General features: G+C 49.6%; 1 protein-coding gene across 1 annotated transcript; it reads left to right on the top strand.

Annotated features, from left to right (window-relative positions):
- Positions 1-52,949: 52,949 nt before the first annotated feature.
- On the top strand, positions 52,950-67,838 carry PAX6 (paired box 6). Its single transcript, XM_050897320.1, is given in 14 exon segments — positions 52,950-52,998; positions 53,334-53,388; positions 55,554-55,656; positions 55,659-55,680; positions 56,205-56,335; positions 57,235-57,276; positions 57,370-57,585; positions 58,161-58,326; positions 62,894-63,052; positions 63,890-63,972; positions 64,239-64,389; positions 64,512-64,627; positions 66,691-66,841; positions 67,705-67,838. Coding segments are annotated over 14 exon segments (1,530 nt in total). The 3' UTR covers positions 67,791-67,838.
- Positions 67,839-71,449: the final 3,611 nt, after the last annotated feature.

Below are 71,449 nucleotides of genomic sequence, written 5' to 3'. Positions count from 1 at the left end.
TTGATAACACAGGGATGTTTCCATTACTGCTGAGCAGGGCTTACCCAGAGTCAAGGCTTTTTCTGCCTCTCACCCCACCCCACCAGCGAGGAGGCTGGGGGTGCACAAGAAGCTGGGAGGGGACACAGCTGGGACAGCTGACCCCAACTGCCCAAAGGGATATTCCAGACCATATGACATCATGCCCAGCATATAAAGCTGGGGGAAGAAGAAGGAAGGGGGGACATGCGGAGTGATGGCGTTCCCTGGCACCTGCTGCCCTCATCCTGGAGCAGAGTCTGTGCCCAGAGGAAAATGCTTCCTGTCTCGAGGATCTTGGCAAGATACCTTAGGTGCCTCATCACATCCCATGTGTTTCAGTAATGATGAGATGCCACCCGGTGCTTGGCTCACACTGCCCACCCGCTCATTAAATCTCAGCCGTGTCTTCAGCACTGATATTCTGATCAAGCTCTTCAAATGCAAGCGTGGATGGCTTCTTGCTTGTCGCTAAAGGAGCCCTCAGCAGAAGCCAAAGGTGGGTAAGATGGCTGAACCGATGTTGCAGGAGTGGCCTCCATCTTTTAGCACTTGATTTCCTCATCTTAACTCTGCATAAACACTACTTCTTTGCATTTATTTATACTCAAGTTTAAGTGCCTGTGCAAATTATAGCACAGACAGCCAGAACAGAAATGAGGCATTTAAATGGTAAATAAACACTGCCTGTGCATGGTGGTGCTTTTATAAATAATATCCCCTTTTAAGCTTTATTCTCTGCCATACAGGAATGTCACTTTTCAGAACATCTGAACCCACAAACATCACACATCAATCTCTTTATATGCTTATTTAAAGAGCATATCAAACTATTCCTGCAAGCAAAAGGACTAAATTATCCATGAATTCCAGATAACCGTCCTTAACCCAGAAAACGTCAACAGTTTTCTGTAATAATAGTTCCAAACGTGTCAGCTGTAGTGGTTGGAGTACCTCTCTTAGGAGTGGGAGAGCCATACATTTCTGGGAGCATACTCACCACTGAGCATGTTTTGACTTTGTATCCCAGCTATTAGATATTGTTCTCCACACATTTCTCTGCCCCTTCAGTTGCGTAGTGCCTTTGCTGCCTCCTCTGTGCTGTGTTTCTCCTCTAAGGGTGGGAATTTTCAGTAAAGCCCTCCCCTAGCCCTGGAGAAGCTTTTGGCAAGCAGGTGCTCAGAGAGGTGCTGCTGGAGCAGAGCTATGCCAAGCAGAGAGCGGGGTGGGGGGGATCTCGGTGTAATATGATTTCTCTGTCCCCCAGGGTGAGGGAGGAGGTGAAAGTACTCATCTTCATTATTTCTGCCTGCAACTTGCAGAAACCATTCATGACTGGAGGCTCCCACCCATATTTCTCCATTTATTAGCACGATACATCCTGCTTATAAATTTGGTCCTGCAGCAATTCCCGATTGGCTTTTGCTGTTGTCCACTAAAATGCAAAGTAATAGAAAACCTTCCACCTTGCTTTCTCCTTTAACTCCTGGGCTTCTTTCCATGAGCTCTGGATTTAGAGCCACTTCCTGATGTTTTTTGTTGCAATGTTTACAATGCAGACCTATAAACATCTACCAAATTCTACTTGATAGGTTTGTAATAACTACTGCCTACAACTATCTAACAGGGAGACATCAAGATTTGCACCTGAAACATTTCAGTGAGGATAGAGGTAGTTCATGTGCACATTCTCAGCTATTGAGCTGGGTGCCGTTTTGAACAACAAACGTCCATGCATAAATTCAGACTGACATGGAAGCACTGACCTTAGAGACATGTGTTTCTCAGTCCCAGATTTTGGGCACAGGTAATGACATCATACAATCTATAGAGCTACATTTGCTCTGAAGTATATGCAGATCCTTCACTGCAGTTAGCAGGGAAGGCTGTGTGTTTACAGTATGTGGGCAAGTGGGAAGAAAAAAATAGCCAAAATTTTCTAACTACTGTCCAGAGGCTACCAACTTCTAACCAGTCGTGTTGCATAGTCATTTCCAGCCTTCACTTTCAAGGAGTGAGTGGGAAGTGGAAACAGACTGCAGTGTTTGCTCTTTCCTGAGCTCCCAAAATACACAGCCTGTTGAGGACCTGCCCAAATTGGCTTTGATTTCCTGCCCACCCCCTACTCTGTCTTTAGTAAAAGTATGTGACTTAAATTCACAATGACAAGATAATACGGGTGTTTTGCTGATATGAAATAAGTTTGTCCAAATTGCTCATAAAGTTGATAAGAGACGAGGGAGCTTTTTTGCTTTCCAGCCAGTGGGTCCCCGTGGCGGAGGCAGCAGTGGCAGTGGGTGGGTCTGTGCTGTGGCAAAGTGGTTGCTGCCTTCAGCACGGACCCAACCACCCACAGCATGTCTCACACTGATGACCACTCCTCTTGGCAGCCCAAGCACAGATGGGAATCGACGTAGAGGCGGGAACACCTACTGACCCTGCTGAGGGATGCTTCCAAGCAGTCCCCAGATGTGTTTGCAAGGTGGCGTGGATAAGCTGGTGTTGCTCTCAGTCTTACAGTGCCTGTCCCGTGGCTGCATAGCAGGTGCCACTGTCCAAACCTGTTAACTTGCCAAGGATTGGCTTTCTCTAAAATTTTAACAGACATGATGGAAATGTAAATTGCAAATTCTTTTCAACATCACAGTATTTGGTCTTTTTTGTCTCATAATCAGAACATGGTGGTGGGATTTATTGTAGATGCATTTTTGTCATCATACTGTAAGATGCAGAACTGAGAAAAAATTGAATACTGTGCGAAAAGGGCTGAGGCAAAACACATGAGCGTTATACAGTCTCCTCCTAATGTGGTCTCTCAGAGTGGATAATAATATAAACATTCATCCATTAGAAAAAAACTACCCTTTACTGCCCCCCATTAAATACATTGGCAGTCCTATTAAAATACAAGTCAGATTTGTGTTTAATGATCTTGAAAGGAAAGTAATTGCTTGAGTATTACCATTCAAATGTTCTTACAGCAGCATATAATATTTACAGTCTAAGCGCCACTTCTGAGTGCTACATGGCACTGAAGATTGCCCAGCCTCTTCAGAGAGAGAGCCTGTGTAGCTAAGAACTAGGGTACAAAAATGATATGCTCTCTGAGCACTGTAAAGCCTATGAGAAAAAACTAAGCAATGGGCTGCATAATTTTTCAATTTTAATAAGCTCTTGAAAGAAAAAAAGCTTTCAAAAACCTTCCAACCCTGCAAAGGCAGGGCTTGAACACCACAAATGCTTGCTCAGGTGAGGAGTTCTGGTGTTGCTCACATGAGCCAAGCTCCTTGCTCTGTAAGTATCACGTGCCAGCATCAGGCACAAAGTCATACTGAGAACTGTGATATTTTGCTCTACATTTTTAACCCCTGACAGTGTCTTAGTGAGTGAAAACATCATAGATGATTTGTATTCAACTATTACATATGTTTTTGTGGGAATATCCTCAAATCAAAGCTCATTTTGACTAAGGAAGAGGGAACGTGAAAGGGGGGAAAAAAATATTTTTATTGTGTTTATTTGTACAAGTCTATCAAGTGTAAACAGGGAGACTATTTCATAAAGCATATGGCAAGAGTGCCACAAAGAATATCAGAACTTTTGCAGTGGGAAAAAGTGAGTTCCAAGTCCTTTTTTCCTTCTCTCATCTGTCTTGCCTATCAAGGTCTTAGTCACTCAGGCTTCAAGAGTGATGGCAAAGTCCTGGACTTGGCATCGCTGCCACACTACCACGCCACCAGTGACTCGCAATAGCAGGCCCTGGAGTGTAAAACTGCTTGGCAAGGTCTGCCCCTTGCGCTGTGCTTGTACAGGGCATAGCGTGGGGAGGCCACAGTCATTGCCGAGACTCTTGTGCCCACCTATAAGCAAGATTAATTAAAAAATACTAACAAACCCAAAATGTCTAGGGCATTGCATTTTGTTGGACATGCTGATTCTGAGAATGACAATCCTGCCATAGTGAATTAACTTTTACAGCCTCAGATGCCACTGTCAGATGCCATCCCAAGCAGGGAGGACAGCAAGGATGTGATTTGAACGGAGTCAGATGAGACGCAGTAAAGCACCAACATGTATTAATCAAACTGGTGCCATGGGCCAGATATTAATGTCAGAATTGGGGGGGGGGGGGGTGTCCTATAATCACTTTATTATTTGTAATGGTTAACATTTCTGTAAGGGAGCAGATTATATAGTTTACCTCTTTTGTATGCACTTAACTGACAAACTGTTTCCTCTATCAGGAGGTGTTATTCCTTGCAGAGTGTGGTCTTGGTTATAACCCTTTCTCCATCTCAGCTAGTCATGAAGTGGTGGTTGAAACAGTCCAGACATGGTGATCTTGATTCCCTTTTACACTGAGACTTCCTTAGATCACCCTCACGATAGAAAAGACCTGTAAAGCAGGTACAACGGTAGTTCATGTTCCTGCTAAATCTCTGGGCGATGCCAGGGGCCTTAATGCACATAAGAATGAAACTTGAAATCTCTGCAAGTGCGGTGAAATGCCTGTACACCTCTTCATGAGCAAACATGGGGGAAGAGGAAGACAGAATGAGGAAAATGGAAAACGTGTAGTTTGTGCAAACTATAATAGCAAAGAAGAGCGGATAGACCCTTCAAGTAACCAGGGGCACACACTTGTCTTTGAAGGCATGAGCATCACTGCATATGTGTGTATAAATAAAGACTTTATGCATGCCCATGGCAGTCTAGCAGTGTGCCATGCAGAAGCAGCTTTGCAAGCCAATTTACTGACCTAAGAACTGAAAATCAGCACCTAAGTCTGCCCCACTTCCCTCTGCAGATCAGTACATCTTTGGACGAGGATGCTTGAGAAGTCCAAAACACTAATAGTGTTTTCTCTGGATCCTCTTCAGTCTTTCACCAGTGAACTGAAAAATGTGACTGTGCTGAGAGATCTGGGATTTAGCTGAGCTCCTGATTACAGTTTTCTGATTCCCTAATTAGTGTGATTTAAATTTCAAGCTGGAACAGATCAGGTACAATCAACAAACCCAGAAAAAAATGCACCTATGCAATTTTAACATGACTTGCCTCAGCTTCAGGCCAACTAAACAATACATCTGGATGACACAACACATTGCTCTTGAGAACCTGAACAAAGCTTTTGCGTTATTATTGCAGTTGGGACTGGGTGTTATTCAGGCTTGATGACCAACTGGTGGTGCTAATGCTTCATTGGATGGGAGGTGAGGAAGGGTTCATTACCTCTCACTAAATATGTACATGCATTACACAAACCCTCTGCAAATTACAAAGCAGCTTTCACCAGCCTTGCAATTAAAGGATCCAGCTTGAGTTTAAAAAGACACTTGCAGGAAGCAGTTGCACACATGTATTCCAAAATTTCATATGGCAGCCCTTTAATCATGACAGCTTCAAGGAACTGTCACTTGCTTAGGACACTTGATGTTCAGTTCTTAGTCCCTTCATCCTTACGTTACGGTTTTGTGTGGTTTTTTGTATCTGTAATGTAATGTTTATTGCCTGAGAGGGGGATTAGTTACTAACTTGTCTGCAGAGGGCTATGAAGCAGTAAAGCACCAAGCGAGACAAAGCTGGGTTTGAGGGATAGTTAGCCACAGCTAGAGCCAACCAACCTGGTTGGTAAAGCACAGTCTGAGCCTTGGTGCGTGGGGAAGGCTCTGGAGCCAAAGGTCACTCCATGTTTCAGGCAGCACAGTCATTGACTGCAACAGAAATAGACTCCAAGAACTGCAGGAGTGTGAAAAAAAACCCAAACCTTGTTACTTTCATTTATTCAAGTAAGTGATACTCCTTTTAAAAAAGCCAAGGTACCATCATTCATATTTGGTGGAGGCTGTTTACTCTCTGAGAGGTTTGTATTTGGTGTCATTTTGCAGCTCTGTCTCCTAGGTGTTGCGCTGAAAGTCACCTGTAACAACCAGGTCAATGACAAGTTGTGCAAGGGATTGTCCTGTTGCCCAGAGAGGAGAGGGGAGGAACTGAGTAATTTTCTTTTGCAGCATGCAGACTGTGAGAGGAAAACCCCTTTTCACACCAGCTCTGACCTGTGAGGACACTTTCTTGGAGAGGCTGAACGTGAGCTTCTCAGAGTAACGGTGAGGACTGGAAGAGGAGACCTGTGGTGTGATATGGTGGCAGATGATTTGTGATATATCAGGTGATGACAGTCATCTTCCTAGCATCACGCTTGCCATTGTGTTTATTCATTCCCTGAAATCATCTTCCTCTGATAGCTGTTAAATCTCGGAAGGAGTAAGGTATCCCTGGGTCCAGCAGGAGTGAGCGGGCAAGGGGATACCCACTCTGCCCGCTCCCTGCACCACACTCCCATCCCACCCACAGTATTTGGTGTGGTGAGTGTCTGGAAGCTATTCACACCTGGCATTTCCAGTGAAATAGCTAGAAATTACTGTGCCTAGTAAGGAGCTGGCCTTTTTCCACATTTTCTCCAGTGATCACAGTTTTAATAATATGAAACGACATATTGGGATACTTTTGCCATTAAGGCCAAATTTCTCCCTTAGACGAGCACTGCCTCATCGTCCTGTAGTGGTAAAATGATGACCATTTTTTGGAGTTCAGGGGAATACCAGCGCACTCTGTGAAGCCTCATCTCATAAAATACAGGCATATAAATTCTTGGTTTCCTCTTGAGTAAACTATCTGCAGGTACTGTGCAGGTTCCTGTAAGGTCAAGCTCACGAAGGTCTCCTCCTCCTCCCCATAGGAAGAGGCAGTGCAGCTGCCTGGGGGATGCTGTCCCACTAGCAAAGGCGGCCAAAGCAAAGAGGGAGTTGAACTTCATCTGCTGGCATTTACTGGCCAGGGTATCAAATTAAGCTGTCAAGGGCAATTGTGAGTCTTCCTTCTGTCCTTCCTTCTGAGGGGGCCTGACAACATGCAATGGTCATCAGTCCCTGGTTTTCATTTTTTTTCCTCCATTCCCAACAACCTGTTTTTTCTACTCCAAATCCTTTCCTAGTGGTTTTCTAAATTTCCTTTTTACGGACAGTGCCACTTCTTCTTTCCTCTCCCCATACATGCTTCTCTGCGAGGGAGCAGCCCTGACAATGGCTCTCCGCTTGGGATAATCACCCAGCAAGGCGAGAACTCCATTGTTTGCTTTCCTTTCTGGCTCATCCTGCTTGTTTCCCATACTCAGGCGTATTAATATTCCAGCTCTGATTGTCGTTGTTTATCTTTTGTTGGAGAACATTTGCCTTCTGTCTCATTTAGAAAAAAGTGAAATCGGTGCCAGATTTTTAACAAAATGAAGGCTTCTTCTCTATTTTTGTTGCAGCCACTTTAAAGCTCAGCTACTTTGGATTGCAGGATGTGCAAGCCCCAAGAGGCACACACATGTTGGGTGTGCAAGTCAGATAATTGCATGTACAAATGTCCAGTTAAATGCATGTCTGGTGATCTGCATTCCTAAATACACGACTGCTGTATACCATCACGTCAAATTGGGGCTGTGTCTCAGTGATGGTGCAATGTGAATGTAACGGCTGCTGCACAGCGGTGCAGGGCAGAGTGGACGGGGTGCGCTGGCAAACGTGGCCTGCATTTCTGCATGCAGTCCTCGCCTTCTGACATTTGCAAATTTGTCCCTTAATCTCTGTGGTGCAGGATTTACTGTCAAGAAACATTGTCTGGGATGAGCTGTTGGGATTCAGATTATCAACCAAACATTAATTATTCTTCTGACTAAACCCTCAACAACTAGGCTAGATAATACAAATGTAAAGAAAGAAATGAATATGAATCATGTTCAGTACTTGAAATCTAGAATGAATCATGCTGTAGGAACAAAATCATATGCCATAAGCATATGTGTGTCGAGACATAACAGAGCCAGATCCTCGGCTGCAGCTGGGCCATGTGATGCCACTAGCATCAAAAGATGCTTTCCCTGGTTTAAGACCCCAACCTGCTTTGTTTATTCTGAGCACCTAGAGAGCGACTCCAGATAATGACAAGATCTGTCAGGTTGTGCTGAGGAAAGCTGAAGCCAGAATAACAAATAAGGTCTGTCAATCTTTTGCAGTAGAAAACTATTTTTTTTAATCATGCTTATGCAAGAAACTACTCAGACAGACATAGTATAGGCCCTTGGAGAAACTGTAATGGATGCCTACCCACTCACCAGGCAAAGTATCAATGCAAAAAGCATCAGGGCTTTTTGAAAGAAGACCAAGCATGCCTACCTGTTGTTACTAAGCGAGAGGACCCAGGTCTTCAGGTCCTATAACTTGGGGCAGCTCAACTGACTTCAGTACAGCTTTATATTTATATCCTTATATTCCACATATGGTAGAAATATCATGGTGCTTAATACCATCATGGTGTTGTCCTTGTATTCAACTGGGCTAGAGATTAAGTATTTACATTTCAGTATACACAACTAAATGCTTTTAAACCCAAGTCAGGGGGTTAAAATCTCAGAATAGAGCCATAAAGAGCTAATGAGAAGAATAAAAATCAGGTAGTTAAAAAATGATGTAAGATAGAGTCTTAATTTTTTATTATTAAATTCACAGCACATTAAATATTAAGTGTTCATAAACTTTGTTTTGTGCAATGATAAATTAATAATATCTACATAGACATGTTCTTTTACAACAGGGAAGCTAAGAAACATAGCACCAGAGGACCTTGTGTTGACAACTGAAGCTATTAGAATAGACTCCTTAATCTTCAATCATAAAAAGTAGATAATGTTATTTCTTATTACTATTAAATGCAAAGTGCCTTACTAGGAATCATGTGTGTCATTACTAAAAATAACTACCAGAGGATGTTTTGAGCAAGGAAGAAAAAGATGTTAGCAAATTATATCTTGAGATAAATTCAGTGAAATGTTCTCTGCTAATCTCTACCATATAAAAATGCTTTTCAACTTATTCTTCTGTTAGCCCATAACAGATTGCATAAGGTTTATGTCTGAGCACAGAAACAGTCATGGTTTAACATAGTATGTTGTACTTTTGGGAATAGTTACCAATTGCTAATGCCCCCAAAATGCAGGCTGGTGTATATGCTTTCTGTACTACTGAAAAATGTCTGCCGACCTCCGCTTGGGGAAGGGATGATGAACTTCGTGTTTTCCTTCTTGTCTACGAACAGTGAACAATGCTTCCTTGATTAAAACCAGGGGACTTTAGTAACTTTTGTCTAGGATTTAGCAACATTATTCATTCAAATGTTTCCTGTGGTTCATAAACACCTGGAGGAGGGTGTATCTTCCAGGCCAGTCTCCTCAAAGACTAATTCCTTGCCTGCAGACCAGACCATGGAGATGTATTTCAGAATGAAATGTAGCCTAAATGAAGGAATTATGGTTTTGTTAAGTGTTTATACATGACTTTTAGACAGCAGACCCATCCACTGGTTACTGGTATAGCTACCAGTACACAGGAGTGGTCTTACTTTGAAGACAGGAGCCTGCAGGAGCCCCTTCACCAGGACAGTAGTACAGCTGGTAAAGAGCAGTTTCAAGCACCTCAAACCCATGGTGAACCCTCTTCCAGAAAGGGGTAGGACAAAATGTTGATTTGCATGAACACACACTAATTTTTGAGTCCTGATACTTTCAATATTTTTTTCCTAACTAGGAGTCAAAGGAGACTCATTTAAGAATTCTATGAACTATTTTGAATGAACAAACTAAAAGAAGTTACCTTTGGACACATTTTTGCCTTCAAAACCTATGCAGTGTCTTCTGTGTTTGCCTTCACAGTGTGCCAGCCCCCGGTCCTGCATGTTGCCTGGCCGGGGCCGGCACTGGCTCCTCTGCGGTGCTAGTGCAGGGACTGGCGCTCAGCCACCTCCACCCCAGGAGCATGCCACGGGTCTCATGCAACTCCTGCCCCAGTTTTTTTCTCATAATCCTGAATCAGAGGCTTGGGTAAGGACAGGCTGGAGCAACACGTGCTCTTGTTTTCTGTTTTTAACAGGCGTACGGTCTGCCCCAGCCAGCTGATGGGAACTAGGACATGCAGAGGAGTGCGTCCTCCTCATTCAGCTGCTGCGATGGCCTCGGAGCCAGCTGGAGCGTTAAGGAGCCGAGCAGCTCCCTGCCAGCCCAGCTCCCAGGGCCAGCTTTAGGCGCAGGCGAAATCGGCAGTTGCCTGGAGAGGCAGGCTGGTGGAGGCAGCGAAATCACAGCCGGGAGAGGACGAGCCATGCCTCGGGCTGCAGCAGCAACTGCTGCTCCCTGACAGGCTTCCCCGGGCCCCCTGCTCCCCTGCAGCACAGCCCCTTCCCGTCTTTCTTTCCAGTTATGGGGGCTCTGGCTGCTTGCCCGCAGCCCTGCCCTTTCTCTGCTTTGCCTGGTGCTGCCTCTTGCTCAGGGCTGGCCTTGCTGCTGGGACCCCCGTCTCACGCTCTCCCTTGGAGCCATGGCAGGGGCAGCAGGGACCATCAGTGGTCCTTCGTCACCCCTCTTCAGTGTCAGGCTTTCCCCTCATGAAAAAGAGGGTTCTGCCTCCCAAAAAGCATTCCCAGACCTGTGCCTCGAACCCAGGGGACACCAGACTGTGCTGCCTTAGACGCAAAGCCTAAAACCGGAGAGAGCAAAGGCAGTGGGGAGGAAGGCTGGGCTCTCCTTCCTACTTCAAGAAGTCCTTTCAGAGGCTCTGCACTTGCTATCGCACGGGGGAGGATGTTCACACATGAGAACTCATCCCCACTCACGCAGCCAGGCCAGGATTTGCAGGCACTGCTTTGGGAAGGTGAACGTGGGGCAGTTGGCACATCCCATCGCCACGCTCAGCCCCTCCGAGCCCCGCACTGTCTCACGGATCGCTTCTGACGAAACCCACCCATGAGAGACTGCCACATATCAGTCCCTCTGTTATGGCTTTGTAACTTGCTCTTGGTAGCACAAATGGAGAGCAGAGAGGGGCCGCATGCCAGCCAGGCGACACTGCTTTTTTTGCTACATTAAAGAATAGGGAGAAGACATCCCTAAGCAAGTACATCAGTGTCCTGATCCTCCAGGTGGGCATCACTGACATGTCAAAATTGCAACCGGGGCTGCCAAAGCACGACGGATACACCCCAGTCGACGGGCAGCCTGGCATCAGCTCCCCGGTGGCCTGGGGGCACAGCTCCTAAACGAGATAAGCCTAACCGTGTGAGTCCCCCAGCAGATGGGCTGGACGGAGGCTACAGATAAGCAGCCTTCGCAAAATGCCTTCACAAAATACTGTGATTTTTGGGACACCTAGAGAAAGCATAAAAAAAGGTCTCAAACTGATAGGCATTAGTGACAGGGAAGGCAAATGAGTTATCCGAACAGCTAATGGGCTTTAAGTGGGATAACCCCAGGCTGACAGTGGCAGATACCATCGGTGAGACACCTGGTCAGGAATACCTGTATTGCACAGCACGGGTGTTATTGGCTCGGCAAGAACTAGAAGAGGTGTGATGCAGGCTAGCAGGATTAGTGGAGACTTCCACCTGGCCGAATTTAGGGTAAGCTCCTCAGCATTTAGTCCCAGGGTAGTTTAAATAGTTTTCTGCTTAAGGGATTGGCTCTGAAAATCCCTCTCTTAAGCACTTAACTGCAAGTCAGCTTGTTGGCACAGACCAGCCTCATTCAGGTTGTGCGTTCCCAAAGGCGATGGCTCAGCGGAGGGCTGGGAGCCGCCGCACTCCGAAGTGTGCTACCTGCAGAAACAGGCTCCACGTCACTCCTTTCGGGCGGCTCCAAGATCACTGCGAGTTGCTGCACTGCCTTCTTTGCAGCAAGCTGGAGTCCTGCTGTGCCAGGCTGCTGTCTGCAGCGCAGATATCACCGCGGGGCAACCGCACCGAAACACGGGCAGAGAGGGGCTGCGCTTCTGCAGGGAAGGAGGCTGCTCCTCTCTGCTGTCTCCCAGAAGGGCTACTGCCAAATTATACTTTCCTAATGCTTCGTCAAGCAGCTCTGTGGCTTTTTTTTCCCCATTTCATTTTGCTTTCTCAACTGGTCCAGCTTTCTGTGATGCACTTACAGGATATGGCATTGCTTTGTCAATATAATTTTTTTTTTTTCATTATAAACTTACTCTAGCTGGACCTTTCCAAAGGAGCTAAACTGTATAAGCGACAAGCTTTTCATTTGTATACTTGGGAGTCATTTGGTCAAGTAAAGCTGCTGTATGTAAACGTCGCATTCACTGCATAACAATTGGAGTGAAGTTTTTATGCACAGGGCTTTTTATTTTCCAATCAGCAGCCCTGAGTTGGGATTTTTAGGGTAAACTGGTAGCTCTGGGCAGCTTTGAAGCATCACAAGTGGAGGGTTTTGTCTCCAGAAGATTTACTAGCAGCAAGCTTTTCTTCAACCATTTTATTAGCCTCCTTTTACATATGTATGGTGGTGAGGGGAAAAAACCTGTTGTTGGTGAAGTACAGATCCTATTTCCCCTGTGGTATTCACACAAAAAAATTGTGTGAAAAATTGTTGCCCAGGGCCTCCCCAGATCCTGAAATTTAGCTTAAAGCAGTGAGGTTTTCAAACCCTTCAGGCCTCCTCCGCCCCCACCCCCCCCTCTTTTAAAGGTTGAAGCTGGGGTAACAAATTCAGAGGCGAGAATGGACGCCCTGCCCTTGGCTTCAGCCAGCGCTGCCAGAATAAATCTGGGCCCCCCCGGCCGAACCACTGAAAAGTTTTCACCCGCTTAACATGGGTTTTATAATTTTAACTTGCAAGTTCTCGTTGAATTGAGCCCCGTTGCGTGAACAAATTGGACAAGAAAAGTTTAAATGTTACCACTTTGGCTTCTCCTCAAGTGGTGCTGAGCACAGATGTTTGCGGGGGCCATCATGTCCCTATAAGAATGGGGGCTTTGTGTGCATAACCTTACAAAGGGCAGAATAGCCCTGCTTTGCTGCCAGCCACAGGATCATCCTATCTTTATGTGTTGATTTATTAGGCCAGGGATGAATGAAACCGTAATTAATATTACTGAAGCATTAGAGTCTATTTAATTTAAATGCCACTGAATATTTCACTTTCAGTTGGGAGTGACAATGTGTTCGGGACTGTTGGTGAAAGCCTCAGCCATCTGTTACCCCTACTAAGAAGGGAAGACAAGAGAGACACAGGGAGACAGAGAGCATTGAGCTTTGTGGCTTTTCCAAGCCTCCAGGATCATCATTCAACTCAAGGGCAGCCAAGAAACATTCCTGCGCACTGGACCCTTAGCGTATAGGGGAAAGGCCTGAAAGGGTATAGGGGCAACGCATCTCCCCGAAGGATGGAGAGAGAGGGAGACAGAGGGAGAAAGGTGCAGATTTACAGTACGTACGTACATACATACATGCAAGTATACATGAGCGTGCGCATCGAAATCAAGTGCCAAGGCAGTAGAAGGAGCGTAGAGCAGGAAACTGGCCAACTTACAGATAGTCTAAAAATATTTTTAAAAGGTGGGAGGGAGGAAAGAGTCAAGGCAAGGTTCGAGTGTTGGTTTTAATTAGCCTAAGCAGTGAAGTTCCAGTCCAGCTTCACTGCAGCAAACATCCAGGCTTTGATTTGACGGGCATTGCGATGTTGGGAGCATAAGACATTCCCTACGAGCTGCTGCTGCGACATGGTCTCCACCAAGCTAAAACAAAAAAATGGGGAAAAAAAGAAAGGGCAGCGACGTAGGCAGCAGCCTTAGTCCCTGAGAAATGCTGTGCAGCACCAAATGAGCGGCTGGTGAAGCGTCACCTTTGCTCCTGCGGTGGCAGGGGGGATGTGGCAGGTCCCCGGGCGGAGCAAGGGGCTGGGCGCATGGGCGGGAGGAGCGTGCCAGCGCCGGGGCCATGCACAGGAGATGGCGGGGCAGGCGGCGGCGCGAGGCCATGGGTGGGAGGCTCCGTCGTCCATGGGATGGTAATTAGCACAGTGGGTTTTCTTATAATTGGGATCATTTGTTCTCCCAGTTTTTCTCCTGCGAACTGATTTCATGCCAGAGGGAAGCTGTGTGACTCACACCTTGCCATGCCAATTAGCTGATAAACATCAAATGTAAACAAAGATGGCCTAATTAAGACTAGTTGCCCAACCTCTACGTGCATCTTGTCAAAATCCCACCAGCCTTTCGCATCCAGACTTATTTTCTTGTTTGCTGGGACTAAATTAGCAGCTTTGCACGAGAACCACTTATCTTTGAGACAAGCTTAGAGCAGGTAATGAGGAAAATCGGGACCCAGCCGCGGGAGCAGTGTCCCCCCCTCTGTCTCAGTAGGGACAGACGAGGCGAGTGCTGCCTCCGAGCGTGGGGGTTGAGGGCAGGGATTTGTCCAGCACTGGGTAATGCTGGGGGCTGGTATCTGACCCAGCAGCCACATCTTGGGGTATTCACTCAATTTGTCTTCCTGAGTGCTACTGTCTGTACATGAAATCTGTAATGTGTGTGTCTCCTGCCGCTCTCACCTGCTGTGAAAATTCATCAATCAGAGCCTATCGCTTACCATGGGCCTGTCCCCCTGGCTCGCAGCCTGGGGAGTTATTTGCACTTTGGAGAGGAGGTGTACGACAGTGACACATCCGAGCAGCAGCGTTTCACACCCACTTCACACTGAAGCGAAGGATCACACAGGTGAGCTGTGGCAGAGAAACAAGCCCATGGAGGAAATTTTATTCCAGGAGGTATCCTAATGAAATCTGTAGGATTGTTTCATGGCGGTATAAAAAAACAAAAAGGCCAGGAAGGAATCCCAATGGGTCATGTGGATTGTCCCTCTGCCCCTAGACAAGGTCCCCTGGGTCCCTGCGGCTCCTGTGGCTCACCCCAGCAGCCTGTCCTGGCATCTCGTTGGCCTTACTGTCAGGGAAGACTTGCTTTAGATTTGAACTGAATCTCTTTGCTGCACACTAAGCAGCAGACTCATTTGCTCCTGTTCTACCCAGAATGAACACAGAGGGCAAGTCCTTCTCTTCCCCTTTGTGACCATCTTTAATGTACTTGAAGATTGTTATAATCTCTTCCTCCCCAGCACCTTCTCTTTTAAGCTCAGCAACCCCAGGTCATTCTTCTGTTCCTCGTAAGTCATATTTTCCAGGTCTTTCATCATTTTCACCGCTCACCTCTGAAGTCTCTCCAAGCATCTCTGTTGCTTCTGAAGCGCAGTATCCAAATGGGAGCACGGCATCCACCTGGCTGTGCTTCACCCCATCCCTGGACACAACACCCTTGTCCCTCCTGCATTGCACCTTGCTTCTTCCAGCCCGACATGGTCCTCCTGAATGCCACCCCACCTCCCTGCGTACCGCTGGTCCTCTTTGCTTTGGGTCATCTGAGACTGTAATTAGCTAATATCAGTTCCACTATCCAGGGCAGGAATGACAATTTAGCACTGGCTGGTTGCAAGGCTGACCGTCCTCAAGCCCACCTCACTGCCAGTCCAAACTGGCACTGAATCAGCTACTACTGTCTTGCTGCCACCGTGGTTTTGCAGCATCTCTTACACTAGCTTCATCCAAACCACGTTGCCCAACCTTGCTCGAGAAAATGTCAAGTGAAGCGCTACCTTCCTAAAGTGAGAGAAAACTGGAGGCAGGGGTATATCCACTGCTTCTCTCCGCATGACAGGACTTCCCCTGTTGTAGAAAATAACTGGAGTGATTTAACATAGTTTGTTCTTGACAAAGCCCCACTGGTAGCTACCTTCCTGCGTGTTTACTAATAGTTGTATGATTATTTGCTCCAGTAGTTTCCTGGGGTTGAAACTGGGTTGCCTTGTCTAAAACTCACCAGTGTCTCCTCTCCCAGGTCCTCTACAAGCCCTTGGTGAAAACTGCTAATGGCTCTGAGCCTGCTTTGGGCCCTCTGCTAACCATCCCAGGCAGCTGGGGAATAACCTCTCACACCATGTCAATGAGGGCAATAAAACAGTGTCGATACTTCCCTACTTCCCACAAAAGATTACAGGAAATAACTTTGAGAAGTTACGTGTTCTGGTTTAGTCTGATTGAACTGATGTCTCATTTATCCACGCGTGAGAAAGGGACCTACATCTTTGAGAGGGGGTAGCAATTAGTTATGCCTCATGCTCACCGGTGGGTAGCCATCTTTCTTATGACCAGTTATGCAGTTTATGTCAGCATCTCTGTAAATGACAAGGTTCATTGGAAGGAAAGATGAAGGAATCAGAGAATCATAGAACGGTTTGGGTTGGAAGGGACCTTAAAGATCATCTAGTTCCAACCCCTGTGTCATCGGCAGGGACACCTTCCGCTAGACCATGTTGCTCAAATGGAAGGAATGCAGGAAAGGTAGACATAGTGCAATTGCAAAGGGTGGCCAGTCACAGCCGGTGTCAGTGGCGTTTCCTTCCCAACCTCCTGCTTGGAGATGCTCCAGAAATGAGCACGGACTCTCCCCACTAGTCTGACCAGGTTTGGGAAGCAGGACTGGATGGATCAGCTCTTTATAAAGAAGGAATGGAAAGTATATCTTTTCACACAACAAATAAACGTAACTCTGATGTCATTTTTTTAAAGAACCTTACAGCCAAAACCTCAAATCTTTGAAAGTTACCTGCCTTGCAAATTATCTGAACACCGGGCACTGCTTTCCAGTGAAGGCAGGAAGGACTTGTTGGTACCTGGCTGGAGGAGTGAGCGAAGAAGCTTCACGCCAAACTGCTTCTGTCCCGGTCGGTGCAAACATACAAAAATCAAGCACAGAAATACAGTTTGCACTACGAGTGTGGGTGTACCCACAGCTCACATCAGCATAGATGTACTTACAGCACAGAAGTGAAAGTGTGAAGCTACCTCAACTGTTTTAATGGATAAGTCATCTAATATGTAGTAAGAGAACAATTTCGTGGCTGTTCAATAGTCTGGTGGGGTTCTGGGGAAGACAGCTTGCAATAAAGCGTAAAGCAGGCCCTTGTCAGTGGTGTCAGCAGGAAGTTTTTATACTTCATGAACTTACTATTGTCTAAAAACATTTTGAAAAGAGTTTACCAGCTAATCAGCAAAGTAATATAATTATGTCAGATGACAAAGCATTTTGCGTGTATGAGTTTCTCCGCTGGCAGGGCTCAAAACAACATGTAGCCTCATAACTTTTTAAATTCCAGTCAGATCCCGCACGCTCTCCCCACTGGCCTCCAGCTGACTCATCCTTTTCAGAATATTTCTTTTCATTACTGTGTCTGTAGGCTGCACATCCCAGAGCCAGAGCCAGATCAAGCTGGTACTAGCCAGTGCAGTGAACCAGCGTTTCTCTGTGGTGGTCTCATCAGCTTCTGCTGAATTTCAGCTTTCACTGAAAAGGAAAGGGAAAAAAAAATTCAAGCTCTCTAGGAATGAGGAGCAAGCTTTGTGACTGTGGCCCCATGGAGGGCTGCTTCACCAACATGGGAGGGAAAGAGAAACAATGGGGAAGAATGATTGAACCACAGAGGAGACCGGATTGAACCACAGAGGGGACCTGCGGCAGGTCCCGATGGCAGCAATGGCAGCGTCACCTGCGGGAGCTGCGGGTGCCTCCCCATCCCCACCTGCACAACTGGGGCATATGGCATGGGGACGCTGGAGGGGAGATGACCCGCACACGTTTACAAATCAGACTGCTGCAAGGGTGAAGCAACCTGGTGCAAACCCCACGCCGGTGTCCCTGCCCTGGGGTACCGTAACAGGGGGAGCCCCTCGGACACATCAGTGCCCATCTCCATGAGGCTGCTGTCCCTGCACCTGCCCTGCCCAGCACAGCCGCTCCACAACAACCGGCCCTTTCTCTGCATGAGAACCAAAGGGAAAATGATGCTCATCAGCCAGAAAAGCACCATGTAAGCAGAAATGGAAGATTTCCAGTTCCTAAAGAGCTACCAATGAGCATTTTCAAAGTGGCATTAAAGAACACTTTGAAGTACAGCCCGTGAGTTAAAAAAATGCATTTGGGGGATAAATCCATATCTTGTTCCAAAGATACAAACTAAGCTTCATTTTACTAAATATAGACATGTAAAGCACGGCAAAATTCATCAAAACTCTCAATCATACCTCACAAAGAGATGTGTTGTGACAGGAGACCAGCAACCCCATGAAAATAAGGGCTCGGTATTCCAGTACTTACACACGAGTTACCTCCACAGTGTAAGCAAAGCCACTGGATCAAACGCTTGCAGGATTACACCCCTCATATTTGCAGCTTACACCAGGTCACTTGGCAGGATCTTTCCCCCCGAGCAGTGGCTCACGCTCCGGCCAGGCTCCCGGCACCTCCTCCGTGCTGATGGTGAGTCTCCAGAGCTTAGCTTTTCCACCATCAGAGATCAAGTAGAAAAGTAACATTAAAAAAAAGCTTTATTGGTTCGGTTATAGGAAATGATCCCCTTTGCAGCACGGTTTACACTAAGCCTCCAAATCTGACGTCTCTTTAAAAGCCCTCTTAATATATCCAATTACAGATTTTCAGCAACTTTGTGGAATGTCGGCTTTCCCGGTGACTGACCCCGGAAAACACCATTGAAATCAGGAGGGATTTTGCTATTGAGCTCAGTGGGGGAGGATCAGGTCCTACATAATTTTATTGTCAGCAATGATGACCTCTCTTCACAAATGAAGAATACCCATCCTGAACCATGGCCTTCGGAACGTAAACCATTTATTTTTATAGCTGGATCCTTCCCCAAGTGGGATATTTTGTGCATGGTTAACTTATCCCTGGGCTTTAAATGCTTGCCAAGTGGCTTTAATAGCAGGATGTTGTTTAAAAAGATTGGGAAGGATTGTGGGCAGAAATAGAGATAATTGCCAAGGAGAGATAAATGAATCTTCAATCTCAAACCAACTTGGCTTTATCATTGGGTCAGGAGGGAAGATCCAGAAAAATCCCCTGTCTAAGACTAAATGCGTAATGATAGTTTGGGATTTAGGGAAGTTGGCAGCTGTCAAGATTTTTTGATAAAAACATCTTTTGAGGCTTAATACAGGTTTGCAATTCCATATAGAGGCATGAAAGCCCCTTTTCACTCCAGGGATTTGGCATCGCGAAATAAAAAAGCTGGAGGTTAATTTTTGGGAGACGAGCAGACAGCAAGTGACATCCTGAGCTGAGAGTTTTGTGGGCTGCACCAGTGTAGGGAAACTGTGAGCGAAGGGGCTGAGGGGCTGGATGCAGAGCCAAGCAGGTAAGGAGTGTTTTGCAGGACATGGGGCACCTGCAAGGGGACGGCTGCCCCTCGGATGCCCCTCGACCACCCCTCGACCACCCCTTGACCACCCCTCAGCTGCCCCTTGGCCCCCGGAGCAGCTGGGAGAGGGCGGCACATGCCAGACCCAAAGCTTTCCTTTCTGCTTTGCGACTAGCAGAGAGACCATATCCAGGACATATTCAAGCGTATTTATTTATTTATTCATTCACTGGGGAGGGGAAGAGGTCAAAAGCCAACCATTTTAACGAGAAATTATCTCACCTTATTATGCAGAATAAGGTACTGCATGACACAGCAACTTTTCAGGTCAACCTTTTTAAAAATGAGTTGCCAAATAAAGACTGCTGAAAAAGAAAGAACAAGGACTGACTTCAGACAGGTCTCCCCTGCTAGGGTTTGGGGGGGGTGGAGTGGAGTTTCAGCTTTTTTCCCTCTGTGACGTCCTCTTTTTCCTCGCCTGCTGTCAGACAGCACCCCGGGCAGCAGGACCCTTGCTGCTCTGTGTGGTCCAAGCCACCCGGGGTGACTTCTGCAAACACTGACGGGGCTTTTAAAAGAGTGGGAAAAGGCATTTTATAGAGAGATGACTTATTTTTCAGCAAAGACCTTACCCAACCGGGGGTGGAGGGGGACTTCTGGGATGTAATCAGTGAACATGGAGCACTCACGGGGCTTTCATAAGAGTGGAAAAGGCATTTTAGTGAATTATAACTTGTTTTTCAGCAAAGACCTTTTCCAGCTTAGTGTGGAGCTTTCCCCAGTTTTCTTCTTATCAGGTTACTTTTCTCCTTTCTAGACCCTACATTCTCAGCTATGGGAAATAACATGGAGGAAACCCAGAAGCACTGTACAGGGAGAGGTCTGACAAAATGATTTCTCTCTTTATGATCTGAAAAGGAAACCATGACCCATTTTTCCAACAGCAACATTAAAAAAGGCAAAGCAACATGACATGAACAATACAAAACGGGCCACCTTTGGATTAAAGAGTCGCTATTTCAAACGTCCCAGCTACTTCCCATGTTTGCAATTGCCTCCGAGAGACGGACAAAAGCCGTGAAGGAGGTGCGTGGTTTGGCATGATAAATCCTTCTCCATACACAGGGTCCAGGAGGAGTGTCGTTCTTGCGAGGTTTACAAGAAAAGAAGAGATCAAAAACAAGCTATGAAATAAAACTGGGGCAAAACCATCCCAAAACGTGAAAAAAACATCCCCTACCAGTGAGCACAGCTCCGCGTTACCCAGAAGGAAAGCCTTCCCGCCGGCGTGTGAATTACAGCCCATTCACAGCTCAGGGATCTGCGTTTTCAGACTGGCTTAGCCCCTCTCTGGGGAAGGGGCGCAGCCTCCCTGGACAGCGGGCCATCCACTAAACTCATCGCTGCCTCGGGCTCCTGTTCACAGCCCGCTTGCCTTTAGTATTGACATGCTCACACTTGGCGGTATTATTCGGAGCTTTGGGTCTGATGATCATATTTATATGGCTGACACCCAGACCTACTTGCCTATTCCTGTGGATTCCCGTGAAGTGCTGTCATGGCTTATTACCTGTCTATCTGTGCTTCAAGCCTGGGTGACTTTTAATTTTTTGAAGCTTAATGCTGGGAAAACAGAATCGCGTCAGATTGGTTCAGTTCATCTCCTGGATGTACGGATTTATGATATATAATACTGTATCACACACAGCTTGGCAGCTGGTTTCACTGCTAGGCTCTTAAAAATGGTCTTATTTTATCTGAAATAAACCTTTTCAAAAGCGTATCAGCAAGAGGAGAGAAGGGAAAATATCTTTATCAGATTTCGGAAACTTCTGTGGCTTTTGTTGCATGTTGCTTGTCAGGCTGAGGAGCCCTTGTTCATGCCTCGGTCTAATCCAGAGTTATGTGTTGTAGCTCACTGATAATTGAAAACTCTTCTCACTCCAGCATTTTCAGCTGTTGTAGAAGTCTGCAGCTAATGTCATAACAAGAATTAAACTGTCTCATCATATTACACCCGTCTTAGCTGACTTCGCTGGCTATTAAGGTGACAGCGCATTGATTTAAAATTTCTGTTAATTGTTTACCCCTTCTTGCAGAGGCTTTCTTGGGGTTTTTGTAGCGACCTGCAGGCTTTCTGTAGCTGTGGATTATCTTTGCATTCAGCTTTATATGGACTTACAAAAAAATATCCTCTTTGTCTGGAACACACCACATAATACCGTCAGCCTGCAGATTTCTTTGCACGTATATTCCCTGCATGGGTCACTTTTAAAAATAAGCTAGAGGAGAGGGCATGGCTGGCTTTGATAATACAAGACTTTAGGAGGCTTTTTTCCCTCTCTGATTTTTATTTGTATTTGTTGCCTTCAGTCTTTCTGGCTACTAATAGCAGGGGTGTCATTTTAGATAAACAAATGTACTTGCTCTGCCTACAAAACCTTTCACTTTATAGGTTTAACAGAGAAAGTAGCCTGTACCTCCCTCCCCTGCAAAACAGACCTTACAGCCCATCATCCTCAGGCTTCCACTTTTGGGGTGAATAAATCAATCCTCGTGTAAGCCCGTGGTAACAAACTTTTTACCTAGAGTTGAGAATGAAAATTGCTTTGTGCGATATACTGTCTCTCTGGCACAAAATGAGCATCACCTCAACGGGAGTTTGCCATGCTCAGCGATTGCAGGGCTGGTAAATAGGGAGCATTTTCTTTTTTTTCCATGATCTAGCTCTCCAAATCCATAAACAATGTATTTCTCCACAGATATGAAAAAAAATCCTTTATTGTCTCCAAGACTATGAGTTTTATTCACTCCCTTCACTGAGGGCTGAAACATTTCTCACCTTCTGCTCCACTTTGTTGTGCTTTCTCTCACCGGAGCAATTATTGAATGGGAAATGGGAAGATGTCAACTTGTCCTAATAAAAAAATATTCCGGTTTAAGGGAAAAGAGTAAGTATTCAAGTAAGTAATAAATATTTATTTGTGAGTTTAAAATCCCATTGTTTCTTGTCCCAGATGCCAGGGACTTTGGATCAGACCTTGGGCTCATTCTTGGAACATAACCTTGTCTAATGGACTTCTTCCTAAGGAGACCTGCTCTGCCTTCCCTGGGCAAGAAGTGCTAATCATATAACCAGCCTTTCCCTCACCCCATCTCCCACTAGTTCTTTTTTCGCTTTTTAGTAAAAAATTAAGCTTGTGCATGAGCTGCAACCAGATTTTAAAATTCTCTAGCGGCCAGTACATTTTACACAGTTTATAGCTTATAAACATGATTGTAAATTGCAAAACTATTCCTGGTTATTTGAGTTCCTAGCGTTTATTCCTGGGGAAAAGCAAAGTCTCCCAACTGTCATTAAAGAGCACTTCATTAGAAAAAAACATGCACTATTTATATTTTGAGCAGAAAAGTGCCACTCACTTGTATGAATAAAGCATGTGTTTTCCCAGGCCGTTGCTGGCTGCTCCCTGCACACCAGTAGCCTCGGCCAGCTCCGGCACCCACGCATGACAGAGCCTCGAAAATGGAGAAGGATTTGCTGTAATAGCTCCAGCAACAAGTACGGCTGCCGGATGGCGCTGAGGGCTGCCCGGGTGCTCTTGCTGTTAAAGCAGTGCCAGTAAGGTAGTCTATATTAAACGTGAACTTTTCTGCCTTTGAAAAGCATTACTTGGTGCATGATGACCGCGCTTTAAAAGCCTTTTGTTTCATTCCTGTTTTGATGAACTTCTTTCCCTTTGATGTTCATCTGGAGTTTAATCGCGATAAAACGCGCATAATGGTTAGATTGTGGAAGAGAAAAAGGTGCTGGGGGAGCACAGTACAGGGCATTATCCACTCTCTCCCCTATGCCGCTCACTTGGCAGGCGGCAGTGAGCTCTGCAGTGAGAGTGAACTGGGGTGACAGCCCGAGCGCCCGGGACTCCCGCCGGTTCCCGCCGCAGCCACAGCTGAAACCAGGCTCACAGCAGAGGATCAGGCACAACCAGGCCCCAGGAAAGGCTCGCTGCTGCCAGCACCCAGCCCACAGCACCCGTCTGCAGCCGTGACATTGCAGGGCTATATTGCAGGGTCAGTCCCAGTTTGGAGCATCCTCCCCGAAGGCCTCCTCCGGCCTCAGGGAGCAATGGCCAGCCTCAGCGTGTGGCATTACATGGGCAGGATGCATCCCAGCTCCTTCGCTACACATCAACATCCCACGTCAGCATCCCATGCCAGCATCTCCCACTTCTCTCCTGCCTCTAGTGCGGGAAGATGAAAGTTTGAGGAACCCCCCCCCTGAAGCACCGGGATGCTCCCGGCACAGAGTAGTGCTCCAGCACAAACACCAGCCTCTTCCCAAGCTGCTGGTGCCCCTGGCTCTGGTGGGTTTTCAGGAGCTGGGTGGTACTTGCTGCTGTTTGAGATCTGGCTCCCAGGGTCAGGCTCTTCTGTGAGCAGCTCGGTTTGCCTTCAGAGATACATTTCCAGTCCATCTGACTGGGGAGGAAACCTCGAAACATAGGAGACAGAGGGAACCTGTAAATGTGCTGGTTTTATAGTCTCTTCATGATTTTAAGAAAGGGCACTGACAAACCATTTCAGAAGGCAAGATGGGGCATCGGGGCCAGCAGCCGCCATGTCCTGTCCAGACAGCATCGTGTCCGCAAGCCAGCGCTCACCTGGGCGTGTTTCTCCCTGCCCAGACCCTCTATGGGTTTGAATCAGCACCCTCATGGTCTAAGTCTCCTTATGAATTATTTGTGCATATTAATTCCTGGCTCCACCCACTTGTCCACCAGCCGGGGACATCTCCACGCAGCCAGGGCCGGTGCCGCCTGCCCGGACGCCGCCTTGCACCAGTGCCCTGCGGTGCCCGGGAACTCCCGCAGAAAGGGCAGTGCCTGGGCTGCACCCCCGTGCCCACTGGGGCCGGCAGACCGAGGTGACCTGGTGACACCTCCGTGACTCAGGTATCACCCTTGCCCTCTCCTGGCCCCAGCCCTGCCCCTGGGCAGCTGCTGCTCTCAACTGCGTCATGGCACACACCAGCCTGGGTCACATCTCGGGACATGCCATCTTGGATCACATCACAGCGTGTGCCATCCCTGGTCGCATCTCAGACCATGCCAACCCGGGTCACATCTCGGGACATGCCTACCCTGGTCACACCCTGTCCCTGCAGTGGGCAGGGGTGCAAACGCCGCGCTCTCCCAAGCTGGGCAAATTCTCAGCACCGCCTTGCACCCCGGACCCCATTTCACCCCCCGACCTCCAAGGGCGGGCACGGTATATATTTGGGATACTTTTGTGCAGCACCAGCTCAATAAGTCATTTTCTGTGAAGCTCCTCATAGCATTTGGTAGCCTAAATCAGCAACAAGCCCCAAGTGCCTTTTCCTTGGGATGGCTGAGATGGCTCCTGCTGCTCAAGCGCAGTTCTGTGGTTCAGGACAGGGACTCGCAAGGACATGTGTCTGTCCTGCCTGACCTGTCCCACTGTCTGCAGACAACCCCCTGCACAAAAAAAGGACAGAGTCTGAATGAACACAGATATAATCTCATTTCTCCTTAGATGGCCTCTGCCACCAGCAACTGTCTCTGAACTGTTTCTTTAGAAGAAAATTGTAGTTAGATCTTCTGCAGATATCGCTTCTTACCTGAGAACAGGTTTGAGGGTTTTTAGGTATTCACTGAGTTGCAGAGTTTGGAGATCACACGTTTTCCGTATTTTTGCTTGGATTTTTAACCTTATCTTATGACATCTGTACTCACTGCTGGTCTGACCTACTTAGTGAAGTCAAAGACGCTGGAGATTAAACTGAGCGATCCACTTCAGTGCATACTTACAATTTCAAGGTCCTGACAGAATTCTTTAGTTTCTAACAATCATTTCTTGCTATTCAAAAACTAATTGTAACTTTGCAGTCAAAAGAATCTTATTTGCAAAATAAAATCATTTTGTTTTCCTGAGAAGGTAAAATCTGTAAGCCCAAATAACTGAACTGCACCTGAAATGTATACAAGGATTTTTAACAACACTACTTATTAACCAATGCTAATATCTGCCAGTGTAGACCACAGTGTGCTACAGTCCCTGTAAAATTCAGCTTAACTGTGGTGAAAAAATCTTCTTTTTTTTTTTTTAGGAATGCTTTCCACTGCGTCCCCATTTCTAACCCAGAAAGCAAACAAGTTGTAGCAGACTTTTTCTTGCAAAGTGAATTTGTCAGGCTCTGCTGCATTTTGCTGAAGTGTAAGAAACTTAAATAAAAGTGATCCTAAAGTTAAGAAGCTGGCTTCAGGGCAGAGACTAGTGGGGATTTCTGTGAGTATATTTGCTCTTCCTAAAGTTGGAGGTGTGGGTAGGTTTTCTTGTTGCCAGAGGAAATCATTCATGAGTCTAAGACCTTCCAAAACTGATTCCCTTTCCTATTGCGCTATGCAGCTAATATTTTGATAATATTTTGCAGATACCAATGAAGATAGGAAATCACTTTACAATTCTGAGACAGCATCTGGGCTTTTCTTTTTATTCCATTACAGTTTACATATATATGTCAAGCTTTCATAGCAAATGAAAATTGCCAGTGCTAAACAGCTTTCAGGAGCAGTCCTGCAGGGCCTGATCCAGAGCCTCTCCCCATCCCAGGGGCAGGGGCACAAAGCTTCTGAAAATCAGGCACAAGGGTTTCAAGTGGGTCCTGGACACTGAACATCTACAAACACCTTCTTGCCTTGATAAAAAAATGCTTGGAGTGTAACAGTGTGTTTTCCTGGTATTTGATGCCTCGGTTTGTGCTTCGTAGAGTATGGCCACACTATTTAAGACTGCATTTTTCTGGCTTTTAATCCATATTATGAACATATTGCCAAAGAGCCTTCCAAAATGATTACATGACTGTGACCATGACATTAATGTTTGAAAAGCAGTTGCTGTCTGTGTAATATTTTTCTGTATTTTTACCGCTTATGTGCAAGCTGGAAGACATTTTTTGCTACATCTGATCTGCACTGAAGCAGCCTATATAAACTGCTGTTAATATTCGGCGGGCTTATGCTGCCATGTGGGAACTTGCACGTCTAGTTTTCAGTGACCCCTTCAGACTCAGGCGCAGACCTGCTCTGCCGCGATACCAGCTCTCTATATACGTGAGGATATTTGCGGATATGCTTTGCTGGGCAATAAAATATAACTAAAAATGTGCAAAATTAATGCATGCAATGTTTTATTTCTGGAGGTAAAATCCACTTAGTAAAACTTCAGCATTCTACTGAGTGAGAGACTTGTGCTCAAAAATGCATTTCTGCAGTTTTCTCAATGAATTTCCTCAGGTGACTGATTTACAGATGGCTGAATAGTGGTTAAAAGCAGAGTGCACACAATCAACATAAATTACTAGTATTAAGCAAGCACCAGATACCGGGAGAGTCTTTATTACTTTGGAGTATCTCATATCAGTAAAATAAAATTGTTTCATGTAACATGAGACAAAAGTCATTTGCAACACAGCGTATCAAACCTGACTGAGTCCAATTCATTTCTAAGCTCTGTAATGCAAGGGCTCTTTTGCTCTGTTGTTACCATAACCACGCATACGTTAGATGTGACATACAAAGATTTTTCTTAACCAGCAATCAGTTACATCCATGGACACCACTTCATAATTAAGATACAGATCCCTGAGCCTGCAAAGATTCAGATGGAACCTTAACTCTGCGTACAGTGAGGAAGCTCAGAACCCCAGTGAAATCCCTTGCAAAAGCACATGCAGAATATTTTTAGGAGCAGGGTCTGTAGAAGCACCCCTCAAGGACCGTCACCACACTCCAGCAAACACTGTCTGTCTCAGGGACAAATTACGAAGAAATTGTCTTAAAGCCTGGCTGGGCCACCCTTGCACTGTCGGAGGTTGCTGCAGGTTTCATCCCACACTCTCAGGCTGAGATGGGCAGGCAGCACCTCATGTCCAAACCAAACCTAACTGGATCTGTGGGATCTGTGAAGAAGTGCCAGCCCAGGGTGCAGGCAGGTGGGCTGTACCTAGCTTAGAGTTTGCTGAAGGCTCTGCGTTTTTTCCCTTTGCATCCTTTCCCTCCAAGGGTTCGGGGCTCCGGAGAGTTTTCTGTGTTAAAGAGAGCTTGCCTTACGTTTTAGGGGAAGGGCAAATCACGCAAATTGGAGCTGGCTTATGTAGCTGCCCCCTCCTGCTAAACAGCATATTTCTGTCTGTGTTTGGCTGCATTTTTCTACCCCATCTCCTTCTGCTCTACATAATCATAAACCAAATAATATTGAGTTTCCTTTCATTAGACTTTCCTCTCTCTTAACATCTATTCTTCCTCATTGATGGTTCCTCCCTTCATTGCGGCTTTTTTCAGTGGTTTGGTTTGATTCAAACTGAAACGACTAGAGTGGTATCTAAAAGTAATGAATTTGATTATACCTATTTACTATTAAGCACACTGATTGTATCAGCTTTGTTCTTTGGATAATATTTTTAGGGAAAATGTAACACTCCCTTAATTTTAGATCCTTTTTTTATCTTGCTTCAGGCGTAGGATCCAAGAGACATGCATGTAACATAGATGCTTAATTTGCTCCTCCAAATATGCAAAGAATTTGGTTACGTGCAATACACATCGCTAAGGGCATGAAAAACATTACTAAGGGACAAGAAAAAAAAATCAATTATAAAGCTGCTGTAAATTCCTTATTATCTAAGAATTTCAACACCTACTGATGTGCCTGAGCCTCCATTGCACCCTCATGAATTTAAGAGCCTGGGACACACACTTATTCATGAATGCAAGCTGCGGTTTTGTGCAGAAACTGTACAGCAGATTTTGAAACAACCATCTGAGGATGTTATGGCTGTTAGTCAAAACCTCACAGTAAAGGGGAGATTTTTGTTTAAATAGGGGGATTTGGAACGTGACTCAGAGAGAAATCATGCAGGATACCGGAACTTCATGAAAAACCCTTAGGAAAACACGTTATTGTCTGGAAAACCTGGACATCCAAGTGCAAAATCTGCAAAATTCGCAATATCTGGGTCATATCTCTTTCCTTTTACCTGCAGATTGTGGATCAAGTAAGTGATGTCTGCAGTAAAACACTGAGCAGCAGACAGGGAAAGGGGAGGGCAACGGCTAAACTTCCACTGGCCTCAGAAAGACTAAGCTTTCCTCCGCGCAGCTTTAGTCTCTGGTTTTCACATCTAGGTGTAAATCTGGCTTTGGGCTATGATGCACACTTCTGCCAGATGTGGTTAGTATTAATCACATATTATTTAGATCAATATGGATTTTTGTTTGATGCACGTAGCAATTGCTCACTGCTCTGTATCCTCTAACTCTTTGTATTTAATAATATCAGTTCTAAAAAGCAATTTATACCCAGGCCACAATCCCTTTACTCCCCAAAACCCCACTATTACTGGTAATGTAAAATCCCACTGCTCATAAAATAAAACATAAAATATTACAGTCCTGAATTTTTTTTAATGTCCTAATAGTCCCACCAATTTCACTATTCATGGGATTTTTAACATCACACTATTTAGTATTAACTGGGTATGTGTACCTGGAGAAATGAGTGGTGAAACAGCAGCATCAAATATTTGAAATGTACATCTCCAGGAAAGGCTCTGTCTCCCTGTCTACACACACACACGCATGTATATACATGTATATGTCTCTCCATCCCAGTGCTTGAATCAGAAATGTATGGTTGTTATTGCAAAAACTTATGTAGCACAGCAATATCGTAATCAAATGTATGCTCAAACATGTTGCAGGAGGTAGCAGCAATTTACAGCCACATCAAATGCCATGGCTTCGCCTTCCCCAAGAAGTATTTCTCACACCAGAAAATGTAATTACTGTTTCACCGTGCCTTCCCAAATGGTGATCTGAAACGCTTCGGTAAAACAAAGCAACCTATCAATACTGTATCTATTGCAGATGAGACATCTACAATGTAATCTGGCCATTGATTTTAGGATTCTCAGTCCTCCAAGGACTGTGACAGATCTATACATTGTCCCTGAGTGATGGGGCTTGCTTTTGGATTTCTGATTTCATTGGGGAAACCGTGTAAAAGTTAATGTAAGCAGAGAGTGCTCTGCTGCTGCCCAGCTGAGGAGGCTCAGGAGGCTCAGGACCACATGTGGGTCCTTCAAAATCCAACTGTGGTGCACACCACTAATTAACAGCCAGACACTTGCAGACAGACCAACGTTGTTTTCTTTTTTAAGACAAGAAAAGGAGAACAGTTTCAATATTTGCGAACATTCCTGCTTTGCCCCAAATTTGCCTTGTTTTGGAATCCACTCGTGTTGTACAAGCATAGGTACCATTCCTGATCACATTTGGTGACGTGGTGATGTGGAGGAAGCATTTGGCTCTCAGTGCCAATCAGTAAATCTTGTTTGTGAGAATGGACATACAGAAAAAATCCTGTCCTGCTGTATCTTTATCTGGAGTTTGTATGTGTAGTGTTATCCCTTTGACATACTTGCCCCACAGCAGATTGTATGCAGATAAATGTGCCCTTGTAACAAAAGGAGAGATTCTCTTTCCGAGAGACCCAGAAAATTGAGGGGCCGTGTCTATAGGTGTATAAATGCACACACACACACACACACACGCACGCACATAGTCCTCCAAATGTACACACTTACACAATGTTTTATGTAACTGAACTTCAATGCAATGCAAATGTTTACAATAAATGGTTTGCAACTCACTGGCTAAGGACAACTGAATAATTTGCTAAAGAAAGCAGAGAAAAGTTCCTAAAAACGTCTTGAACTTCTGAGTTTTAAACTAATCAGAAAAAGTAAAAATGTATGAAGAAATGTTCATATTTCAGTTCATCTTTAAGATCTAATACACACACAGACGAGGTATTTGGGTATTACACTGAAAAGTCATGTAACAGATATACCCTGGAATTACTAGGAATTCCCACAAATACCCTGGATATTGTCCCCAGGGACTACTTCTGTCATTCCAAACACCACAGCAGCTTCAAGCTTTCCCCACTTACTCTAAGATTAATATATCAATATATATTCTTTCGTTACCCAAATTGCAATCTATTCCCAAACCTAACTGGAAAGATCACCCTGGCAGAGATGCAGAATGGGCAGTTTTCCAGTTTCCACGTAAAGTCTGCAATATCTGACCCGCTACGGATGAAGTTGCTACCACTGAGCAAGGTATAACCCGAATACAATGCCTAACACAAACATCTAACAGGGACTGAACTCCAAAATATTACAACTTAAAAACGTGACATTGCTGTGCCCAGGAAAGCAATTGTCAGTGCTTTTTGGAAGTGTTAAATTTGCTTCTGTTCTGCTTGGAGAGAGTATTTTCTCACCCTTTGTTTGCTATGATGATGCGTTATTGAGACAATCTGTCTTTAAAACTGGAGAAAAATTACAGTATTCCATCTATACGCATGTTTAAAAACATGGCTTCACAAAGTGCACGACAGCCTTACAGGAGGATTTTCTGGTCACTTAGACTGACCTGCAGAGCTAGGTTTTGCCACTGTGAATCACGCAGACGTTCCCAACTCATGACCCTCCGCAGACAACATCAGCTCAGAGAAACTCCAAGGAATATGCTCTTCTGCGCCGAAAAAGGCTGACATTATTGCATCTACTCTACACCTCTGAAACTGCTAGTTTATGCAACATCATTACTGCATGAAATACGATTCACACGTGAATAGCAATCGTGGCTGTGAGATACGCTGTTAAAGACGCAGACTCCTCCACATACTTTGTTTGCTGTCTGCTTTCAATCCCTACCCAACATACTGGGCAGACACCCAGAACCACATAATTCATATATAAGACTATATATTCTCCACACTAAATAGCTATAAGGACTCTCATTTTTCAAGAAAAAGCTCAATTTTAGACTAAAATAGGAAAAAAAAATAAGCTTGGTATTGATCATGAAAGAAGAATAGAAATAAAAACTGCTGTATTCAGTTATTGACATAAACACCATCATGCACTCTGCGAGCTGTGATTTCAGCCTAGTGACCATATCATGTGGACCTGGGAATTTGTCCATCACGTCAGCGAGCTTTGGATCAGACCTGTGAAAGCCAGAGCTGTAGATATGGCTTTAACTTTGTATCTGGTGAGTCTTGCAACTCAAAGAAGAGCACGCCTCACTTGCTGCCTTGCTATGTAAACAAGTACAGACCATGTCACCAAAAAGGGTCTGAGATTTATCCAGCAGATCATTGAAACATCTGTAGTCTTTCACATATTTCACAAAGAAACATTTGTCCGGTAGCATGTTGCATCCTTTCTGAATGGCGACACATGGGGCCACAGGCAGAGCAATCAAATCACAAAGAAATGAAGTATTATAGAAATCTAGATTCTATTTCTATATAGTCTATATAGAATATAAATATATTCTAGACTTGGATTTATTTAAATATATTTATATTCCATATAGAATATAAATTACTATGTAGATATAAATATATGATATAAATATATTTAAATAAATCTATATTCTATACTGTATCTGATCTAAAAGCACTATTGCAATTTGGGACAAAAGTTTTTGTTTGCTGATATGCAAAGACATACAAAAAGTTTCTAAATAAATAAGCAGTATGAGCTTTTCAGGAGGATCTATAATCTTATATTGACCAGTTGCATTATATACATAGGTTTTCCTGGATAGCATATGTAATTTTCACAGTAACATCATTTTTAAACCTGAAATTATTCTGCATTTCTGATAGGGAATTTTGTCATCAGAGTGACTTTTAGAAAGTGGGAAATGATAGCAAAATACAGTGCTAAAATTTGAACAAATAGAGGAGTGTTGCGTTTGCTCACTTTAAAACGAAATGAGAGTCTAGGAGCTGTAATGAATTGCATGTTGTATCTGTGTAACCGTACCTACTGACTGACACTTGGCAATCATAAATTACAGTATTACTGGAAACCCAGAGTCGGCTGATTAAGAGGCATTTGAAGAGGTCTGTCCAAATAACTACCTTCCTGACACGAGGGCCCCGAGAAGCCAAGAGGAGCTGTTCGTGTTTCTCCACCGCAGACAGGATGAAATCCAGAAATTGGTAAGAAAATGGGTTAGATGCTCACAGGGACTAGCGCTCCTCAGAAGGAAAAAAAAAGTGACTCTATCCACAGGGAGGGTGTGAAAGTGTGAATGTATAGCTGAGGTCGGGTGCAAGGGGTGTGTGTGTGCATTAATCTGCCTTTGGTTTGTGCTGCGGCATCTTCTGGGGCTGAAAGCAGCTGGGCCAGGTCCCGTCGTGCTCAGCTAAGCAGAGTCACGCTGGAAATCAAGCCTGAGACAGGATGGGAAGAGCATCACCGTTTGTGTCTACGTGTGTGAGAGGGAAGCCAGAGACATGATGTGATCCCACATGCATTTAGTCTGAGCACTCGGGGTGCCCGTGCACTGCTCCCACAGTCAGTAAGGTCTCAGGGGGTGCAGGTGCAAGCGATTGCAGGCAAAAAGGGGGAACTCCGAGCAGACTCGCACCCAAAGCCTCCTGTGTCCAATTTCACCTTCGAGAGACGCCGAAGGCGTCTCGCAACTGTGTTGTGGCTTGAAGGGGAGGCAGCCTCACCCCCCACGTTAAGGCGCTGGCCAGATTTTTGTTGTGCTTTTCCCACAGAGGTGGAGTTGGGAGAGGGGAAGACGAAACGTCCTAACTTAATTTCTTTTTAATGGTCTGATGGAGCGTCTGACATGTGAATCCTCACTGTCCCCGCTCTCCAGCTTGACTTCAATGACTGCTTTTAACAAACATTCTCCCCCAGACAGGGAAATTCTGCTACCTTGCCCAAACCTGCTCAAATACTTTGAGCTCCCAGTTACACATTTAGCACAGGATTTTGGCAAAATGTGGGAGAGGCGTATACTTTGAACTGGAGGTAGACTTAAAAACAGCCCCTTGATCGTCAATGATGTCTTTATCCACTGAACCAGAACTGGGTTTCGTAAACCCTTACACCCGTAATTTCTTGATCTCCTCCCAATGTGCCAGCCAGCCCCTGCAAACCAGGTCATTTTAAAAGAGTTCATATGCCTGTATTCCTGCAGCCCTGCAATATGCAGTATAAGTAGCTTATCTGGAGCCATCAGTGACCACAGATTAGTGGGGCGATATTCCCTCTGGAAATCTTTGAGCCTGCACTGCCTTCCCTCATTACAGAGGCTATCGGGTCTGCATTGCTTTGCATCTGCTCACCGAGGGGGCTTTACATTAACTTCAGTTGGGGTTTCGGAGTTTTGCCTCTGAGCGGATCATGGGCAAACCGGGATGCTCATTTCCAGTGCCTGGCGGGAAAGGGGAGCCCTGCCGTGGTGGCCGGGTGCCCCGGTGTCCCCAGGCCGGGGCTGGCTGCCGGGGCAGAGTGGGCTCCAGCTGAGCGCACCCAATGTGGGGGCTTTGCTCCTTGTGACTTCTGCCCAATGCGCAAGTCCTAACTGGAAATTAAAAGCCTATCCCCTCCTAGTCTTCAGGGGTAAATTTCAGAGGCTCCAGCGCTCGATAATTAACAAGTTCTGTCATTCCCCTCGCTGTTGCACTAGCTGTGGTATTTTTAAAGCTTTTTATTAAAAATTAATTTCTTTATTTTGTTGGAGACCCATCACTCGGTCACGTGGCTCCCTGTCATGTTTCTATCCTTCCTACTCATATTCGAGTTATGCCATCAAGCTAATATATTGTGACTGCTCTTCTCTCTTGTGACAAAGCCTTGCAGCTGCCTCCAAATCAATAGATGTCAAAGAAATATGAAAACAATCATGACAGAGAACTTAAATCCTGGCTAGAGTCTGCATAATAAAAAATGTGCTTCTGTTCTCAAGGCAGCGGATTAATTTATCCTAAAGTTTAGTCAAATTTTATTCCGGTACCTTTTTCCCAGCAGATAGAGCTACATCTGTTGGGTTTGTAATGTAATTTGTAATTACTGCCCTTCATGTGGTCCAATGCCTTGAACCATCTTTAATTAAAAGCATAATTAAGGGAAGATCTAAAGGAAGACAATTACCAGATGGTCTTTTTTTTAGAAACAGTTAGTTGCATTGAGGATGTATCCTGGTCCATTTCTGACTTGGATTAAAAGGCAGGCTGCCTCCCGCACAATCTGCAAGGCGAGAGGCCGAAAAGGGGCTCAGGCATCCCGAGCAGCACCACGGCCAATAACTGCGAGGGAGGCTGAGGGGGTGAGCCAGGGGGGGACCGGGGGGACCTTGGGGCAGAGGGTCGCCCTGGCTCCATCACATTTCCCGGGGCAGGTGAGCCCTGCTGCCCTCCTCCAGCCCAAAGCTCTGGCAAAAACCACCCCAGCCAACCCCCCCCATCACTGGGGACACCCTACAGCTTCTAGGAAACATTTTCCTGGCAAAAATAGTAATTAAGTGTAAGAGTAAGAGTAATAAATAGTGATAGTGATGATGATGATGATGATGATGGTGATGATGATGATGAAGATGATGATGATAATAATAATAATAATAATAATAATAATAATAATAATAAAGGAGGGACTGAGCCCCAGAACAGCTTCCAAAAGTGAATTATTGCCGCTGCCCCGGCTGGGACAGACCCTGGTGGGAAGGATCGTACCTGCCCAGCCCTTGCTCATCACAGCCTGAGCGGAGGTTTCGGTTAACCCCCCCCTCCCGCAACCGAGGCGGTTGCGGGAGGGGGGGTTAACCGAAACCTCCGCTCAGGCTGCGGGACAGGGGTATCTCCTCCGCCACCCGGCTGCAGCAGCCGCCCCGGCCTCGCTGGGGTTAGTTTTGGGGTGCCTCCTTGCCTCTTGGGGTACCCTCCTTCCAAAAGAGCTCTCCCCTCTGCCTCGCATCTGGAAGTTTCAGAGAAGACCATTACTAAAGGAGATACGGCGGGAGGGGATTGGAAATAACCCCGAAAATATGAATAATGCAACGAAGTGCAGAATTATGTGTGAGCACAAAATTTCTAGGGGAAGCTGGGCATTAAAAAAGGGAAGAAAAAAAAAAGGGAAAACTCGAGCAGTGGTGTAATGTAAATTAAATTTTTGCTGTATTACTAAGATTTCATTATTTGACTGTTCCTACTCAAAGTAAGGCAGCACTGAATTGTAATCATTTCAATTATCTTCAAGATAGTTTCTTTAGGACACAAGTTGTCAGAGATAAAAAAGTACATTCTTGCTGCTCCATGGGTCCATTTTCCAGACGGTTTGTCGTTCTTGCTGCATGATTTAGCCGGTGCTTTTTTGCATACTCCGGCTCTCCCACACGCCCTCCGCAGGGGCGCGGACCCGCTCCCTCCCCGCGTGGACCGGCCGCGCAGGGCTCCGCGCCCACGGAGCCGGCGAGGCTGACCCTGCCCCAGCGCCCGCTTCGCCGCCATCCTCTTTAATTAACTTCGCACATGAGGTTTTTGGTTGGGTGGGTGGGTTTACCGTTTTTTCCTCTTATTTTTGCGGCTCTCCCCCTCTCCCTCCCCCCCCCCCCCCCCCCCCCCCCCCCCCTTCCTGGAATATTTCTTGGCCCATTACTCTGATAAAGAAATACATGCGGGGCGGGCGGCCCCGCACCTCGCCTGGCCGCGGGGCACCCGAGGCAGGATCCGTCTCCGTCCCCATCCCCGCAGCCCTACAGATACTGTTTTCTCCCTGCTGATATCGGTTGATTTGCAAGGGAGAGCTGCTCTCCACCGGGAAGGCGCTTAGGTCTCTTTAAGCGCAAACCAAATAACATTTAAATGCCTTTTTACTGCCGAGGCATTATTTATTTAAGTGGCCGTCGGAAATCACGGCAACGCGGGTCCCCGTTCCTCCCGGAATATTGTCCTTGCTGTTTTATTAGAGCGACTGGTTTAAAAGAGGCTCTTTCCGAATAAAAGAGCGCGTTTCTCCCCATTATTCATATCTAGGGAGTCCCAGGCCTTCAGTACATTAAAAAAGCTTCAAAAGGACAATTCGCCATCCACAGATATTATATTTGTGAAATGCCCTTTTGTCGAAGCTTTTAACACCTTCTTATAACGAATCATTTGTTCTTTTCTTTTTAATTTTGATAGACAATTAGCCATCAAATATACACCAGTTGACTGTAACCGAGCATTAAACTAGCCTTTATTTAACGCTAATTTAGCATAGCTGCTTTGTTTAACTTTGCCATACAAGAACCAGGTTTTGTAGCAAAAAATAGGTGTAATTTTATGTGGGGCTTCATTTCTTTTGGCCCTCTACACAGCAAGCCCTCTCCTCTTTGTAACCCATTCTGCTGGGCAGAAACACCATTTCGGAGTGCCTAGCACCTGGAGTCTGGAAAAAATTAGCATTGATATAGATTTAGTTGAAATGTAATCTCTTAAATCTGTCCAAGATTCGGGGAGATAATTACACTTTCACTGAATTGCCAGGGGTCAGCGTCTCTGTGGACCTGAGGAGTTGATTTACTAACAATAGTGTTACATAAAAAAATGGTGTTTGAGATTATAATGTTAATAGATGCAGTCACTGGGGAAAGCAGGCAGGCTACAACTAATTCGATGGAACTTGGGTTTTGCTTTACAAGGATTCAAATCACTTGCAGCATTTAATTTAGAGGAATGAGTTTGGCAGTAATTACAGCAAATGGAAAGGTCGCCTTGGAATATTAGTTATTTTTTCCCAAGTTGGGACTCAGGGTTTGGGGGGGGAGGGTCCTTTTTCTCTGCCCCCAGCGATGGCCGGGAGAGCCGCGTTGCTGCAGCCCTGCACTTTTACCACGCGTTACATCGGACCCAGCAGAAACCTGCTCAGACAAAAGAAACGGGGATGAAAAATATTTGTATAAGCGCTGGAGTTGCCCCTCGAGTGGGACCCGACAGTTTTCAGGGAGAGTCGGGATTTCTTTCTGCTCCCGGGGGATGCTCGCCGGGCCGCGCAGGGCCGGGGAGCCGGGGGGGGGCAGCTCGCCGGCCCGGGTCAGGTCAGCGTCTCCTCGGGCAAAGCGCACCACGTCGTGGGTGAAAATGCTCGGGTGTTTCGTTGGCATTTTGGGGGGGGGGGTCGCGACAGGAGCGGGCTGGGGCGGGGGGCTCGGGTCGGTGCCCCGGTGAGCCCGCTCCCGCCTCCCAGCGCACCGGGAAGGGCAGAGCTCGCTCAGAAATGACCAGACGGCCCAAACCCGGGCGCTGACCCACCTCGCCGGCCCCAGCCCCCGGCAGGACACGCTGCCTGTTCGGGCACCCTGGAAACCCCAGCCCAAACCCAAGTCCTTGTGCCACCATGTCCCCCCCCGCAGGGGACGTCCCCCTCTTCAGCAGGACAGCGGCTTTTCCCCGCTGGGACACCCGGGCCGGGCTGGGGAGAGCCCGGTCACGAGTGGCCGTGGGGAGCCGAGAGATGGGACCGCCCTCGGGGGAGCGTGGCTGGCGCCGGGTGCGGGTCCCGGCCCCGGCCCTGGTCCCTCCAGGGGGGTCCCGCGGGGGCTACCTCCCTCCCCGCTCCCGGAGGGGCCCCAGCAGAACCGGCGGGCAGCGGAGGCGGAGAGCCCGGCCCGGCCCGGCCCGGCCCGCTGCCGGGAGCCCGGTGCTGGGAGCCCGGCGCTGGCCGCGCTGCGCGGGTGCGGCCGGGCACGGAGAAGCGCGGCAGCCCGCCTGCGCCGCATCCATCCCCCCGCCGCGAACTGCCGCCGGGAGCCATAAATCCAAATCAATTACCTACGGGACACACCGCCGCCGACCGCGTTTTGCAGCCCGGGCTGAGCGGACGGTGGTTTATCACCGGGGAGCCCGGCACGCCGCGAGGTGATGCGCTACCTGCGCCGCCCCCCCCCCTCCTCCGCGCCCCTCCGCGCCCCTCCGCGCTGCGGCCGGGCGGCGGGCGCGGACAAAGGCTGGCGGGAGCGGCCCCCGCCGGCTCGTCCCACCGCCCGGCCCCGCTGCCCCGGGAGAGCCGTCCCCGGGGACGGGGGCGGCGGGGCGGCTCCCGGGGCGGCTGCGGGGCGTCGTCCCCGGGACCGCGGCTCCGGAGAGCGCCAGCAGCCGGGGCAGCGCCGGCGCCGCAGCCTCCCGCGGCCCCCCGACGCCCTCCGTCCCTGCCTGTTTATGTTTTAAGTCCACCCGATCTTATATGTAACAGCAATATATATGTTAATTGAAAACTTCTGAATTTAAAAAGGTTGTGACAAGTTATAATTTGTCTTGTCAATGTCTGGAATCCTTGTTTAGCTCTTTAGTTGTGTCTGCTGTTCGTGCCTGTCAGATAACAGCTTGCCTAACACGCTGCCTTCCTCTCTTATGGCACGGAAATGACAAATGTGCTGTTTTATCCATACAATTTATTTCATTATTGTTGCCAGCACGAAGCATCACAATCAATCATAAGGAAGTCCAGTTGGCAGGTGTCAATCTTGGCATGTTTTTGTACGTCTCAGTCTATATTTAATCCAATTACAAGGGTCATGGAGTAAGTGCAAATCCCCTTGTTACAACTCACATCTTATTCAAGATTTAAAGTAAAAAGTCAACTTGATCACATGGGCGCTTTGGGGGACCTCCGATACCTTTTGAAATGTCGTCCCCCTGTCCCAAAATATGCAGAGATAGCGTTTTATTAAAGAGTTATCGCGGGTCGATTGGGGTTTGGGGATTTTTTTTTTTTCCCTGAGTGTTTGTGTGCAAATGAAGTATCTTGTTATTTTGCTAAAGAAGAGGGAGGCTTTAATGATGGGAGATCTTTCCGCTCATTGCCCTTTCAAATACAATTGTAGATCGAACTCAGCCTTGTCACGTTGAGGAAAAGTGAATTTCTAACATCCAGGACGTGCCTGTCGACTTTCAGCGAATTGCATCCAATCACCCCCAGGGAATTCAGCTAATGTCTCAGTCTAAACCGGGATGAGGGGAGAAAAACAAATCAAACATTGTCCGGAGTCACGCTTATTATGAAAATGTTTTAAAGGATAGAGAAGGGAAATAATTCAAGACAATCCAGAATAAAGTTTTAGACAAATTAATAGCATTAGGAGTCCTCGGGAAAAAAAAAAATGGAGAGAGAGAAAGCCCAGCTACAAAGTTAAGGTATAAAGAAATGATTTATAGCGATACGCTTCTTTTTTAAGCAAGAAGTATTCTCTTTTTTATCCTGATTTTTTTTTTTTTTTGGATGAGAAAACAAGGTTACGGCATTGAAAATAATGGTCTTATTATACAGTCGGCTACAGTGGGATTCTTCACGCGGGGAAATGTTATCTTTCTGCTAAATTTCTGTCTTTAGGACGCTTCAGTTCACAGAAGTTTCTTGCAGCATCTTAAATTAAACCCCCCAAACACACACTCCCGCACACTAATCCCGCTTGTTACAACAAGTTTCCAGCTCGCCAGGGCTCACAAGCCGGGGTGCCCGTGTCAGCCGGCTCAGCCCGCTCTTGGCGAATGCTCAGGAGAAGGCTAGGTGCAACCGTTTACCAGGTTGCAGGAGAGCCTCGCAGGCTGCCATCCACACAACAGGCGGAAAGCTCTCAGACCTTTATATGGCAACACACGAAAAGCCATTTCACTAATAACTCAGGTATTTTTTATTCGAAGAGATGGAGCTATTCAGTTTCTATCAAACTGCGAGAGGGCTGAACCGACAGGACGAGAGGATAAAAAAAAAAAAAAACAAACCCAAAACAAAACAAGAGCAAAATTACATTTCTGCACCAAGGTTTAAACGCAATCCTGGGGGCAAAAGAGAAATGTTAGACAAGCAAAGAAACGTGTGGGGGAAATAAAAAGAAAGTATTTAAAAACACATACCTTGGACAAGGGCAAAATATCCCAGCTAAAATGCTAGTCAAGTGCCTCTTTCCTTGAAAGCCAAAACCACGTTTCTATCGCAATATTTTTCCTGTTCTAGAGAGTTTCCTTTGGTTTTTACAGTTTATTGTAGGTAGTCTTGGACCCTGCAGCCTGTGCAATGCCACAGTAAACAAATTGTTCTGATGTGCTTATTATTATTGCTCAAGTTCTGCTTGGATAGAGAATTAAAGCTCATTATTACAGTGTGTGTTGAGAATTGCTCAATCTATGTGAACACGGGGGTTTGGGGCATCCTCGGGAAAAAAAAAAAACAAACCACCAACTTCGTATCGTGGTGTAAATCAAATATGTATAATGCTTATAAATTTGTAACACGTTGCCGTGCCCCTGCTCCTATCCCCTGCCCGGCGCGGCGGCGCTCGCACCGAGCCCGGCTCCCCTCCGCGCCCGCGGGGCTCTGCTCCGCGCTGCGCCGCGGAGCCGCCTCCCTCCTCCGCGGCCCAGGTGAAGGTGGCGGACCCGACGGTGACAGAAGGCAAAAATAACGGGGACACACACAGACGCGGGGGGGGGCTTTTTCCGCGCTGCTTCCCCGGCACCGCTCCCTGCCTGAGCCACCCGGTCCCCGGCTGGGCGCGAGCTCTCCGGGCGCTGCCCGCACGGCTGCGCGGCGGGGGGCGGCCCGCTGCGCGCCCTGACACCCCTGCCTCCGCGGTCCGAGGGGTGAGACGGGGCCTGTCCGGGGGTGCCCCCGCCGCGGAGCGTCCCGAGCCAGCGGGCGGCGGGGAGAGGCGGCCCGGCCCGGCCGCCCCCGGGGTCCCGCCTGCCTCTGAGCGCAGCGTTTTGCAGCTTTTTCCCCCCCATCCGTTTTTATTATTATTTTTAAATTTTTTTTTTTTTTTTTTTTAGCCTCTGCGGCCATCTCACAGCCAAATACGGACGCTGCTCCGGCGCTCCCCCACCTTCCTGCCTCCCTTCCCTCTCTCTCTCCCTCTCTCTCTTTTTTTTTTAGGAGATAAAAAGGCAAACAGAGAGCGCTCTGGCGCTGGCGAGGGGACTGTTTGCCTGCCTCCGCCGAGGCCTGGCCAAGCAGACTTGGCTTCACGCCTGAGCAGTTTCTGGAGAGCGGCGCGCTGGAGAGCAGGGGAGGCAGCACCTGGCCCTGCTTTAGGAGCCATCTCCTTTTATTGACAGCCAGATAAGCAGGCGGGAGCCGTGGTGTTTCCAACGCTTCCCTGGAGGACCCTGCCGGGTTGCAGGGAGCCGCAAGCCCCTTAATGGCAGCGGCTCCAAACGCGCCGCGAAACCCCTTCCTGGCAGCGCCGACGGGCCCCCGCCACCGGGGCCGCCCCCCCCGGGGCCGTCGCTACCTACCAACGCGCGGGACTTACGCGCCCCGGCCGCGTAAGGGGAAAGGGTCACCTGGGATCCGAGCCGGGCGCCCCGGGCTCCCTGCCCCGGTGGCGGCCGCCGGACCCCGGCCCGCAGAGCCGGAGCAGGGGCCGGGGCCGGGCGAGCAGCCCCGCGGCACCCCTGTACCCCGCAAAGCCTTCTCCTCCCACCCCCCGTCAAAGCCTGCTTCTAATGGACCTGGCAGCCCCCGCTTCATCCCAGGCAGGCGGCGGGTTCATGAAACATTTAAGTGCAGTTCAATAAAACTATCGGCTGCGGGGGGACTCTTTGCTGATAAATTATTTACCCTGACAAGTGTGTGCAAATAACGGCCTCTCCCCCTCCCTCTCTAATGGGAGAGGGTGCAGAGGGGGAGAGCGGGGAGCCCGGGCAAGACTCGCCGGGCCCGGGTCACCCGCAGGGGCTGTGACGGCGCAGGCAGGCTGCCGGGGCGGCCCACGCGAGTCCCGGGCGCACCGCGGCCTGCCCTCTCCGTCTCGCAGGGGCCAGCATCCCTCTCCCCCAGGAGAGCTGCGGGCGGGCTGCGGCGGCCACAGCGTTTCCAAGGAGCCCCAGGGCTGAGCTGGGTTTTGGAGGTTTCTTTTTACCCACGCACGAGTGTCCCCCCTCGGAGGGCGTTTCACAGGGGAAGAAGCCAAACCTCGGCCTAAACCTTGGCCTGGGAGGCCGGGGACTGGCCCGGCTGCGGGCAGCGCTGCGGCTGGGGCGAGCCGTCGGGCCGCAGCCCCCGTTTGCCGGCAGGCAGCGGGAGGAGGCAGCGGGAGGAGGGAGGAGGCAGCAGCCGCCGCCGCCGCCGCCGCTGCCCGGGGGAGCCCCGACCCGCGGCCCAGCCTCGGAGCGGGGCCGTGCCGTGCCGTGCCCGCCGTCGGGGCGGGCTGTGTCCGGGCTCGCGCCGTGTCCGGGCTCGCGCCGTCCGCGCTCGTGTCGCCTAAAATGCCTCATTAGCTAACTACTGTCCGCCGTGACGTCACCGGGGCGGCCCAGCCAATGGGGGAGGCGCTGGCGTGGATATTAAGGGAAAGTTAGTGCAAAGGCAGCACCCCTCTTTTGCTGTCATTGACATTTAAACTGTGTGGCAGGTTCTTGCGTGGAAATTGGCGACCGGAGCCGCCAGGTACCTCCTCCCGGCCGCGGGCCCGCCGCGCCCGGGCCCTCCGCGCCCGCTGACAGGTAACGTCTCCGCACGCCCCCCTCACCCCCGGCCACTCGCCCCGACGCGGGTCTGCTCCCTGCGCCGGCCCGACGGGAGGGGCCGGGCACCCCGACCCCGGGCAGCCGGGCACCCCCACCCCGCGGGGGGGAAGACGAGGGGAGCGGGCTGGAGCCCCGCACAACAGGTGGAGGTGGGAGGGATGGAGGGAGGGAGGGAGGAGGGAGGGAGCGGCTCCGGCCGCTGCCCGCCCGTCGGAGGGGGCGCCCCGGGGCGGAGGGGGCGGCCGGCGGTGCAAGCCGCTTCCCAAACTTCCCCCCGCGCGGGCGGTGCAGCCCCCTCCCCTTCCCCCCGCCCCGTCACCCGGGCCCCGCTCCCTCGCCGTTACCCATGTCAGGTGGCGGGGGCAGCTGCAGGTTACCGCGCCCGTCGGGGGGGGGGGGCCCGCTCCGCGCCCCCCGGGCCCTGGAGCAGCCGGCTGCCGGCTCGGGCCCCAGCCCCCCGGGCCGGCTGGACGGGGCGGGAGCGGGGCACGGAGGGTCCGGCGCGGCGGGCCCGCACGCCCCCGCGGAGGGGCGCGGAAAGGCAGGCAGGCGGGCTGGCGGCGGGGCTGCGGGGAGGGGAGGCGAGGCGAGGCGGGCTGTCGTCGGGGGCTGCGTCCCAGCTGCCCTTCCCTGGGTAACGCCGGGGGCTCGCCGGTCGCCGCGGAGGCTCGGTCGCCCTGCTCGGGCTGAGGAAGGGCCGGTAGCCGAGAGGCGACCACCGCTCGGCCCCCAAACTCAGGCTTGCCTTCCCAGCCCTAGGTGCCTCCGCTAAATCAGGGCGTCAGTGGGAGAGAGAGATACCCCAGAAAGGTCGTTCTTCCTCCGAAATAACACGAAACAAAATAACAGCGTAAAACCTAAAACACCGCTTACCTGTCCTCCAGCATCTCCAAATATTCCTTACGGTGCGTTAGCGGGAACGCTCCCTGTGATGCTTCACTATAATATACCGGTAAATGGACATTCTCCTTCAGTAATAAATCAAACACCATCTATCTCAGATCCTCCTCCCTAATTAGAGATGTTTATTGGAGATGGTGTTTATCCAGCTGTCATGCCGAGAAAAAGCTGTGACATAATTACCTCTGACCAGATAGTCTTTTATATGCATATCTCGCTGACATATAAAGCAATCGGTTTGCATTAAAAATGACAAGATCAAATGTTGATTTTAGCCGATATAATAATATTTCTGGTCATTAAATTAATTGAAGTTCAACTTTCAGGCTCTCCAAATTACGAATCTTGCGATTTAAACTTTTTTTTTTTAGGAATTAAATGAGTGGCTCCACCAAAAGGATGGGCAGAGGGAAACGTACCCTGCAAACTTGCCACGATAAATCAAATAAGCCAGCTAAAAGAAGAAGAGCCCTCGACCCCTCAGCCTAATAACACAGTTGACGTGAATCCTAGGAGTTTCTCTATCGGTTCCTCGTGGTTTGCCAAATTTAGGTTTTGCTGCTAATTCGGGAGGCCAGGAGAGCCCGAGGTGGGAGAGAGGCGAGAGCGGGACCCCCCCTTAACCTCGTTATTTTTAAACCCCGCACCTCGGCGGGGCCAGCTCGATGCTGGTTCATTTGGTTTCGTGGCATTGGCAGCGCCTGCGGAACCATCTGCGTGGGGCTGCGAGCGAGCCCTGATAAGCTCCGAATTACTCTGTAATTGAAAATACATTTTTGGGAAAGGCTGGTTTTACAAATATCGAGGGTGTAGGCTTTTGATCCTTTCTGCTGCCTGTGTTCTCCAGTTGCTAATAAAACTCGCATTGAGCTCCTTAGTGGCTTGATTAACAGGCAGATTAACTGTTACTGGGGTTTTGAACAGCTTGTCCCAATCAATAGCATTTAAAAAGCCCGTCAGGATGCGCTAAGCTTCCACCCCCCCTTCTTTTCTGAAGGCTTTTCGAGCGGGTCCGGTTGCATGACACTTTTCACATATATATAATCAAAGGCTTTCTCGTACAGAAAGATATATATTCGTCTTCCAGTTTCAGAGCGACTTCGGCAGGGTCCAGAAATCCTTTTTTTTTTATCCTGCCACGCAAAGCTGTGCCTTATGCAAAAGGCCAACATAAAAGAGGTTAAATCGATTCCAAACTTTTTGCAGATTGTTTATAAACTAGAAAAGCTCCGCTTAACTCAGTGTCCTGTGCATTATAGGTTTCAAACACTGTCTCTACATATACAAATAGGCATTAAGTGTCCTGAAGGCAAAAGCATTGTAGTCTAAGACGTCATGATTTGTGTATCTCTTCAGTTTTAGACCGAACTGGACAAGAGGACTTTAAGCATTTTTCTGGGTATTAAAAAAGGTAGTTTGGAGCCCAGATATTAATACAACGAGACGATACTGGAGTCTCTAACTCAGCACTTTCTGCTTTCAACACCTAACAAAATACGAAAGGGAAGCAAACGCTGCTGTTTAACATAAATCAATACCCAGGCACGAGATCATGTAAAAAAGTGAAAATTATTTTAATTAGGAAAAAAACAAAAAAAAAGCCTTGCCATATATAATAGTTACTTACCTTTTTTTTAACCTTTTTTTATTATGCCCATTTTTTCCTTTTTGTTTGGAATAGTTTAAAAAAAAAAAAGCGGGGGGGGGGAAGAAACAAATGCAGAAAAATGCTAGTTACAATAATCCTGTGAGGATTTTAAAGTAGAAATCTTCAAAGGGTGTCTAAGTCCATGCCGAGAGCCACGGCCGGGGCCGCGGGGTCCCACGGCGCACCTCGGCGGGCGCGGGTGCCGCCGGCGCAGCCCTCACCCGTGGAAAGGGGGGGCGGTCTGCGCTTGCAGGAGGGCAGGGCTTTTGGGAAGGGGTAACGCCAAGCACCTCACAGCAGTGCTTCTCCTCTCGCCTAATTAAAAAGGCGACCGGAGCGGTTTTTAAAGTCGAAAAATCCCTTTCCTAAAAAAAAAAAAAAAACCCAAACAGAAAAAAATAGAAAGAAAAGGAAAAAGCAGGCCGGCCGGGCGGGGAGGGCAGCAGCCTTCTCGGGAGGGCGAGCGGCGGCTGGAAAGCTGCTAGGTAAAAAAAATGGAAAAAGAAAAAGAAAAAGAAAAGCAAGCGTTTCCTTTGGAGGTATCCAGGCACGGCAGCCCCGGCAAGTCCTGTTTCCCCCGGCCAGGCACCGCTGCCGGGGAACGCTGGGGCTGGGGGCGAGGGGGCGTCGGGGAGGGCGCGGCGGCCGGGGCCGGGCGGGCTGCCCGTTCCTCCGGGGGGCGGGCAAGGGGTAACCGGGCCGGGGGCGGAGGCGGCCGTGGGGCCGGGCCGGTGTCGGTCCCGCGCAGCCCCTCCGCGCCCGCCGCCGCCGCGGGCGGAGGTAAAATGGCGGCGCGGAGCCGGGCCGGACCCCGCGGAGCTGCGCGGCGGGACAGACTCGGCTCCGCGGGACGCGACGGGGCGTGCGGCACCGCACCGCACAGCACCGCGCCGCTGCGCGCACACGCGCGCACACCCACTCCGCGCGCACGCGCGCATACAGACACGCGCGGCCCGCGGCGGCCCGCCCCGCTGCTCTTTCTTCCTCTCAACTTTCGCTCGGGGCTCCCGCTCCACCGGCGGCCCCACCACCACCACCCCCCGCCGTGACGTCACCGGTTTCACCCCTGCCCTCCCCTCCCTCCCCGGGTATTTTTTTTTTTCGGCTGGGGGGGGGCGTTAAAAGTTTTGGGGGGGGGGAGGGAACACAAAGCCCGCTGCGCCCGAGGGGAAAATAGCGACAAGATTACGGCTGCTTTATTCTGGCGAGGAGGCGTAAGAAGGTGCTAATCCAAGGGATGGCTAATTGAGAGCTTGTAAAAATGATATTTGCCTGCGATTTCGGACAAAGTGGTTTCTCTCTTTTCCCCCTTTAACGCCCCGTGGACGAGAGTAAAAAAATTTCGCTCGTTTGCTAGAGAGAGTGTGCAACAGGAAAAAAAAACAGAAAAAAAAAGCAAGAGAAAAAAAAACCCAAATCATAACCCACGGACGCGACTGACTTCACTCCAGAAAAAGGACTAGATCCCAGCTTTTAAAATCGCCTTGGAGCCTCCGAGATTTGTGCGAGTTTACCAACCGCAGCCTCTTTCTCTCGCCTGCAGGATGCGTGCGGAGGAACGCCCGGCCTCGGCCACCGGCAACTAGGAGGGCAGTCAGGCTCCTTCGCGGGACGGCTCGCCGGGACTCACCCTGGAGGGGGAGACAAGCGGGACATCGGTTCGTACTTTATTTTGGCCCTGGTTTCGGTTCTCTTTTGCCGCTCTGAAAGATCTCCTCGGCGCCCCTGAAATGATGTTTGGCCACGGGCAGGTTAACTTAGTGGCAGCCGATACTTCGGAAAGTTTTGGGGACGAGGAGACGAGGCTAGCGCGGGGAGCAGGGGGCTGCCGGGAGAAGGGGGTCCTGCCCGAGCCCCTAGTTTTGGCAGAGCCCCCCTTGGGGTGCCCCGCAGCCCCGCGGCCGGGCTCCCCCGCTCCTGCCCTGCCTTACCTTCAGGGGAGATCCCGTCACACCCAAACGCTCCCGTATGTCCATCGCGATAGTCGGCTCCGTTTCTATAAATATGCATGACTCGAGAGGAAAAAAAACAAACCCAAAACCCGCAGGTTGACTTAGGCCTGGACAAGGCGGCAAAAGCCGCGCCGAGGAGCGGGGAGCGGCCCCCCGGCCCCTCGCCGCTGCAGGTGGGGCCGGCCGGGTCCCGGGGCAGGAGCGCCGGCGGTTCTCCCTTCCCCGCAGCCTCCGAGGAAAGACTTTGCTCGGCCCGTTCCCGGCTTCATGGGAGGGCCGGGGAGAGGCTGCCCGCCTCAGCCCCTGCCTCCCGGGGCCTCCCCGCCGGGCGCGGAGCGGGGGTGGCCATCGCGGCACCCCGGCGTCGGGGGAAGGGAAGCAAGCGGCCGGAGGGGAAGGCAGCAGTCTCTTAAGAGCCCATTTTGTGCTATTAGGGAGCTGTGGCAGCTTCTCGGCGGGACCGGGGATGACAGTGCATGACGGCCGGGCAGCCCATTATCCCGCTCCCATTGAGGCGCCCTTTCACTCACATGCAAACTCCTTGGCAGAGTCGTTTGTCTCCTCATTGTACTTTATTTAAGAATGCAATGGTTGTCAGGGCTCTTATTCAATTTCAAGATACTTTATTGATGAGCTTTGACTTTTAGCACTTTTCACATGTCAAGAGAAGTCAAGTGTATGCGGCTACGACTTCATTTTATGCTTTGCGCGTTCATACTCTCCACTTTCCGCGGTGGCTCTTGGAATTTCTTTTTCCTGTCTCTTCTTCTTCCCTTTCTTTCCTCCAAGCCTTCCCCCCCCCCCCCCCCCCCCCGTGTAGACCCCCTCCCCTCCCCCCCCGGACCACTCGCCATAACCGATTGGGACACCCTGAGCTCGGACTGGTGCTCCCAGTGTAACCTTAAATGCATGCGCTGAGGGGTTGCTTTGGAGTTTACTGAGGTGTGTCTTAATAGTCCGGCATTCAACAAATGTACTTGTGGTGTGTGGTCAGAGCAGCAAAGTCATTTACTTACTTTCCCCCTCCAGTTTCTGGCAGCCAGTGAAGGGGCTCCCTTTGCAAAAGGCGGGGGGGGGGGGGGAAGCCCCTTACAGCGGCCGGGCACAAAGCGGCGGCACTGCCCAGCGCCCGGCCGCTGCCCGCCCCCGCTGCAGCCTGCGGGACACCCCCCCCCCCCCCCAATCTCTTCCGTGGTGTCTTAAAAAAAAAAAAAAAACAAACCAGCCCGGCAGCCCTTAGTCAACAAATGGCACGTGGGAGAAGTTTGTGAGTGTTTGGTAAAGGACTCTTCAGGGCCTTTCACAAGAGCCCTCAATACACAAAGTAAATGGTGTATTTGCTCTGTTCTTTCCCGGCCGGGCAGAGCCTCCCGCTCCCCGGCGCTGGGAGCGGGGAAGGGGGGCTGCCGACCTCGGGGAGCTCCGGGCGATTCACCGCTGACAAAGCGCCTGTCTCCCAAATATTTATGTCTTTACCATTTGAATGTTATTTTCCCCTTATCTCCATTGTCGGACGGGAGCGAACTGTTTAAATGCAAATTGACCTTCTTCTCCCCCCCCCCCCCTTCCCCTTTCCCTCCCTCCCTCCCCGGCCCCCTCCCGCCTGCCCCCTCCCCCAGCCCGACCTGAAAACGCGCCGGTCCCCGGGGCCCGGCTCGGAGGCGGCGCGGGGCTGGGGCGGGGGGGGGGAGGAAAGGCCCGGCCCGGCTCGGCAGGCGGCGGGCGCGGCGCGGGGCCGGGCGGCAGCGGAGCCCGGGGCCGGGGCCGGGGTGCGGAGCCGGAGCGGGGAGCGGGGAGCCGGGCCCATCGCATTCATATTCAAACGGCTGGGCCAATTGAGCCGTGCCGGGCGCCGGGCGGCCAATCGGCGGCGGGGAGGCGCTGGCGTTGCTTTGCATAAAGCAATATTTTGTGTGGGAGCGAGCGGAGCATTTGCATGTTGCGGAGTGATTAGTGGGTTTGAAAAGGCAGCGCCGGCTCGGCCGCATTTCCCGCTCTGGTTAAGGCGCAGGGAGGAAGTGTTTTGCTGGAAGATGATGACAGAGGTCAGGCTTTGCTAATGGGCCAGTGAAGAGCAGTGGAGGCGAGGCAGAGACCAAGGCACACATACATTAATACACTTGAACCATCACCAATCAGCATAGGTGTGCTCTGTCTCTCTCTCCCCACTTCACTCACACACTCTTTTATCTCTCGCTCTCCAGTCACTGACAGCCCATTTTATTGTCAATCTCTGTCTCCTTCCCAGGAATTCAAGATCACACAACCAGCAGCTTCAGTGGAGAAAAACTATTTTGCTGGCAACTCTTTTTAAAGCACCATCATTTCAAATCAGTGCGCTCTTAAACTATTGACAGGAGCTTTGACAACAAGACAGGATGCCTCATAAAGGTGAGTCTGCTCATTTCTTCTCCCAACTTCTCCCTCCTTGCATTTTAATATTTAGGCAGGGCTCTCGCTCTCTCCTCCTCTCTCTCTCTCTCTCTCTCTCTCTCATATTCCCATTTGCATTCCGGAGAGCTTCCCAGGGAACTTTCCAGCCCAGGAGCTCACAAACTTTCTGCCTTTCACATAAGCCCGTGTCCTCTGGAAAAGCTAAAGCATCTGACTCGGAAACCAATGCCAACACCAGCAGCAGTAATTCCCACGCAGCACTTGCTGGGCAGGGAGACCACAAGCGCCCGTGCCTGTGTTGCCGATGCTGCCGGTACCCCAGCTCGCAGGGGCGCCGGGGCCGGAGCCCGGCTCGGGTCGGCAGGCACGGCCCCGACCCGACCCGGGCTCCGGCCCCACGCCACGCCGCGTGGGAGGGGGGGGAAGCGGCGCCTCGTTGCCCCGGGGGCGGCCCCGTCCCCGGCTTCTGCTTTGTGTTCCCGCGGTCTCGGTTAGGGAAGAATCACCCGTGATCGTGGGGAAAAAGAGGGAGTGAGCGGCCGGGAGAGTTGCGTGGGGAAAAAAAAATAATAAAAAAAAAATCACATCCTAGGCCAAGTCAGCTCCCAGGCGCGGTACAGGCGGGGAGCTGAGCGGAGCTGAAGGGCTGTCAGCTTTAATCAGCCACCCGGGGATCTTCCCAACTTGTCCCTAGTGCCGGCAACTTTCCCAGCTCCGGCGCGGAAGAAGCGCCGGGGGCGCGGAGCTGCCCGCACCGAGCACCGCGGGCCCCGCCGGGCGCCCACGCACCGCCCCGTACCTCCTCGGCACCGGGGCGCGCCGTGGTCCCTGTTTGGGGAATTTTTTTGCTGCCTTTTTAAATCGATATGCCTCAAAAAATATTTTTTTTTCTTTTAAAAAATCCTAATCTCGCTTATTTCTGCAAGAGCCACGTAATCGCCCCTTCGATTCCCCCCGCCCTGCGATCCCCCACTATAGCAAAGCCTTTTTTTTTTTAAGAAGTTGCAAACTCTTCGCCGTGAAAAAAAAAAAAAAAAAAGAAAAAGAAAAAAAAAGATTTGCTCCTGGGAAGCGCAACAATAAACTTGATTCTTTTTCCCCTCGCAAGTGCAACTGGAAAAAAAAAATCTGGATTTGAATTTAACCTTGTAACGCTTTGCACGGAGGTGTTACATGGACGCGCAGAGCAGGAATAATTTCTGGAAAGTTTAAAAACAAAGTTTCTCTAACGATTAAATATACCTGGCAGAGGCTGTTTTGGAAAACGACAACAACGTCCTAGAGAAGAAAAGTGACTGCATCTTCTCCATCTTAGGGACATAAAATAATAAAAGTGGCCCTTGACAATAAATGTTTATAGCTGCTGACCTTTACCAACGCCTAATCGCAAACCGATTCGTTTTTATCTTTTTCTCATTTGCCCCGAGAACGCGAAACTTTGTCATCTTAACGTCTAATTACGGTTTCACCGGGAGAAGGGGGGGGAAAAAAAAATGCTGTCCGCCATCAGATTATATCAAGATTTCGAGATTAAAAACCGACTTGCAGATTAGGCCCGGCCTATTCGGACACGGCGATTTGCATTCCCTTCCTCGCTCGGGCGCTGGCCGTGTCCCGCCGGCCCGGGTGCGGGTCCGCGGGTCCCCGCGGGGGAGCCGCGAATCCGGGTGACGGCCGGAGCAGGGGGGGGTTGCGATCGTGGTGCTTCGGGGTGCGGGTCCGGCGGAGCTCGCCTGGGGCTGCCGGGCCGGTTGCTGGAGGCGTTAGAGAGTTGCTGAGTAGAACCGCAGCACCTCCTCTTACCTTGCTGAAGCACTTGGCTGCCCTCGCCCTCTATTGTAAAACGCTCTCGGCTGTGTTTGGGGTTTGGTTTTGTTTTGTTTCGTGGCTTTTTTTTTTCTCTCTCCTCTTTTTTTTTTTTTTTCTTTCCCCCCTTTCTTTTAAATCCACTCATTGTCATTTCTGAGGTCCGTGCTGGCAGAGCTGAGGGCTGGAAGTTTAATGGTGGCTTTCTGGATGGCTTCTTTAACCCCGTAGGCCCCACGTTTATGAGTCGTGCGTGAAATATGTGAGGAAATAGTGTCTGAAGAAGTGGGTTTCCCGTTCGGTGTGTGTCTATGCAGACGTGTTTGGTGTATTAAAGGGATGGCTTCACGTTCCGTTCAGCTGAAGGAGATATCGCCACGTCTCCATTGAAGTACAGTGTAGCTTGCTCTGCTGCTAATCAGGTAGCTCTCCAAAGAGCAGTAAATATTTACCAGTTAAAGTCTTCATGCTGCGAGAAAGTACTTGTTTGATGTTTATTTTTATGGATTTAAGATTACTAAAAGCTACTTAATAAATTATACCATGGCTAGTCCTGAATGGGGAAACGTGCCTCTTTGAATTCTCCATCATATGCAGGAAGAGTAAAATTAATATTCATTATAGGCGCAAAAGAAAGAGAATGAGTATTTTTAGGCGAAAAAAAAGGGAGAGAAAATGAAGGCTGCGACTATTTCATTATTTTACCTCCTTTTTTTTAGCAACCCCCTTGAATGGGCTCTTTATTGTAATTGTCCCTCCCCAATTGAGCACCCCACTGAGCTGTTGTATCTTTTTACAACCCCTAACAACTCGCACCAGTAACACAATTACCGCCAGATATTTATAACGAGAAATTACTTTTCCATTTTCACCCGCGACGATTTCAAATAAATACATGGGGACGCATAAATAAATAAATAAGTGGCCCGGGGTTGGGGGGGAGAGGGAAGGAGGGAGGGAAGGTGGCGAGAGGAGGAGAGAGGGAGCAGGGGAAGGAGGGAGGGAGGGAGGGAGCGGGGGTGGGGGGGAGAGAAAAAAAGGCGCTGGGGACTGTCCAGGCGCTGGGTCAAGGCAGGCACTAATGAAGGGAGAAGGGGCTTGTTTCTCTGCTCTTTGTAAGTTGGAGGGTTGTTGGTCCGTTGAGTTGGGAAGCTGCGCGGCCGGTTAAGGAGCCTGGGTTTCTGCACTCGGGGTTTGGGTAGAGGAGCAGAATGGAGGCCATTGTTCGCTTTCTGTAGGCTTTGTTTAACAGTTCTCACCCCCTCCTGTTCTTACTTTTTAAAGCAGTGAGGCGAGGTAGACAGCGTGTGTCACAGTACAGTGAAAAAGGGGAAGATCTAAAGACCAAAAAAGAAGTTAATCACAAGACGGGGAGTTTGGGGGAGAAAAAGTTGCTAGTGCCGCGGGGAAAGGAAAAAAAATAAATAACTCGAGAAAATACCCGGAGGTAAAAATGGAGCCCCGCTCCCAGCACGCAGGGCAGCCGGCGGAGCCCCCCCCGCCCCCCCCCGCCGCCGGTGCCCGCGCAGCCCCCGCGCAGCGCAGCGCAGCGCCGCCCGCCCCGCTCCGCTCCGCTCCCCCCGGCCCGCGTCCTGCCGCACGGCACACCTTCCCGGCGTCGCTCCACACTTTTTAATGTACTTCTTCTGCTTTGTCCTAGAGGGAAGACTTTAACTAGTGACACGCAGATGTGCGAGTCCCTAAATTGTATGAGAGGACAGTCCACCCCGCTTTCAGGCAAGTTTAAAAACATGACTTCGGACTCTCTTTGTGATTGTTGTCGCTCCACTTAATACACCACCTCAGCGAAGGGCACTAACGACGAGGCAATACGCCACCTGCATGCAATTAAAACGAGAAACCACTTGGCGGGTTGCTTTTCTTAAATTTTTTCGCGTGTTAGGGATACGTATGTACATTTTTTGCCTTGAGGTATTAAAGCCCCCAAATCCTTAAACTAATCGGGGCAAGGCGCCTAAGGATAACAAAGTAAGCCTGTGAGATATTAGCCTCTCTGCAGCTTAACCGTGTGCACTACCTCCCCTGATTAACGCCTATTTTATCACTGATAGACTGCTATAGGCGAGCCCCGTGGGATACTGCTCTATCAGCCCAACATGCAGAACAGTAAGTGACTCCGCGCCCCTTCGCGGCCGCGGAGGGCAGGCGGGGGCGGCCGCGGGCGCGCAGGAGCGGGCAGGCGGCCCGGGGCCGAGGGCTCGCCCCGGGGCGGGGGAGGGAGGCGGCTCCGCCGGGCGCGGCGGCCCCTGCGCGGCCGGGAGCGCCGCCCGCCCCGTCGAGGCGCGGGTACCGCCGTGGGCGGCGTGGAAGGGGCCGGGAGCGCTGTCACGGCTCCCGGGCCACCGGGGCTTGCCCGGTTCGTGGCCCAGGCCCTGCCGTGCGTCCCTACCTGCTCCGCAGTGGGAGCTGGGCAGGAAAAAGCCGCCACCGTGCTAGGTGCAGTTCCGTGCCACCTCCTGGGTTTATTTGCCTCCCGATTCTGATGTCTTTTGGGGATTATTAATTTTTTGGGGCCTTTTGTTGTTGTTGTTGTTGCTGATGTTGTTTAAGACCTCGCCGATGGGCCTGCGCGCCTCTCAGAGGGGAAAGCGTTTGCGCAACGCGGGAGCGCACGGACCCGCAGTCGGGCGCGGTGGCTGGCGGGGAGCGGCCTCTCTTTGCGCTCCCGCGGAAGGGGCTGCGCGGAGGTCGGGGGGACCGAGGGTGAGGTCCCAGCCAGCCCAGAGCAGGCCCCTTCTCCTCGGGACGCGGATCTTCCGCGGGGTGGGCTCCACGCCGAAGTGCCACGGGTTTGCGCGACCTCGCAAAATCGCGACGGCCGCCGCGATCTTGTGAGGTCGCGCAACCCCGCGGTGCTCCTGCGCGGGGGGTGCGCTTATCTTGCGCGGGTAGCGGCGGCGAAGAGCACAGGCCGAGCTGCGCGGCCCTTGCGCGGTGCGGTCGGCCCCCGCTCCGGTGCTTCTCCGGGACCTCGCTGGGGATGCGCAGCTCCGGGACCCCTTTATCACCCCCCCGTTAGATCGGTTAATACGTGTGAGCAGCGTGAGGAAAAACACAGGTTTTGGGAGTTTCTCAGAAAACCGCGGGTGGAGCTGGTTGGTTTGGGTTTTTTTGGTTGTTTTTTTTTGTTTGTTTGGGGGTTTTTTTGCGAGGCCGCTGCGTGCGTGTCCGTGCGATGTATTTTCATTTATCCCGAGAAAATCTGAGCCTCGGCAGCCCGGGGAGGGAATCACCTGCGCCTCGCAGGGACGGCGGCGGCTGCCCTTGGCCGCGGCGTGCCGAGAGTTTATGGTAATGGGGGAATGCCTTCACTCGGCCGTTTGGGATCGCCACTGCAAAACGCAGAAAAGATATCATTCGGGTGAAGCCTTTATTTTGTTTAAAGGTCGCGGCGGGCTCTTCAGGCTTTGTGTTAATAACTCCTGGGTGTATATGGTGCAGAGCATCCAAATTGACACCATATGTTTTCCTATTAGATGACTAGCAATAGAATAGAAGGCGCATAATCATTGCCACTGGGCGAGATCTACACCGCTCTCCAGGGAAATTATATAATGATTAAGGCTTAACCTTTTAAGTGAAACTTTGATTTTGCTTTCCCCGCTGCCATTTTTTATGTCGGCGAGCGTCCCTCCCTGAAACGGGCTCCCCGCACGCATTTACGGGGACGGGGCGGGGGGACGAGGGCTGGAGGCGGGGGGGGGGGGGAGAAAGCCGCCGAGGGACTGCGCCCCCCGGCCGCCCCCCGCCGCCCCGAGCCGGCCCGCCCGGCGGGGCGCAGGCGGGGAGGGACGCAGGGCTCCTCTCCCCGCGGTAGGAAGCGCAGGTCGCAACGCCGGCCGCGCTGCTGGGCCGGGGCGGCAAATTCCCCAGCCCCGATGTCACTTTGAATCCATTGCGCGGGGGAGCGCGCCCCCTCGGTTGTGTCCGCGCAGAGCCCCCGGCTACCTCAAACCGCAGCCTCCCTCGGAGGGAGAGCGAGTAGAGTTCAATCTAGTCTGAGTGATATCCAAATGCGGACAGAAAGGGTCGTTTTATCATGCTACTATTTGTCGTGACGATGCAATTTTCAAAAGCAGAGTACTGTCATAAAGTGACACGCCTGCCACAAGTGCTCCAACTGATCTTTTCAATTAGCCTTCCATGCATGATCCGGGGCGACTTCCGCCTATTTCCAGAAATTAAGCTCAAACTTGACGTGCAGCTAGTTTTATTTTAAAGACAAATGTCAGAGAGGCTCATCATATTTTCCCCCTCTTCTATATTTGGAGCTTATTTATTGCTAAGAAGCCTGGGCTCTTGGAGTCAATTTATCAGGAGGCTCCAAAGAGAGGAGAGCGGAGAGCGCGTAGAGCAGAGCTTCTCCAGGGAGACTTCCTCCAAAGCCTGGAGCTTCAGGTTGGGCATTGGCGAGGCAGCCTCTCGCTTTGCTTTTGGCGAAGCGAGCTGCGGCTGTGCGGATGCAGGCAGGCTTGGTGGGGTTTGGGGTTTGGGGTTTGGGTTTTTTTGGTGGGGAGGAAAAGAAAAAAAAAAAAAAAAAAGGCAAAGCAAGGAAGCAACCCAAGGCGATCCAGCCCGGAATATTCTGGGCTTTTGGGTTGGGTTTGGGGGTTCGCCGCTGCCGCGGGTTTTGCAGACGGGGAGTGCTGGCGAGGGTGCCTTTCGGAGCCGCGGTGGCTCCCGGGGAGCGGCGGGCGAGGACTGCGCCGGGGCCGGGGCCGGGGCCGGGGCCGGAGCCGGGCCGGGCGCGGTGGCCCCTGAGCGGGCGGAGCGGATCGGATCGGATCGGATCGGAGCGGCGGTGCTGCGCGGTGCCGCGCGGCGGGGCGCGGAGAGGAGCGGCGCGCTCGCTCCGCGGGGGTCTGCGCGGGTCGGGCGGGCGGGAGCGGAGGGTGCTATGGTGGGCGCTGTGCTTCCCGCAGGTCACAGCGGCGTGAACCAGCTCGGCGGGGTGTTCGTCAACGGGAGGCCGCTGCCCGACTCCACGCGGCAGAAGATCGTGGAACTCGCTCACAGCGGCGCCCGGCCCTGCGACATCTCCCGGATCCTGCAGGTGAAGGCGGCGGCGCCCCCCGTCCTCCCACCGCTCCGCTCCGCTCCGCTCCAGAGCCGCTTTGTCCACCGCTGGCCGCCAAGGCGCTAATTGCAGACCCCCCCACCCCCACCCACCACCCACCCACCCACCACCCACCATCACCGCCACCACCACCCGCCTTCCAGCCTAATAAAACGATCCATCTGCTTATCTTGATTGTTGCTGCAAATAGACCTTTCTACGCGTATATATATATATACCTGTAAAAATATTTTAATTTTTTTTTTTTGTTCCCCTTTATTTCCATCCGGTGATAACCTGCACTCTCGTTACAGTTAGTTCGCTGTAATAAACTGAATTATACGGCTCGGCATAATTTCAGTTTCCTCTCGTTCCCCCCTACCCTCCGTATTTACTTATGATTTTGTGAGATCTGTATGCATTTGGCGTGGCTTAGTGCTTTTTTATTTTTACCTTTTTTTTCTTCCAAAAAGCGAAAAAAAAAAAAAAAAAGAGGGGAAAAAAAAAAACCCAAAAGAAACCCCCTCAAAGCCACGCTGTTTTAGCCCGGAATCTGTCTTTACGGACACTAACGCGATCTGGCGCAGCTCAGGGGTACTTTGTAAATGTAGGTCTCGATAACCCCTCACTCACCCTGTCCCCCGCCAGTACTCTGTCTAAGAGCAGTGAGGACGATGGAGACTAGTCTGGCTTAGCTATTGTTCGCATTTAAGGCGTATTTTAACATTGATACTAAAGGAATTACGTTTTGACCAGATTTTTTTTTCTTCCAGATGTTTTTAAAGTATCACTTTTGTAGAGGGTAGGGCCACGAATGTAATTTTTTTTAAAAAAGAAAAAAAAAAGACTCTCTAAGTAAGTTCTCATACCATTTAAGGTATATTTTTGTGTTATAGACCCATGCAGATGCAAAAGTCCAAGTGCTGGACAATCAAAACGTAAGCTTGTCATTGTTTAATGCATACTTAAACAATTTTATTTTTGTCTTGAAATTATTAATAATGTGATTTTCTGTCCGCTTCCCTATCCAGGTGTCGAATGGATGTGTGAGTAAAATTTTGGGCAGGTATTACGAAACTGGCTCCATCAGACCCAGGGCAATCGGAGGTAGTAAACCGAGAGTAGCGACTCCAGAAGTTGTAAGCAAAATAGCGCAGTATAAACGAGAGTGCCCCTCCATCTTTGCGTGGGAGATTCGAGACAGATTACTATCAGAGGGGGTCTGTACCAACGATAATATACCCAGTGTAAGTTCATGAAAAAAACCTTCCTGTGTGCTGTGTACAATGCTGGGTAGCCGTAGCGAGCCTCTGCTTCCTTTGTTTTGATATCAGATGAGAGGATAGCAGGTTCACATCATTTGCATGTGGCAGGGTCAGACGGATTTTTTCATACAGAATCTGACAAATGCCTTTAAGGAGGGGGAAAAAAAAAATAAAAAATATGCGGGTCACCCCTGCGCCTGGCGCCTCAGGACTGCGAGCATCAGTCGAAGCCATCACTCTGGTTTTGCAGGGTTGGGTTTGGAGCTTTTTTTTTTTTCCTTTCTTTCTTTTTTTTTTCTTTTTTTTTTTTTTCCCCTCCCCCGTGGTTTGTTTGTTTGTTTGCACCACCACCAGCAGTAAGCGAGTCGGGGCGGCTGGGACCCGGCGGTACGGGGCGGCCGCAGCGCGCAGCCGGCGCCCGGGGAACCCCTGACCTGCGCCCAGGTCGAGCCGCCCGCAGCGCGGAGGGGCGGCGGAGAGGCGCGGGGGTTGCGCGGGTGGCTCGCGAGGAGCGCGCTACCGCACTACCATTGCCTTTCCTGTCCTTTGCCTTCCAGGTGTCGTCGATAAACAGAGTCCTCCGCAACCTGGCTAGCGAAAAGCAACAGATGGGTGCCGACGGGATGTACGACAAGCTAAGGATGCTGAACGGGCAGACGGGGACCTGGGGCACCCGGCCCGGCTGGTACCCCGGCACCTCGGTACCCGGGCAGCCCGCCCAAGGTAAGGGACAGCCCGGCGGCCGCTCGGCTCGGCCTCGCCCGGCGGAGGTGGCCCCGACGCGGGTCCCCCTCGCCCCCTCCCCGACCGCCGCCGCGCTGAGGGCGGTGGGCAATTTCCTCAGGACGGTGGCCGAGGGCGTCCCTCCCGCCTCCTCCCCGGGCAGCTGCGGGCAGGTGGGCGGCGGGGGCCGGCGGCCAGGAGGGCTTCCAGCCCCGGCCTCGGCTCGGCGGCGGGCAGGGGAGCCCGGGAGCAAGCCGCTGCCAAAGCCGCGTCCGCCGAGCTGCGGTGCCGGCAGCCGGGCGGGTTCCGGGGCTCATCCTTAACCTCGCCCATCAGCCCGGTAATTAGGGCTTCTGCTCCCCGCCCGGGCCGCCTGCCCGCGCCGGGGTCTCCAAAGCCGGGGAGATCGGTAACTATCTCCGTAGGGCTGATTATAGTTCCTCCTCAATGGACCCGAAACAACTTTGTAAATATAGGAAACTGTTTATCCTGAAGATTAATAGGTATTTGTTGTAGGAATGACAAGGGGATAATATGAAGGATAATGGGATGTTACGTTACATACTTAAGATGGTTAATGGCTTCTTTTTGAATACGGGCTCTGTTGAGGCTCGGCGCTCTCCCTGGCTGTGGTCATTCCTTTAGAAGAGGTGTCTATATACAACAACCTGCTTTTTGTTTTCACCCGCAAGGAAAAAAAAATCGGTAACAGTGTGCGGAATATCTGGTACAAAGGATGTTTCTGTCACACGCAAGAATTTGTTATGGGAACAATTCTGTCGCTATGTAATTGCTCATTAGAGATCGTTTTGTTTCTCATTAAGGCGACATGAATAAGCGTCTAGTTGAAGGAGACAGCTGTAGAAATGTTCCACAGGAGACCTCTGGACACGATATGGCACCGCTTGCCAATTAGACATGTCAGTTTTAAGAGAAGAAAACAATCTATGAAGGACACTAGAAAGATAGAGCGGAGCCCTCGCTTCCCCCCACCCCCACTTTGGTGGTTTTCTTTTTTTTTTTTCCTTTTTTTTTCTTTTTTTTTTAAATTTTGTTTTGCCCGATGTGCCCCCTCGAAGCCGGGACAGACCCTATCGGCAGCCGCCCGCCGGCTCACCCCTACCTGCGGCGCCCGGGGCCGGGCGGGGGCTGCCCCTGCCCCGCTGCCGGCATCCCTGCCCGGGCCGGGGCCGGCCGGGCGGCGTCGGGGCTCCCCGTCCTTCCTTCTCTGCCCTGCACCCGAGAGCCAAACCGCGGAGCGGTGCGCGGCGGAGAGGAGCGCACTTTCCGCCCGTGCGGCTCCAAACGGCCCGGGCGCCCTCCGTTCCCGCCGTTTTTTTTTTTTTTTTTTTTAGAAAAGCCGTTAAATGGAGAAATTTAGGGCGCCCCCCCGCCTGCCCTCCCCGCCGCAGAGCAGCATCCCCGGGCCCAGCTCCGTGCGGTGTGCGCGGGCGCGGTGCGGTGCGGTGCGGGCGCACCTGGGCCAGGCGGCCCTCGGCCGCCCCAGCGCTGCGGCGGAGGCGCCTGTGTCTGGGGCGGGGGGGGACGGGACGGGGGGACACGGACACGACGACGGGGTGACGGTGGAGCCGCTGGGTGCTTGTGGCGACCCCTCCCCGTGGCGTGGGGACGAGCGCAGCTTCCGCGAGGGAGCGCGGGCCCCGGGCAGGAGCGTGCCGGGGCGGGAGGGCGTCGGGAGCCCCCTCCCAAATTGCAACCGAAAGCAAGCGGTGCGGGTCGGGGCAGGGCTGGCTCGGGCCGGGGGTGCGTGTGTGCGTGGGCAGGAGAGGCGAGGGGGAGGCAGGCAGGCACTTAAAACTTCCGCATCGCAAAATTAAAATTAATAAAATGGATTTCCTCTGGAATATTCATGCTCCCTCTAATGTTTTTCCCTTGCAGGGGTATGTTACTGGATTTTAAGAGTCCATTACTCAAAAAGCATAAGGCGAGGTTAGGTCTCAGAGGGGTACAAATATGGTCTCAATCTGATAAACGCCATGCAGCAGTGAATAAAATAATGGATACATGAGGGCTGACAGAACAAAAAGAGACATCTCTATCCGGGAGAAATTCTCCAGTGATTTAGTGGTTTTAGGGATCACCGAGACACTGTTTCTTATCTTTGCCCCCCCGCCCCCCCATAAGACTAAAGCCTTCTATAGGATTTAGACACTTTCTCTTTCAACAGATGCTACAATGTTTTGATCCCAGCTCTATAGCTGAGAGGTGCCGCAATTGGTTTGCTATCTTTTTTTGCTTGTTTTCCGCCTCACTGATTAAGACACTAAGAAACTAAGGAATGATTTTATTTCCCAGCGTCTTTTTTTTTTCTTTTTCTTTTTTTTTCTCTCTCTCTCTTTTTTTTTTTTTTTTTTCCAGGAAACAAATCCTATACCCAGCGTCAGATGGTCTGGCTGTAGGATAATAGGGACGGACATTCACTCGCTTTCTTACGGATTAGGTCTGGAAGGTGGAACAGCCCTATTGAGACCGCTCCTTTTAGGGGCTTTTTTAAAAAAAAAAAGGGGGGGGGCTTCTAAAAAGAAGATATCTTAATTGTCCGGCGCGGGGTTTTAAATAATCATAAGCGAGTTTAACTCTAGGTGCAACTTTTAGCTGGCTCCAAGGTTTGGGGGGAGATGGGGAGCGCACCGAGACGAGGTTGCAAAACAATGTGGCTTCGAGAGTTTAAAAATAAGGGGGGGGCGGGCAAGGGGGGGCGCCCGGTTTGGGCTGGCCCTGGGAAGGGCGGGCGCGGCCCCGCGGGTGCCCTCCGCTCCCCGGCGGAGGCAGGGCGCGCTGCCGAGCCCCGACGGCGCAGGGAGCGGGGGGGGGGGGGGGGGGGGGGGGCAGCCGGCCGTCCCCGCCGCCTTTGGGCGGCTCCCCCCTTCCCCCCCCTTCCCCCCCCCCCGCCTTCGCCCCCCGGTCCGTGCCGGTCCGGTCCGTGCGGACAGTGATGGATGAGGGCGGTGGCGGAGGTTAGGCGGCGGCCCCCGCAGCGGGCGGGCGCGGCCCCCGGCGCTGCCACCAGCGCTTGGCAGGGCGGCTGCCCCGCCGCGGCGGCGTTCCCCGGGCTCGGCGGCTTTGTGTGCCCCTGAAAGGCAGCCCCCCCCCCGCCCCGGCTATTCACCCGCCGCCGGCCGCCTCAATGGGGCTGCGGCCGCCCATATGGTGACCACGGCCGCTGAATCCCTGTGTTTAAATGGGGGAGAAAGTTCGGGTTTTAAAACATTTCAAAGTGGTTGAAAGGGTCCCACCAGATCCTGTCACAATTCCCCCCGAGCTTTGAAGGCCGGGGCCATTGTTCGCCGATTATAAATGATATTACTTTAAAGTTGATTTCCCACAATATTTAAAGGATGTAGCGGGAGTGTCGCTATTTATTTTTGGCGTAACTTTTCAAGGGAATTAGCATAAGTAGCCCATGCGTCCCTCATCCTGTCTCCCCCTTTATGCGACATCAAACCGCCTCGAAAAATATGCTTTGAAAGGAGAGGGAGAGCTAATTTAGGGACAACGACTTCTCTGCCTCGACAGAAACGTCCGTTTCTTTCGCCCAGGGCGGCCTGGGGTGCCCGCAGAGCCCCGCAAAGCCGGCCGGACCCGGGACGCATCCTTGCGACCGCCCGAAAGGAGAGCACAATGAAACTTTCTCCCTGTTTAATGACAGAAATTACATTAAAAGTGGTGGAAATGCCCTAATTAAAAATGTACCGCTTAAATGATATGCCAAACGTTCAGCTGCAGAATAGCGTATTTAGCTAGTTAGTGAACTCGCTATTTCTTTCAAAATTACATGTTAAAATTTTAAAAGAAATCTTACTTTTCTCTGGTGCAACACATTACAAAGAATGGACAGTCCTTTTATCTAAATATAAAATTCCATTTTCAGCAATTATAGCCTGTTCTTGGTGATGATATAATTACAGCTGTGCTCAGTAATAGGTGTCAAGGCAATGCACACTCATACAATAGTTGAATAAAACTGCAGAACAATGCAGGCACTTCTAAATTCACAACCTTTAAAATGAAATTGACTGTGCAGAATTCAAATAAAAACTGGATAAATATTTTTTAAAAAAGATTACAAGCTTGGTTTGGTTTCTTAATAGCATTTTCTGCAAACCTATCAACATCTAATTGATTAGATAGGAATTACTGATTATAGATAATCTGAAATACTGAACATCACTATTTTAAATATAGCAATAGGTAAATAAATGCGGCAGACAGAGGAGACTGCCATGGCACTTCAGCAGTGATTCATGGAAAGAATCACTTTCAAGGGAAAGTATTTTTATGCAGGTTTTATGCCAGAGGAAAAACAAAATGAAATTAAGACCAGGCGATCGTAATTCCTCATCTCCGATGTTTACGATAACGCTGGAAACCGAAATGTTTCCGTGTTACTCGTGTCATTAGCGCAATGTTGCTTTGATACCCGAGACATTTTTAAGGGAGGGTGTCAGCAAACATGGCCGAACTTGTTTCCAATTGCGTTATTTCTCTGATAGGGATCTTAAAACAAGGGTACCTGCGTTTCACTTTCCGACTCTCGCTTCTGCAGATGGCTGTCCGCAACAGGAGGGAGGAGGGGAAAACACTAACTCCATCAGCTCTAATGGAGAAGATTCAGATGAGGCCCAAATGAGACTCCAGCTGAAAAGAAAGCTGCAGAGAAATAGGACATCCTTTACCCAAGAGCAAATCGAAGCCCTTGAGAAAGGTGAGTGACATTTTCCTACAGCTGAAGCAGGAGAGAAAAGCAAAATGTGCCCTGGCTATATTAAGAGCTGAACAGAAGCATGGCATTCACATCCCTTATATATATGTATATATTTTAAATCCGTGGCTCCCTCCATGCTCTTTTATTCATTGAGCTCCAAATATTCATCGATGGCTGTGATATGCACTGAAAAGCCGTTAAAAGGTTTTCAAAGCGAACGTACTCAGGGCAGAGATCATACCGAAACACCATTACACCCCGGGCTCCTCTCACGGGGGGTAAATCTCCTCCCGCCGACTGTGCCACATCCCCGGCTGGGCTGCATTGCCATACGCCGGGAAGGCGAGGGCAGGCAGCTGGGGCTGGCAGCAGCCCTCCGTGCCTGCCCCCGTGCTCGCTCCCTGTCCCCAGCACTGCCGCTGCCCGGGGCTGGGAGCAGGTGCCCTTTTCCCTGACCGGCCTGGGCGCACCTCACCTCTGACCCACTGCGGATCTTTGTTCTTATTTTCTGCTGTTATTTAGCAATGCGCCATTTCACTTCTTGGTGACAGGGTCAGAGCTGCCTTGGGGACACCCTCAGCAGAGGCAGAAGCCCTCACTGCTTCTTGAAGGATGCAGCATTGCACCCAAGCCTGCCTATCCCCTTAGCGATATTCCCCAGCAGGCAAGGCGTCCTCCTTCTAACACACACACACACACACAGGGAAAGCTCAGCTTTGCCTTTACAGCAATGTTTCTTAAGAGCATTTAGAGCATAGGCAGCGCAGGAACGACTCTGACTTTACAGTCGGCCACATTAACTCTTTGCAACTAATGCAACAATATTTCCTTCTGCAGAATTTGAGAGGACCCACTATCCTGATGTGTTTGCAAGAGAGAGACTAGCTGCTAAAATAGACCTGCCTGAAGCAAGGATACAGGTACTGAGTTGCTGTGCAATTATGACTATTATTTTTACTATTACTATTCTAATTTCGTTTTTCCTGGCTTCTCAAAGCACAGGGCAGCCCCTATTTATGATCGGATATTTGTCCATCTCCTCCTTCAGGAAAATAACAGCAGCTGGGGCTTGCTTTTACATGCTGCTTTGCTACGCTGCAAGCCAGCTTTCTATCAGCACGGCCTTGAGTTACATGGGGGAGGTCCTTGTAAGCTCATTCACGTCTCTCAAATGCTGTATTTTCAGGTGTGGTTTTCTAACAGAAGGGCCAAGTGGAGAAGGGAAGAGAAGCTGAGGAACCAGCGAAGACAAGCCAGCAACACTCCCAGCCACATTCCCATCAGTAGTAGTTTCAGCACAAGCGTTTACCAGCCGATCCCGCAACCGACCACCCCCGGTAATGCCAGCAACCCGCTCATGTTCATCCATCCTCTTGGGAAAATGAGGCTCTAAGACTGTATTGCCAATTGTAATTGTGGTTAAACTAATGTGTTCATCTATCTGTCTATTCTATTATAGTTTCCTCTTTCACATCAGGTTCCATGTTGGGCAGAACGGACACGGCGCTCACAAACACGTACAGCGCGCTGCCGCCCATGCCTAGTTTCACCATGGCCAACAACCTGCCTATGCAAGTAAGTCCGGCGTCGCCGCCATGGCACGACGCTCCTTTGGGACTTGGCAGCCCCTGGGGTGTGCGGGAGCATGGGTGGGGGCCCTTCCTCTGCAGGACGGGGGGTTACGGACCTGAACCTTGCTGCAGGGAAACCGGCACCAAAGGCTTCCCTGGCACCTGAAAAGATACCCTATTTGGGAGAATCACAAGGGAAAGGGCGCTGTAAGACCCAGTGCTCAACAAGGACTTTTCCTGAATTTTGAAAGAGAAAGGTCCTCAAATTTACAAGGCAACAAATGTGGGATGAAAAAACAGTTTTCAGGAAAAAAACCCAAAACCCCTTGTGGTTAACCTATGGAACTCACTGGTGCAGTATTGTGGAAATTGCTGCCTGAATACGCTGCTGGAGGGATCCGACCTTGTCGGTGTAGGTAATGTGGCAGCGGCACATTAGGACACCTGAGAGAGGGAAGGATGTGATTAGCATCAGTGGTTATGCCAGCTAAGCCAGAATTGCAAGAGCTGTCAATCCTCATGCCTGAAAGCATTAGCTGATCACCAGCTGGGTTAGGAAGAAATCTATTCCTTTGGGGTCTGTTTCTATAGACCTTTCAGATGCAAAATTCCTCCTTTTTTAATGGTGGGGTTGGCCTAGGAAGGTGCTGGCCAATTACGGGAGTTTTACAGCTTTGTCTGAGGCACACAGCATTGACCACTGCTGGAGACAGGCGAGCAGATTAGAGAGCCTGACTCCTTTGCTGCAGCAATTACTATGTTACTAATTGCTGAACCAAAATTAACCAAATAAAGTTAGAGTCTCGCAAGTCCGCGGAAAGAAATGACGTTGGCTAGGTCGCTATTTCATGACGCTGGAGGCCAGTGGTGCTGTTCCCGGCAGCGGGCTGAGAGCAGATGACAAAAGATCAAAAGGCTGATATGGGAGGGGACCCTTGAGAAAGCAGGAGGCCCCTGATTCACCGCTGGGCACCTGGGCAGGGACCTGGCACACGTGAGCCGCTCTGGAAAGTCCTGCCTATGTGGTGACCACAGCGTGATGGCTACGCGATGTCAGAGTGGGAGATTTGGCAGCCGAACTGACGGCATCTCCCTGCGGATGCGCAGCGCGTTGCTGGTTCTCCCAGAGCACAGCGTGTGTGCTTAGTGAGCGAGGCTGTCGGTATTTTCGGAGACAGCGTGTGTCGGGGACGTGCAGATCTGTGCAGACATGTTGAGTCTCGTGTGCTCGGAGAGGGAATTACCCATTCTGCTTCCTGCTCCCCTGCTGCCTCCCTGTGTCAGGGCTGCACCGGTCCCCACTCCCCCGGTACCCCGGAGCAGGAGATGCCCCTGCTTGGTCCCTCCCCGGCACCGTGCCATCCCTCACCCCCTGCCCCCAGCTGCTCTCCCCCCTGGCAGACGGGGTTTTAGGGATTGGAGTTTAGGTAAACGGAGATGTCTGGTCTCCTGGGATGCTGCTGGCATGGGTTTGGGGTGACCGAGGCTCTGAAGGGAGATCAACGCACACATACATTGTGCGTTGATCCCCCTTCAGAGCCTCGGTCACCCCAAACCCACACATCAGCTGTGCATATGTGCAACACGCTTGCAGATGCAGGACCAGCTTGTGTGCCTCAGTGGAGTAATTTTTAGTTACACCCCTAATAGTTTTTAGTTACACCACCAAATGTGAGATAAGACGCCAGCCCTGTCTCTGGCTTCAAATGGCATGAGACATCTTTCTTCTACATAAGTACAAACAAGGGCAGCGCTCAGGCTTTGGTTCCTTGGCTTAGGTGTGTAACACCTTCGTTTGCATCTGGATGTAAGGATCTGCTTGCCAAGCGTGTCTGAAAACGCACCAGTGACCGTCCACGTTGTTTCTGTAGACCAAAAACCTCTGGGAAGAGGCTGCTTGGTTGAGCTCCTAAACAGGACTTTACATCTAGGTCCCCGAATTTGAAACTGAAGCTCGTTTTCCCTTGTGCATGCTGCTTCTGAGGGCTGGCACATCCATCCAGAAGAGGGTAATGCCGTGTTTACCTCGGCCGATACTTAACGCTGTTTTGTCCTTTGCTCCCGTAGCCCCCGGTACCCAGCCAGACCTCCTCCTACTCTTGCATGCTGCCCACCAGTCCATCGGTGAATGGACGGAGCTATGATACATACACCCCTCCTCACATGCAGACACACATGAACAGCCAGCCGATGGGCACCTCTGGCACCACTTCCACAGGTGAGTGGCCCTGCGCTCCCCCCGCCTTTCTGCCAGAGCGGCTTCCTTGCTCCGGCCATCAGGTTTTTCACATGTATTTGCTGGGAGAAGTCTCTCTCCATCGCTAGGAGAGGTGTCTCTGTCAGGTTTAGTAGCTGCTGAACCGGGCAGAAGATGAAAATGTATAACCTTGTGGGCTAGAGCAGAAAGTCTGATTTTTAAGCTGCCGCTTAAAAGGAGGGGTAGACGAAAGAGAGCTGATTAACAGAGGTGGCATCTGAATAGTGGTACAGTGGAAAACTCTTCAGTGAGGCCCCCCATCCCACAAAAGCTTCCCTGTATAATTAATTTCTAAAGCAGCATTTATTTCACCGTTAAATTACAGCAGAGATACTCACACTTGTGAAGGTGTACATGAAAGTGTTTGCAGGACTGGGTGTGTTTTTACCGTGTCTGTGTCAGAGGCTATTTTTTGCTAAAGATTTGAAGTTATCGAAAAGGCAGGTAACCTGTAGAAATATTAACCTACGCATAAGAAGGCAAAACAGGGTAAAAAAGGGTAAGTGTCAGCATAAGCAGGAGCAAGCCAGACACATTTTAAAAGAATAGAAATGTTCAGTGTATTTTGGGCTGAATTCCCAACTGATACAAATGAGATGAGGCTCTGGCATTTATCTCAAAGCATGACAGTTTATTTATAACAACAAATCAGTGAGATGTGCATAGGTTTTTAAAATATACACCCCCCCCCTCCTGATTCTGCAGGCTGGTAGATGGCGAGATTTAATACTTACTGGAATACAAGCACAAATCTGAAACTGTAAAGCAAAAATTGTGCTATGTATAGAAAAACTAAAATATGCATTTTCCCCCTCAATTTTCAGGTCTCATTTCCCCTGGAGTGTCAGTTCCAGTTCAAGTTCCTGGCAGTGAACCTGATATGTCTCAATACTGGCCAAGATTACAGTAAAACATGTGTTAATTCCGTAAATGACTATATGGACAACAGTTGGATGTTCAGCAGTATTTTATAAAGGAAGAATGGCTCTCAGAGTACTTCTGTACTGCAACTGTGCCCTATGCTGTAACACATGGAAAAGACTTTCACATGGACCTTTGTACACTGAAGGCATTATATCAGTTGGAACAAATCTTCATTTTGGTATCCAAACTTTTATTCATTTTGGTGTATTATTTGTAAATGGGCATTTGTATGTTATAATGAAAAAAAAAAAGAACAATGTAGACTGGATGGATGTTTGATCTGTGTTGGTCATGAAGTTGTTTTAAAAAAAAAAAAGAAAAGAAAAAAAAAAAGAAGCCATGATCAACAAGCTTTGCCACGAATTTAAGAGTTTTATCAAGATATATCGAATACTTCTACCAATCTGTTCATAGATTATGGATTGATGTTCCAAGTTTGTATCATTCCATTGCATATAATTAAACCTGGAACAATACGCACTAGATTTATGTAAGAAAAATATCTGTTGGTATTTCCAAAGGTTGTTAACGGCTGAAGCTATGTGCAAACAGGGGTTAAGAGAGACCTTCGATGAAGAAAAGAGTTTGATAGATAAAAGGTAGATTGTGTCTTCGATATAATCCAATTTGTTTTATGTCAAAATGTAAGTATTTGTCTTCCCTAGAAATCTCCCAGAATGATTTCTATAATAAAGTTAATTTCATTTATATTTGACAAGAATATTCTATAGATGTTTTATACACATTTTCATGCATCATACGTTTCTTTTTGGTCGGCAAGAGTTAATTGTTCTTAGATATAGTTGTACTACTGTTCACAGTCCAATCATTTTTGTGCATCTAGAATTCATTCCTAATCAATTAAAAGTGCTTGCAAGAGTTTTAAACTTAAGTGTTTTGAAGTTGTTCACAACTACATATCAAAATTAACCATTGTTGATTGTAAAAACCATGCCAAAGCCTTTGTATTTCCTTTATTATACTATTTTCTTTTTAACCTTATAGTGTGGTGTTGCAAATTTTGTTACTGTGTTAGGTTAATCTCATTAAGTTTTATTTTGAATTTATTTTCAGTTTTCAATAAGGAGGCATTCTTAAGAAACGTTTATAAAAATGTTTTAAGGACTTTCAGCCCTTCCACCAGCCTGTAATTTGGGCTAACAAAAAGAAGATAGGTTCACGTATCTAATTGCAGCTGAGAGCAGGAGGAGGTTGTTTATTTAGCTCGGGTTTCTGGGGATGCTCTAAATGAACTCCAGAATCCAGCAGAATTTCCAGCGAGGAGTTTGCATCACGCCAGTCAGTGGTGGAGACATGATGCACGCCCGTGTCTATCTGTTGTAATTATACACAAAGTACGTATAGACACATATACACACAAATATACATTCCTGACTTCTAAAAATCGTTTTTGTTAGGATGCTTAAAAAGAAAAAAAAAAACCAGCTGTGTTTTTAACAGGCTCTTTGGGAGAGTGAATACCATCCCTTTATATTGCCACACAGCACAATCTTAGTGTAATTTTCCATTGAACTTGTAACCTGGTTAATACCTCAATGCGCTTTGTGTGAGGGTTGTTAGTGTGGGCGTGGGTGGAGAGCTGCATGTCAAGGAATAATGAGAGAAGACAAATCAACAGGCAACAACAATGCGAGCTGGGACTGGCTAGTGAAAGCTAAAGGCCTTTAGTCACTGGCAGGGAAATCTAAACATTCCCATATCTATGAAGCTGGCTCATTGTGGTGCAGTTGTTACTTGCGATGCTGTGCTGAAAAAGGGATCTCATGATTAAAAAGCCAATGTGTGGGGAGTTTTGAGTCAAAGCACAGGCATCACAAGCAGCCTTTGTAAAGCAAAGATACTATCTAGGCTGGTTATGTTTTCCTTTCGGCATATTTGTCACTGCAGATAAGACTTCACTGTAAACTTGGAGTAGCAGAGTTGTGGTGCTGAGGTAGTCGCGACGCTGCGGACGAGATTAAACGCACATAAACTCCGAATCCTTTAGGGACAAAGAGCAGCTTTGCTCAAAGCACGAGGCAATAGTTAATAAAATCAAGAGCCCAAAGCAAGCAAAAATGTGCAAAAACATTAGATTAAAATCTTTCTTTTTAATTGATACTGGTCACTTGTAAGTATATTCGTTATACCAGCATTAAGTAGTTTTAATTACCTGGAAGCCATCCGTTGGCAAATATTAATGAAACATGGATTTTTTTTTTATTTATATATATTTTTATCAGACATGCACACGCACATTATATATTTATAAGATACGGATAGATCGCATTAAACACCACAATAGGCAGGTCCCTTCTCGCATAGCTAAATCGATTCTGGGAACAATTAATTACAGGTACAAACCCAGCATTTGTATAGCCACTTAGCGTGTTTATACTTACTAATGTAGTTTGTTATCTAAATGCCAACTTCTGCTCAACCAGGAATGGAAATGAGCTTCCCATCCCTTCCTCCCCCGAGAGCTTTTGTGCCGTGGTTGCTGTTTCTGCAGGTGCCGATACGCGGGCAGAGGCAGCTCCCTGTAGCTCTTCCCTGCCCTTCCCGGGTTTTCCCAGCTGTGCAGCTTCACTGCCTGTGGTCCAGCCGCTGGTGGCCTCCATCGAGCCATCACCAGCCCTCTACACCCCTTCTGAAGCCTTCTTCAGGGCAGGCTGCGCTGCAGGGCTGCAGCCTTCCACAGCCCCGCACCTCTGCAGTCGCAGCAACGCTATAAAGCGGTTGCACGTGTGGATGAACCTTGAGCTTATTTTGGTGACAGGCTAGCTCGCTGCGGCGGAGAGGAGACATTTCTGGCTCACTGGCCCGTTATTGTGCCCTATGGAAGGAGGTCGGCGGGGAAAAGTCCCTGGCTGGCTGCACATCAGGAAGAAGTTAGGGCATTTGGTCCCCAGAGCATTGCTTGCCTTGAAGAGCTGCTGCCGCCGTGCGCGCTGGGGGCTCTGCGGGTTACAGGCAGCCTTGCACCGCACGTCGCGTCCACAGCCCTGTCAAGAGCCTTCTCCCTAGGGCAGGTCGGGGCACGGGGCCGAGTGTGCAGGGGCTCCCATGCCTCAGCACCGGTGCCAGCTCCCGGTTGCTCGCTGGGGGCCAGGCGAGGCCCCGGAGCAGCCCCAGCGCCCAACCGGCCTTGAAGCGCTGCTGCTAACGGGTGAGGGGGTTGTGTGCGGCTGCGTGGGGACGTGCTGCCTCGCCAGACACCGCTACCAGCCACATAAGTGGGAAATTAAAATCTTCGGCATGCTCTGAATAGCCTCTAATACCCATTTTCATCCCCTTTCTTCTTCTAGAGCTGTATTACTTAAGAAGACTGAAATCTGCTGTAATGTATTGCTCAGCGTAACACAGCAATTTCCAAGGGTCTCCTCTTTTTACCACTGAAATTAGTGGGAGTTTTGCTATTGATTTCAATACGAATGAGACATTTCTGTGCATTTGGTTAAAATGTATTTCATAATAACACCTTCTACTTTATTTATAAGCCCCTCCTAAGGCATTTCACAAATTATAGTCACACAAGAATTGATGTGTGAGCGCTGTCTTAATAACACTGTATTTTGTATTTCAAATATTGTGTTCTAGATAAAATATTTACATTTACAAGTGAAAAGGCTGCTAACCTAACAG

The sequence above is a fragment of the Gymnogyps californianus genome, chromosome 5 (assembly GCF_018139145.2).
Source record: "Gymnogyps californianus isolate 813 chromosome 5, ASM1813914v2, whole genome shotgun sequence".
NCBI lineage: Eukaryota > Metazoa > Chordata > Aves > Accipitriformes > Cathartidae > Gymnogyps > Gymnogyps californianus.
The sequence above is the reverse complement of the archived record's forward strand: the minus strand, read 5'-3'. Positions and strand labels throughout refer to the sequence as shown.